Source organism: Anolis carolinensis, chromosome 4 (genome assembly GCF_035594765.1).
Source record: "Anolis carolinensis isolate JA03-04 chromosome 4, rAnoCar3.1.pri, whole genome shotgun sequence".
NCBI lineage: Eukaryota > Metazoa > Chordata > Lepidosauria > Squamata > Dactyloidae > Anolis > Anolis carolinensis.
Window position 1 is genome coordinate 159741526 of NC_085844.1, and position 72089 is coordinate 159813614.

The 72089-nt window shown below is 39.7% G+C and overlaps 1 long non-coding RNA gene across 2 annotated transcripts; it reads right to left on the minus strand.

Moving 5' to 3' along the window:
• Nucleotides 1-20914: 20914 nt before the first annotated feature.
• Nucleotides 20915-49835, minus strand: LOC134298341 (uncharacterized). Of its 2 annotated transcripts, XR_010005368.1 has the most exons (5): nucleotides 49428-49835; nucleotides 31626-31695; nucleotides 28764-28909; nucleotides 27559-27664; nucleotides 20915-21144 (listed from the first exon to the last, which is right to left on the minus strand). It is a non-coding gene; the product is annotated as an uncharacterized LOC134298341 (long non-coding RNA). The 2 variants fall into 2 exon arrangements; XR_010005367.1 differs by having other exon boundaries at nucleotides 27559-28909.
• Between the last annotated feature and the right edge of the window lie 22254 nt (nucleotides 49836-72089).

Genomic DNA, 72089 nt, shown 5'->3' on the forward strand with positions numbered 1-72089 from the left:
GAATATTGTAATAAGTCTGATCCTCCATGGTAATATAGCAATATAGTCAGGCATGGTTAGATGTGTCATGGCTTTCATCATTTCTAATGACATACATTTGAAGAACTGTGAGATTTCAATTAATGATAACATCACTCTCAGTGGCAATTATCACAGTCCATTATCTTTAGATTGAAAACCTCAAATAGGTGACTTCAATACCATGATATACGTCTGAAGCATTACATAATGGCTTACATTTATTTACTTTGGGTTGATGTATCATGAGGATGCATCCTAAGGTAGAAATCCTATGTACACTTATTTGGAAGAAAGCCCAAACTAACCCTGAGGATATTACTTCTGGGAAAAATATAGAGTATTGTACTACCAAATAATTATTTTCTCTCTTGTTTGCTCTTCAGAAGTAGAAAAATGAAAAGAAAGGAAAACACCATTCAATGATCAAATATGTTCAATGTCAAAAATAGGAAAAGCACAACAATAAATATTTTATCTTTTTAAATTCATGAATAGTTTCTTACATTGCCTCAGATTCCATTACCGTTAGATACTCTTCACAAATATTGAGAGCAAAGTATGATGGGTGGCTTCTTTGAGCATTATCCCTTTCAATTGTCCAGATGAAAAATGATTAACCTGTCAAAAGAGATGTGGGCCCCAATTCTAGTTAATTCATCACTGTATCACGATCCTTTTGTTTCCAGGAACTTATTTGTCATAACTCTGAAGTTCAGCCAAAAATGCTCCCCCACAAAGGCTTAAGTCATGATGTTCATTATCATTTAAATTTATTATTCTCTGTAAACATCATTTATTTCATCCAATACTGTTTTTACCTATCATTATACATAGTACAGTAGGTATGTAAAAATGTACCTTTTTATCCTTGTTGGAAAAGGGTGTTTTGGCACATCTGAACTCCATGTCAAAATAAATGGTCAAGTTCTGTGAGAATTATCACATTTCTTGCAACAACAAAAAAGAGTTGTTTTAAGACATTGACATTACTATCCACTACTCTACAAGCAAAATTATTCTTGCTATTGTTTTGTTGTTTTGTGAGTGCACATGTGTGAATTTTGTTTACAAGAAATGACTTGAAATATAAAAAGCTCACTGAGAATACATGCAGCTTCTAGTGTTACCCAGTGCAAAGAAAAAATGTGTATGAGAATGCAATATGCATGCATTCCTAAAATAGATGACAGAGGTACTGGATTTTCACAATTGTAATGATATTTTCGGACTGATTGTAATTCAGTGGAAATTTCCAGTGAATCACATCCTTGAAAATCCTGCTCAGTTATGCATTTCCGGAAAGGACTACCAATATAGTCCATCTGACTGCTAATAATCTTCCTAGCAGGTGTGATGGCTGTTGTAATCTGATGGAATGCCAAGATTCAGATAGTTTGTTTAAATTATCTTCAACAAGACATATAGTGATGTCTTATTTATATATCTGTCTTGATTGGGTGACATAAATGAGGCAACTTTGTTTAGATAGGATATCTGATAGTTGAATGGAGGATAGGGAGAGAGAAGATAGCAATCAGGCTGCTTAGTCAGTTTCCATTAAGCCATGCTGTTCCTGCTAACGGTTAAACTGCCCAGATAGCTATTGTTGGTAAGAAGAACATCTGGACTAAGCTAAAGTAAGGATATGTCCCATTATGATTGTAATGGACGTCTATTTAGATAAGTATGAATGTATAACATATATTGTTAGACTGAAGTATGCTCAATAATATTAACCCTTGGATGCCTGGGTATTCACAGATGGCTGTTTACAGATGCATAGTTCCTAAATGGATAACATTTTTTAATGGATAACAGGCTGAGATAAACTGTTTAAGATTATCTTTGTGATCATTATAGGAAAGCCTGGTGGATAGATGCAGTAAGAAACTTTACTTCGTTACTTTTTTTTTTACTTTTGTTACTTTGGGCGCAACATCTTTCTTGCCATATAAGTTATGAATGTATGATGCTTACCTGAAGTGTAATGTAATATGATGAAAGCAAGCAGTCAGGCATTGATGTTTTTCCTTAAGGAGTGGAATATATTTATATATCTATTACATGTTAGAATGTACAAAATGGCAGAAATCTGTTCTGTTTTCATTTCAAATTTTGGAGGGCCCGGGAAAAACCCGGGGGGGGGGGGGTCGATCCATAATTTGAAATACAGAGTTCCATTTCCATCCTGGGAAAATTCAGTCCATTGGTGCAAATGAAACATTTTGCAAGGCTCGTTTTACCATCTCTTTTTTTTTTTTTTTTGGCTATTGGGACCAGACTTGCCACACTCGTACAACTGCAAGCCTGCCAAGTTTCAGAACATTTTGGTCATCCACTGATCTTTAGGAAATTTCTAAAGTTTCTACAAAGAGTCAGAATGCTGAGCTAACATGTAAAAAAGGAATTTTTTTACATTTCCTTTTGGGGGGGGGAGGGCTAGGCTGCAGGTGCAGAAAAACTGCAAGGAAGAGGTAGGTACTAGGTAGGTAGGTAGGTAGGTAGGTAGGACTGGGAAGGTATTGAAGTTGGAATTAGATTAATACTACCCCACCTTTCTGCCCATGAGGACTCATGGGAGGCAGCAAATAAATTCCCCTTCCCTCCCCAAACTACCCCACACTCAGTAAACTTAGTTTCAAAATAAAAAAGTAAAAAATAAAATCCTAGTAGAGGTGGGGCTTTCCTCCACCAGCAAAGCTGGAGGAGGGGAGCGATTTGCCTCCTCCCCCCGAAAAGAGACATCCAGTTCCAGTTGGAACCGGTTTGAGGAGACTTGGCTGATCTAGGGATCAGCTAGCCCCCTCACATTCATTCCTTGCTTGATCTTCAGATAGAGAAGACATCTGACGGTTGGTTCAGCAGGGCCAGTGGGTGAGGCTAGGCTTTGACCTGGGCCTGCCCCTGGTTCCCTGCTGCTGGAAGGGGGGAGGTTGTTTCCCACGTAGGGCAGGTTGGGGGGGTTTGATGGGCCTTCCCCCCTGCTCCCTACCCATGTCCCCCTATTTTGTACCTGGCTTTTTGGCCGTTTGCAGCCTTTCTGGCACCTGTGCATTTTTTTTGGCTCCCCATGGCTCTTGGCAAGGAGTGGAACCTGTGCAGTGCCGATGTTTGGCGCTCACTTGCTTTCTTCTTCTTGCAGCACATGGGGCTTGGCCTGGCTGGGCAGGTGCCTTGGGTCTGGGCCTGTTTGCCTTTCTCCTCCCCACTGCTTTCAGGTGCCTGGCCAGGCCACAGGGGGATGTAGCTTTTGGCAGCTAACAGTTTGAAAGCATTTTTCTATATAATTCTACCTCTGAATTATATGGGAGTTTTCAGAAGAATACAACTGTTGGCATGCAGCCATGTTCAAGTTCATGTACAGATGTGGGATGGGTGAGAAAGGTAGCTTGTTCTGAGATTCAAATAATTCTTCCCCCATCTTTACTCTGCAGTGTAGTGCCAGTGGCCATTTTGTATGCATAGCTGGCTGCCTTCTTCTCTGCATGCCTGGTGGCCATCTTGTCTCCATGGTTGGTGGCCATCTTGTCCCATGGCCAGCGGCCATCTTTGCTGCATGGCCGGTGGACATTTTGAGTAGGCACAGCCGGCGGCCATCTTAAGCAGTGATGTGGGCCATTCTGTAAGGGGATTAATGGTACACAGCTTATTAGTAAGGTGCCAGCCATTGGATGGCCTTGTCGGCCAGAGCCACTCTCTTGAGGCAGTCTGCTGGAAAGCACTTTATGGGCCACAATGTCCTTTAAAACAATAGGGATAGTGTTGTGACTCAGCAGCAGCCGAGCCAGAGTGAAGATGAGGAAGGGGATTTTGGGTTATAGATGCAGGAGCCAGATGATGGGTTGCAAGATGAATTCCAGGATGATGTCATGGGGATGGGAAATCATGGAGTTATACAGGCTGGTTCAGAAGCGCAGCCTGTGGATGAACTCTTGAACCAGCCTGTCATAGATAAAAACCAGGAAGACATTCCCATGGGAAATAATGAGCTGGATTTGTCCCAGGCTCCTGTTCAGGTGCAAGATAATGAACCGTTTGACCTTGACAGTCAAGAAGCTCCATTGCTATCTCGGGCAGATTGTTTGCAATGGAAAGGAATGCCTCGGCGTAGCCTGAGATTAGCTGGAAAACAGGAGGCCACTGAAGGGAAGAGAAATGCATTTTTGAGTTGCTTTTAAATCTGTGTGTTGGGAGACAAATCTCTGTCAAAGAAAATTTTCGCTTCATCAGAGTGGATGGTCTATGTCTTCATGCTTTGGAAGGTCCCCTGCCCGTGAATCCTAGTAACCTGTGGACTATTATATCTTTGGGAATAGACTCTTGCTTTTTGCCTGTGGACCAGTGGATTTACTGACTCTATTTTATAACTACTTTGGGAACTATATTTTTGCCTGCTTTGATAATATATATATATATATATATATATATATATATATATATATTGCTTTTGCTCAATAAAACTACAAAAGACTATCTTTTGTGTGTGGCTTGGTGTCAATAGCAAGGTAAACTAATCTGAGGTGCGACAGGTAGGTGAAGCTTTGTGAAGACTGTGATATATATATATATATATATATATATATATATATATATATATACACACACACACACACATAATAGCAATAGCAAAGCTGGATGAAGCCAATTGGTAACTGTGTTAAAAATCAGCAGTTGAATCTAATAACTTCTGTTGTCTAAATTAATGATCAATCACCTTAAACATTGATTGTATGACTAGTTAAAGGTCAGGTTGTAAGGTATTTAATGGTAGCTATTCAAGCCGGCTAAGGATCTGCCTCACATTAGCCATGGCTGGCTGGAGGAGTTTCCCCCGGGATTAACTTTTTGGCCATTTCATTTATTGCAGGATGGCACCGGAAAAGAATGTTGGGGGACCTTAGGGCAAGGGCCCAGCTAAAAAGACGCCGGCAAAGCACCCTCCACCTCCAAGCGGCTCTTCATCGGAGGATGAGGGCATCACTACTGATGACTATAACACGCTATTAGCCAAGATTAGCGCATTGGAAAAGCAGTTGGGGGCAGCCAGCACCTCAGGCAAGTAAAAGAGGGGGAAATGTATAGAATTGTAACTTTTTCTCAAATAATAACAATAAAAATAATTTTTTAAAAACTTGGTAAAGGAGGCAGAAATAACAAGTAAAGAAGAAAGGTAAAAAAGAGAGAATTACTTAACGCTTTTCCTTCTCGCATATGTGCTATAGAAGCTGGTCGGAGTGGGGAGTCCCATGACGAGTCTGTGCAGCCAGTTCCAGTGACAGGGGATCCCAAAGAGGTGCCGTAACTGTCCAAGGACCTCCCAGAACCAGTGCAACCAGCGCCATCAGCTCAAGCTACGTTAACTGTTGTAGTTGGTGGGCAGGTGGCTCCTTCGGTCCCGGCCCAAGGACAAGTAGTGGGCAACCTCACTACTTCAACAGGTATGAATACAACATTTTTGTGGCCATGGGACCAGAGCCAGTCTCAGCAAGGGGGGGGGGGCGGTACATCTACACACGCAACCACAAGCTCACCTAGCATTTCTAGTGGGCCTGCCAATCAGCAGGCAGTTTCACAAACTCCCAACAGCACCGATAAGGCGCTGGTTGAGGAAGCCAACCACTATTGGGGCATGGCCAAATGGCCTTTGCCAGCAAATCCATCGATGGAAGCGTCATCACTGGGTGCTCATCTTTCCCAGAAAATCATAGATAGAATTCTAAAGAACGAGTATATAGACTTTTTTCCTTGCTCTTTTGTGAACTAGAGAAAGAGAAAGATGATTTGGATGAGGAACACAAAGAGCAGATTAAGAAAAGATCAGAACTGGGAGGATTGGCTTGTTTGCTATTTGATTTATGCAGGGGTTATTTCCAATGTTCACCCTCACTGGGCCAATGCTCTATTTCAATATCTAAATGCCATTTATGTAGCTTATAGGAAGTTTGCAGGAAATGCTTGGCTGGAATGCGATAAAAGTTTTTGTTTTGATGCAGCCCGCTGCCCTGCGCATCATTGGGATTTAGTGAATGAATGTTTATGGATCAACTTAATGACCCCCGCTCATCCTATACATGGCGAGAAGGCGGATAGTGGTCACATAATTCATAACTACAAGAAGAGGCAGTCCTTTTGGCAACCGGCCCCGCAACAGCTTTCGCAGAGGCAGAAACCTATTTTCTGGGAGTACGGAGCACAGGGTGCCTGCTCTTGAAAGATGTGTCAATTCCAGCATGCATGCACAATCTGCTCCGGGGCCCACTCTGCCAAAAATTGCGGTAGAGAAAAGTTTGCCAAAATTATCCAGAGGGAGAACCAATTCTCTTGAAAGAAGGCAGCCATATCCTCTGTTCCCAAAGGGTCCCAGTCCAATTAGGCTCCCTCAATTACAGGAGTGTTTAGAAATGTACCCTGACAAGGAGGCGGCTAGCTATTTGCTTAATGGTTTTGAGTTTGGCTTTTGCATCCCAGTGGTGGGTCCCAGGATCCCATCCGTGTCTCCTAATCTAAAATCCTTGATTGACATGGAAGCAATTGTTAAACAAAAGATTGAAAAGGAGGTCAGGGATTTTATGTTGATATGGGAGGCTTGGCCCCATACGCACATTATCTGATCGGCAATAATCCCACGCCTAAAGTGGCCAGGTGGTGGCGACGTTCGGAGACTCGAAAGAGCAAGAAAAAGAGGTAATAAAGCAATTCAAGCTACTTTGACCCACAGCTGTGGGTCAGTTATTACACACAATTCCATCACACATAACAAGCAGCATTTTTACCAAGCAGATGGTATCTATCCATCGGATGAGGGCAATTTTCAATTTCTATTTGATTTGCAGGTAGGAATTAGGGAGGCGTTAGAGAATTTGATGGGGGTTGGGGACTAGATAGACATATGCCCCCATTGGTGGTGGAAGATTGATCGGGGAATATACAATCTGGCGTACATCTAGGGCACGACCCCCTTTGGGGTGAAGGACATAATATAAAACATTCATCTGGTATTCATCTTAACAGGTGAGGTGAAATTAAAAGCCCTTGAAATGTCTGAGTTTGGCCTCAACAACTTTGAGGGAGGCTTCTCTGACACATTCCCCTTAAACGGTTGCTCGGGTGCAGGCTAACCAGAGACCAGGTTTTTTCACCCTTATCAGCCCAAGGGTAGGCTGGCTAAGGGCACTACCTTGGATGGGTTTTTCCCACCAGATTCTCCACCAGAATAGAGTTACATACAGTTCCAGAGTTAAATAGGTAACAATTAATAAAAGTTGCCCATATTTAAACCCATTCTACTTGTGTTGTCTCATTATTTTGGGGGTTGGCAGGCAATTATAAACACACACACAAAATTCCCTTTCAAACTCACAGCCCCTTCCCAAACACAAGCCCACTCATACCTACCTTGTGGAATTTGGAAAATTAAAATATGGAATAAGGAAGATTAAAATAAAAGTAATAATGATGTCAAAAGAAAAAGAATTCTCAAAAAGCTAGTAACACTCCTAAACAAAGGCAGGCAGCAGCAGGAGAAACAAACAAATAGAGCTAAGCACACACATTCTCTCTCTCTGTCTCCAACGCTATGCCACCTGCAGAAAATGGAGAACCTCTTGTGGCTATAGACCAAACTTTGCAAAAAGATATGTGATCCGTTTCATTGTTCTGATTGGCTATGGCCAGGCTAATGAGGAAAAAAATGTGTGTTGCTGCTCTTTGTAAATCATTACTAGCTAGCTGCCACTAGGCAATGCCCCCAGGGCAGCAGAGTGAACAAAATTAGTCCGAATCAACAGATCTTTCCCAAATTTAGCCAAAAGATTTGGCGGCTCATTTTTCATTCCAGGAAGGCTCAGAAGTGGCTAATCCCAGTTCGTTTTCAATTACTTAGCTGCCAAATTACTGAAATTATCTGAAATCCATATTGACCAATAGAATTTTGCACACCCCTATTGTATATAATAATTAACCCAAAAGCCTGCTCATTTTAGATTATAAATTCTAATGCTTAAGATTGCTTAACTTTGCCCATCTCTTTTCATCACCATCATCAGTTGGACACACAGGTGGCCAGAATGTGTTACTGGGACCTCAGATAAAATCCAAATTATATAACAAACAGCACAGGACTCTCAATCCCTTAGTCTAAAGAGAGAGGTGTGGAGGAACCATACCTATTTCAGAAGGCACCATATTTTATGAGTACTTGACTTCAATAGCTGTTAAAGAGGAGAATCTTAGCAAAAAAAACAAAACAAAGAAAGGTGATGTGGCTAATCTAATTCAGTACTACATGTATAATTGTACCTTTCTAAGAAGCATGAACTTAACATACTTTCCATGGATGTATGAAACTAGTCCATTTTGCTTTATCCCACATTTCAGTGTTTTAAATTTCAGATTGCTCTGTTATGCCTCTGAAGAGATTTTCAGATACTGCAAAGTTTTTCTCAAACACCAAATGAACTATAGATTGAGTATCACTTACCCAGAATTCCAGGAAGCAAAATACTTAAAAATTCAAAATTTTCCAAATGAGTGGCTGAGATTATTCATTTATTTATTTCCCATACTTATACCCTGCCCTTCTCACCCCAAAGGGGACTCAGGGCGGCCTCACAACCAGCAGCAATTTGATGTCCAACATACAAATTCCAAAAATATAATTACAATTAAAATCAAACATTAAAACATAAATAATTAAAACAGCAATTAAAATTACGTAAGTTTAAAACCGTAGTCCAGAATCATAATGACACCTTTGTTTTCTATGGTTAAATGGACAGAAACCTTGTTTTAAAATTCTTTAAAATATTGTATAAAAACATTTTCAGGCTATGTCTATAACATGTATACAAAACATCTCCAAGATATCTCATTGTGTATCTATATGCATATATAGATATTTCAAAATCCTCAAAATGTCTGAAATCCAAAATAGTCAACCTGTATATCTTTATTTATTTATTCCCAAAATAATGTCTTAATTAAATCTTGTTGTTTGCATGTGTTTACTTTTAAGAAATGTAGATTAGAGCTTTAAGACAACAGGTTGCATACAAAAAAGTATGTTCTGCTGTTCATTTCGAATAAAACAATAAGCACCTTCTTTCTATTCTTACTGTGTTCGGCAGAATTTAAATTTGGCTTGGTTGGGGATGTGGTCCATCATGTATCTAAAACCAGGAAACTAAATTGATTTCAAAACTATATAGTCCAGCCTTTCCAGAATGAATATAAGCAAAGAAGGCCTGCTGGTACATATTGACTAGGTTCAGTTTTGGCAATGAGAAGGCCAGAGGGTAGCCATTAAAAATGAATGGTAACTTGAGGGTATTTTAATAACAGCTGCTTATATTTTCTTCCTTGCAGCAGTTTTAGTTTCCACTTCTCTACTTTCTTCTTGATGACATGGCTATTATTTTATAGCAGTTTCAAGCAGTTAATTAATGAACTGCACACAAGTGACATGACACCACCTTGCCCAATTATCTCTGGCATCTATTTTTATGGTATGAAGCTCTGCCGCTTTGTGAATTGCCTCGATTCACAAATTGGCTCTGGAAATAGTTATTTTAACAGCCAAAACAGTGCTATGGCAGGGCTTTAGGGGTAATGTGCTGTAAATGCAAATTACTTCCCTTGACTCCAGGAAATTCACCAAAGTGCTTTGAAGTGTTTCATGACAACCTCCCTTTGCTCTGTTCAAGTGAATCCCTCTTCATCTTCTGTGGAACCTTGTCAGTTTTCATAACAAGTGATTGTTGTAATAACGACTATCACCAACTATGTCCTAGTTGTGGTGGGAGATCAAGCATAAGGAAATGAATCCTGTATCACAGAGCAACTAGCAAAAGAAGTCAATCTAATGCACAGGTTACTCAAAGAGATTATTTGTTTTTATTCCTGATACATTTATTGCAATAAGAGGTTTCAACATCAGAAGACATTTAAGAGTTTGTAAAAGCCAAACAGAATGTGAGTTTTCAACACTATGAAAGGTTGAGCTTGTGATTTGGACTTGTTATACTAAGTGTCTCATGCAAAGTTTAAATCCTTTAAATGGGAAGTAGCGATAGCACTCTTCTTATGTTTCTTTTTTTCTTTAAAATTAATACTGTCACTGTTAACCCACAAATAATGGCTAAGGAACATCTTAGTAGCAGAATTGTTGAAAGCATGGCTGCAGAATGGATGCCAGCATATATCATTCTATACCTTCAGATATATTTTACAATCACGATTTCTATATATGCATGTTCAGTAGGTTTGACCTGGGATTCTACACATACGCTGGCATACAAATGTAGAGCCACTTCACATGGTCATCAATTATATGATGATCACATTCAGCATAGTTATAAAGGTATCCAGCACTCCCTAAAATGGTATTTTCATATTAATTAGGGGTATGCATGAGTAAAAAAAAACCCTGCTTCATTTGTCTCAATGAAGATCATGCACACACACCCTTTTTTTTTATTCTAAAGTGCTCTGGAAAAGTTGTAAGGGGTCAGTTATGGAGTTCCAAAAAGGTCATTCTTTTTTAAGTTATTTGCCCATTTGCACCAATGGGAACATTAATGGGGCTCTTCCCTCCCTCAATATTAGGGCTATCACAATGAAACTCCCTACAATTGTAGTATACATTTACTACTATAAGCCCCCCATGTTTCTGAACGTTTAACACATACATTGCTTTTTGGGAATTTTAAAATTTGTTTAGAAACAACATTTTAAAAAACTGCAAGAGCTATCTTCTTGAATTTTCTATACAATGATACAACATAACCAGGGCATCATTTTCCCCAAGTTTCAGAAAGATAGCACATCCACTGATTTTTAGGGAATTTTAACCAACATAAACTGAATAGTTTTATTTCACTGGAAGACCCCAGGGACCATCCAGTCCAACCCCCTTCTGACAGACAGGAAAAGCACAGTCACACCACCACCAACAGATGCCCTTCTAGCCTTTGAAATAATAATAATAATAATAATAATAATAATAATAATAATAATAATAATAATAATAGGAAACCTTCTATGTTAACTTTGGAGTTTCTGCTTTTCAACTTTGCCAATTTCACAGGGTTGATTCAACTCGCAACAATCCCCTTTTACCTCAAAATCCCTTTAGAGGTAAAGGTTTTGTTACAAGATTTTGTCCCCACCAAAACCTTCAGGGAGGAAGAGGCATAAGGCAATAAGAAGAATTCTTGGAAATGTAGTTTGGGAAGGTGAGGGCCCCTGTAGCAGAGAATTCAAAAGGTCCACCCTAAACTACATTTCCCAGACTTCTGCTCACTTCAGAATACTGGGGCTGCCAAAGTTAAATCCTCAATATGATGGTCTCTGGCTGTCTCTTTCTGGGCTGGCCATATGCTAGAGGGGCTTCTTTCAGCTAGGCAACTCTCCCTCCCACTTGCCCCCTCCCCCCTTCACTGCTCCCTTTGGGGAAAGAGTCTTAGGTCTCTTTGTGAGAACCAAGCCCAGTCCTTTTGGGGGAGAAAAAGCATCGCCTTTTGGGCGATGCCTGTGACCGAGACCTGGAGCTACTTATGAGACTTAGATAACTCTTCCAAAAAGTCATCTGTCAGTGTTTTCAATCTTAAGTTTTTTGTATGGTTGCTGCTTGCAGTTTGAAAATCGTGTCATAAATACAGATCTTACAAAATAGATCTGAAATACGATGCACAGCCTTTTTTTTTGCACAGCCCTAATACTCATGCAACATACTATAGAGATTGTGTGACACACACCAGCAATAACATATCAGTTAAATGAAGTCAAACATCCATTATATAAATAATATTACTGGTTGAGTAACTGCTTGGGATCAGAAGAGTCTTGGATTTCAGGTTGTTGTTTTTTTTTAATGAAATATGCATATAGATGCACAATGAGGTTTCTTGGAGATGGGACCCAGCTCTAATCATGAAATTCATTTCTGTTTTATATACACCTTCTACACATAGCCTGAAGAAAATATATATCATTTTGTGCATGAAACAAAGTCTATATACGCTGGACCAGCAGAAAACAAAGATATTACTAATGATCTCAATAATCCATTTGGACAATTTTGGATAATTTCAGATTTTGGAATTCCTGATAACAGACGCTCAACCTGTATCTGGTGTAATTTTCCAAACAAGCTATTAGTTATCTATCTCATTTTGATTTAAAGCCAGTCATCTGAGGCTTAGCTGATGGCTTTCCTTCACCCCTAGTGATATGTTCATTGCCTTCCTATCTACAGAGAAGTCTTTTGAATTAAATACACCTGTTTATGACTACTATTTTGATGAATTTTATTTTGAAAGGTTCCAGTAAGGCATACAATATCATATTTCCCCCCATCTTTCATATTTGCATCTTGTATGTCTTCTGTATTTCCTCGGTTTTTCCTGTGCATTGGTAAAGATAGAAACGTTTGAAACTACAGTCTGAATCCATTTGCATCCTTCTGCTATCACACTTTTCATTGTAAAAGTTGTTGGCTATTTGTGGAAGTTGTACCAAAATATTATCCCATGTCCTTTTGCATAGATCAAGTTACAATGAGCCACTGGGAATATACCACCTATGTGGCACTCTCTTCCCTTCCCTAGCTGTCATGCATGATACGTATCCCTAATGCTCTGCTTCCTTTGTTTCTCTCTTGTGGCTCTGTCATTGTTGCCTAATCACATCCTTTACAGAAGTGCCACCACTTGAAAAAGCTGAACCTAAGAATCAGAACTTAAAAGCATTCTGGGTGCTTGGAGTGGCTGCTCCTTCTGCAAGGAGAGTGATAATGCTGACAACAAGCAACAGTAGCAGAATAATATGCTGACACAGATGTGAGATTAAGTGGCAGTCAAGGATGCTGGTGGGTGGTGGCAAATATTTTTGGGATAGTAATCCAGCATTGGTGTATCTCACAATGCTGCAAGGCCAAAAATGAATTGGATTTCAAACCCATGGGTTGTACATCCAGCTGTTCTACTTTTTTCTTGACTCACAGCACAAATCCAATTTTTTGTGATCCGGTTGATGCCATAATTTTTTAATGATTTCATTACTCTCCCTTTCAATGCTTACTGTAAAGTATTCTCAATCACATTGCAACCTGCAATTGAGAAATGAGTGATGTTGTTTCTTAATTAAATAGCTCAGGTAGGCTTTTAAAATATTCCCCTTAAAGTATATAAATACAATTCTTCTACATTCCTATCATTTCTAGTGTGTGTAGGGGAGGGAGGGGGGAGGTGGGGAGGGAGGGGGAGAGAAAGCGAGAGAGAACAGAAATAAGTTTACATGTTAAAACATTTCTCATGAGAATAATATATGGCCTTCCCCTCAGGTAAAGGACAATTAGTCAATTGAGCTTGGTATTGTCCATTCTGATATTAAAAACTACATGGGCTTTCAAACAAAGGATTTTCCAATCCTACTAATGAGTTACTTTGAGCTAAAGATTTGGAGGAGAGAACCAGGGATTGGATACAGAACCTATATGAGCTATGACCCAACCCAAAGAATGTGCATTGCACAGCTTGCTAGCTTTTCCAATTTCAAACTATTTCAGTATTCACTTACAGTTGACAATTGATACAGTTTGTTCTTTGAAATGTGTCTATATAAATACCCCTACATACAAGAAGATTCATTATAGTTGTAGAATAATAGATCAGGAAGACAATTAACATTTCCACCTGCAAAACTGGCTATAAATAAAAGCTCAGAAAAGGACTTCTTTGCCTGCCTGAAGTTTATCGCAAATAAACAAGTTAAAGATTAATAAAGAATAAATGAGCCAAGTTTAAATATGCATATTAGACAGTTATTTGTTCAAAAGTGTCATAGAGCAACAAGTGACAGAGTAGGGATAGGTAATCTTCAGCTATAGGAATGATTTGGAGCCCTAGCTGGTTCTTTGGGATAGCACAATTATTCACAACTCTTTGTTCATGACAATTTTGTTTGGTGCTTTTTCCAGCCTTCATATGCCCCCTCCATTATAAAAGACTAAAATGGTCTTGTTAGTGGCAACAAGAATTTGAGCGGAACTACATTTGTATTTGTGGTCCTTACCTAACTACCATGAGAATAAATCCTCAGAGAATTTGCTACAATATTCAACTTCTTTAATGCTTCTAATCTTAATAGCTTTAGATTCTCAAGTAAGTTAATATAAGTAGGTTCATGGAAAGAAAGCTTCCTATCCCCAACTCTCCTTATTGAACTTCTCTAGGAGCTATTGTGGGATGTGAGAGATTTTCCATAGTTGAGCATCTTGGTTTCCTGGCCCATTTTCAAGTAACCTAATTTCATTTCAACAATCTCTTCCTATAATGTTTAGGAGCTCTTCTGAAACTCCTTCCATGACAGACTTTTGGAAGAGAATATTTTTATCCTTCTGAGAAATAATAATAATAATAATAATAATAATAATAATAATAATAATAATAATAACAACTACTTTATTTTTGTATGCCGCCTCCATCTCCCCCAACGGGGACTCAGAGCGGCTCACATGGGGACCAGGCCCGATCAATACATTTAACATCATAGAGTCATCAATTATACAGCAACATCATAATAAAAACAATTTAAACAGGTCGTGATTTTTAAAAAATCATTAAAAACACAAAATAATTAACCGTCATCACATGCCAGTAAAAAGTCCAATAGGACATGAATGGGCAACAACCAAACTGGTAAAAGTGTCTATATCAGATAGGACATACATGAAAGGCATACAAAAGGGAAAGATGAATTCTGAGATGGAAATCAGCTATAAAGTGGTCAAGCAAATTTCAATATAGATAAGGACTAGAATTATAATGGACTTTCTTAAATTAATATAGCAAACAAAACTATCAACTGCATATACAATCCTTTTCAAGGTCCATAAAATAATGAAATAAACACTTCCAAGTTGAAGAATCTATTTCTTACCCAGGGAGGAGGGGTTAGAAACAGTGATTCCATCTGGAAGTTTCCCTGGATATGACATTACACCCTGTCAGCATTTATTGCTGAAGTTAAGACTTGGGGGTGAGAGTTGCAGACATTAGGGGGTAGGATGGACAGAAAATTGCTTTCAAGCCTGCTAAATTTTAAGAAAACAATGTGAACTAGATGATTTCAAGTTCTGTCACAGTTACGGTTCAGCCACATGTAGTATGTGCGTCACACTTTCTAAATTTGTGTCTTAGCAGAATATAGTGTGGTGGGCACAGTATAGCCTGAGCTTCCTGAAGAGCCATTGAGAGCCACTCAGTGACCTGCAGAGTGGGAAAAAGATGCCCATGGATAGTCAGTGGGCACTTGATTTCAGGGGACTGGGTGAAATACACATTTCTTGGTTTCAGTAAGTTTTTTTGATAAGGATCCCTCTGATATTATTGCACAAAACTAGTCAAATGTTGTCAAGACAGTGCACATTCAGTGGATTTGCAACTGATGATGAACCAAAGTACTTATCAATGGTTCCACTTCATCCTGGAGAAAATAGACTAGTGGGGTGCCTCGGGGTTCTGTCCTGAGTCTGGTGTTGTTCAGCAACTTTATAAATGACTTGGAAAATAGGTTATGGTTGCTTTCATCAGGGAATTTTTTTTAAAAAGCTGGATGGCTACTTCTCAGCTGAGTTTTAGGGCACATCTACACTGATCACTTCATGCAGTTTGAAGGCATCTTGACAGCATGGTGGTTAGATAAATCACACCATAAATATGCACAGCAATGAGTATTAAGAGATTTGAACTAGGATGATCAACATCACATGGTGAAAATGATTAAGGGACAAGCAGGGGTGGCTGAAGCTATAAGCCGGGTAAGCAACTGCAGGTGGCACAAATCCACTAGGGGAGCTGTTGAGGCTCAGTTCAGGCATTCTCTCCTGACGTTTCTGGATGTGCAAAGAAGTACTGCAAAACTTCTTGTTTATTGTGCCTGTATGAGTAAGAGAATCATTTTCCTTACATTTGAAGATCTGCCCTTTGATGAGGCTGCAGTCTCTTACCTGGCCAGCACAGGTAGGTGCGACAAAGTTTTCCAATATAGCATCCACATTGTAGAATTGATGCAGTTTGACACCACTTGCTCAGGATTATGGGGTCATGGGAATTGTAGTTTCACAAGGTATTTGGCCTCACCAAACTTCACTTCAAAACTTCCCTCTAGCTGCCAGGAAAGAGGTGCTGCTGCTGTCCTAGCCATGCCCACTCCCAGGTGAGGCCACACCCCCTTCAGTCCCATCCAGGGTGCTGTCCCTTTAAGAACCGGGCATGAAAAGGGATGAGGCCCCTTTGAGGGAGTGGTTCTTCCCGGGCAAATGAGGCTCTTTCTCCCCCAGCCTGGAGCAAAGAGACAGGTACTTTTTCTTTCTCTTCCTTTGCATCTGCAAGCTGTTTCCTCCTCTTACTGATCCAAGCCTCTTTCATACAGCCTCTGAGCATACACAGAGTGCTTTTCTCACCTCTTGTTGCAGGACTGATGCAGTTTGATCCTGTGAGAAGGTTCGCATAGCAAACTTATTTGCCATTGGGTTGCTGTGAGTTTGCTGGGTTGTCTGGCCATGTTCCAGAAGCATTATCTCCTGACGTTTCACCCACATCTATGGCAGGCATCCTCAGAGGTTGAGGTTTGTTGGAGACTACCTTTTATTTTTCAGTGATTGGGTTTTTTTTTTGGGGGGGGGGGCTCCCAAAATACTGTTTGCTTACACTTGAAAATTACTTAAAGCTAGCCCCGGGGACATACACTCTGAAGATTCACACATGTAGACTGCATCAGGAGGAACTAAACAAAAATGATTCTGTATAGCTGCAGACACTAGAACCCGTTCAAGGTCAATATCTAGGCCTTAAACCAATTCAAGGATTTCACATGTAATCATTCACACAATATTATCACCTCCTTCTCTGCTAGTTTCACATTGACCTAAGTGGTCAGTGCAGATGTGTCCTTAGTAATGGGTTGGGCTAGATACTGTAGCCCTTGTGGTTCATTCCATTTATATTTCTTTGTGATTATAAGATGGTTTAATTTGAATGGTTTTGTTGGAAATATTAATATGAAGGCAAATAACTAAACAGATTTTGTGGGAGGGAGATAATATCTTTATCAAACTTCAGTCTAGACTGTGAGGAGGGGAATGGCCTTTTTTCTGGGGGAAAAATGTATCAGTAAGTATAGTTGTTTTTAAATCCAGCTCTTCAAACCCTTGGAAGATGTTAAAAGGCACTGTTTCAAAATTATTCAAGTTCATCCAGTGAACTGCTTAGATGAGATCAACCAGATAAAAACTGTGATATTTGTCATTTTTAATTCCAGTAATTAAGTGCTGTTTTAATTCTACTTATGAAGGCCTCTGTGGGATTATATAAATGGCATAATGATGGAAACAAAGATAAAGAAAGGATCAGAACAGTTAGAAAAAAGGCAGGACATTGAAAAATTCATGAGCAGCAACCGGTGAATGCCTGAAAGAGGTTAGCTGTTGCCAGAAATAATAATCTTGTAAACTGTCAGAGGAGAATCATCCTCTGCTTCCAGAAGTTTTTAGTATAATATTTGGATTCTGTTTTGTAATCATATGCTGATAATGACTGACACAAAATCAAAATCTACAAGGGTAGCTCTATTGGTTTCCATGCCAAAATTTGCAGTGCAATTGGCTGCGTTCATATTAAGGTTTGCTCTTTCATTAACAAAATCAGGAAGAGGGGCATAATTTGTCTAGGAGCTGGAGATTCACTCAACAGTGAAATTTTCTGGGTGCCTTAGGCTATTCTCTTCCTCTCTCTCAGCTTGCTGGATTGTTGTGAGCAGCAGCAGTTTGTGGCTTCTATGTCAGTTGGGCAATGAATCCACTAAGGCTATTAGTCTGCATTTTGAAGGAGCTATATAACATGCTGACCCTTGATTAACTCCTTTAAAGTCTGGACTAAAACACAGAGCAGAAGCCACAAAGCACCACTGGCTGAGAAGATTTAAAAGTGAGAGGGATGCCAGCCGCGTATGATTTTATGACCTCACCGAAGGATAAGTGGTCTACAGATGTAATACATAAAGCAAGCAAGCAAGCAAGTTCTTTGCATGACATAAAAGTGCTACTTTACCATCACGCTGATTCTTAAAAAATACTTATGTCCTATTCTTGAGCAGGCAACCTAGTTCTAATCCATGTCCTCTCACTCATTGCTAGAAATCTCCCTGTGCACATACTTAAGGTCACAATAACCTTTTCAAAACATAGGCCAATTAAAAAGTTAAAACACTATTTTGGTTGAACATAAAATGTTGTAGGAATTTCAGTTTTCTCAAGGTCCAAAATCATCAAAAAAGGATGCTTTTAAAAGCCATCCCCTTTACACAAATGCTGTAAAAGACTTCTTGTTTTGTTTCTGCCATCCTTCATTTTTCCATTTTATCTGGCTGGCATGCATGTACTGTGTTTGTGCTTATTTATGCATGGTTCAAGGATGTTCAAAGGCCTAGCTCATTAGTGAGAAAATGATTTCACCTGTATTTGAAAATAATTCTTTTTGATCTCAAGATGCCTTATAAGGGTCCTGATTCTTAACTGTGCTCACCTGAGCTATTGCTAAAAAAAACCTAGGAATAATTTCTTTGATTACTTGACTTGCCTTTGGCTACTCATTTTTGTCTGTGTGGATACTATGGCCTTGAATCTTGCTTTAATAAAAGATAGATGCTTAAGTAAGTGAAAGATATAAGAGCCAGCGAGGGCTCTTTTTCACTTTTTTGTATTCTTGTTTTCTCTATAGTTTTGTAAAGAAATATACCACTATCCAATTCAATATGCATATATGTACATTATTAGGAAGAATCGGGTTCTAAACTTGGCTGCTTGGGGAGTGCTACTATTTTTAATACTGTTTTAGCTTCTAACTTTTGACAGTTGAGACTTGTCCCTTCTTAAATAAGATCTGTGTTCTGCCCAGTGAGGCTGAGATTGATAACTTTATAGGGTTGTGATTGACTGATTAATTCAGGTGCAGTTATCAGAAAGTCACATGAACACTTGGCACATGCTATTTGAGTGATATGGATATGGATGTGATATTCTATGCAGCTTCGCTACTACCTTGGTGGTGCATGATGACTGTGGCTGCGTGATAGACCTTTGTCTCCATTTTGCTTCTTCACCTGAGTAGGCACACTAGAGATCCTTTCTATACAGTATAACTCCCTTATCTATAGACTTGATATCCATAGTTTCACTTATGACCTCATCACATTCACCCCCTGATTTTGCCAAGGATCATGGTGAATCCTGCAGGGCTCAGCAGGGGGCGTGGGGAACCGATCACCCTGCGCCCCACATTGTTCACCTTGCAACTCACCCCATTCCGTGGGGAGAAGTGTTGCCACCCAGCTTCCCCCCGGTGTGTCTTATGCAAGACAGGAAGCCTCTCATATTGCCGCCACTGCCTCTTGTGACACTTGGACTTCAGTTGAGGCATGGACGCCTGCCAGAAGTTGATCTTCATCATGTAATGGAAGCCAGTGGGCTCCATGTCTCAACTGAAGTCTAAGCATCCAAAGACGGGCATTTTTGCCCATCTGACGATGTCCATATTCACAGTGTAAAATATATTAGCCAGAAGCTTTTGAGGGCCATTATAAGTCCTCCTGAAGGAGACTCAAAGCAGCTTAACATAAAAGCATTAGCATACATTTTAAGATACACCAATATGCAAACATTAAAACAGAATTAAATATAAACAGTATTAAAAATCCTCAGTTAAAAACCACTAAATCATATTCAAAGTGAAAAACCACAATACTCCCTAAATCAATCTTAAAACCCTCCTTCTTTAAAAGCCTGTCTGAATAATTAGGTTTTTTGCCTGCCACCAAAAGGACAACAGGAAAGGGGCCATTCTGGTTTCCCTGGGCAGGGAGTTCCAGAGTTAAGGGGCAACCACTGGGAAGGAAGGTATTCTCTCTTGTTCCCACCAACCGAACTTGAAATGGAGGTGGGACTAAGAGAAACAAACATTTGTATGTTTCTTATGCATTTTGGTAGGTGTGAATATATCAATTGCACTTCCTATACTGCAAACCCCAGCATTCCATAGACTGCAACCATGGTAGTTAAAATAGAATCAGACTGTTATAACTGTGGGAATCGAAACGGTCTCACATGAAGCTGTATAAATGAAGCTACCTTTCCACTTTAATGACTGTCCAACTAGCAAGCCTACTTTGCTATGGTGGTTTCTACTTGTCATATTATTCCATGGAGAGAGATGGAGATGACAAGTTTATGTTGCACCTGCACAGCTGCATCAGCCACTAAAGACAGCACCCACTGTGTTTTCATCTACCTCCTCCTGGTACCCCCTTCTGCAGTCCTACAACTTTTTCATATTTCTCCTGAAATCTATTCTTTCATTTTGATTCTCATGCTTTATAATATCAATATGAAACCATCGGGAAATACTATCCAAGGGTACAGGCTGAATGCCATCGGTATGCTGATGATAAACAATTCTGTCTCTGCTTTCTGTTTTCTAATCCTAGGGAGAGAAGGAATATCCTGAATCAATGTTTAGAATCTGTGCTGACTTGGAAGGGAGAAAACAAACTAAAACCTAAGAGAGTATGGAGGCAGTGTTGGCTGGGCATTAAAACAATTATTTTGAACTAAAAATAAACAGTATGGATAACTTTCTAAATCAGTACTTGAGCTAGCAGTGTGTTTTATAAAGTTTGGATAGCTTCCAGCCAATACTGTAACTCAAAAAACTCACCTCTTCTCACTTACGGATATGTCTATTGTTGACAATGCCTTTAAAATGGTTTGGGAACTTCAATTGGTATAAAATGTGAATAGCAGAATGTATATAATCAGATAGTCAAGGAAAACCTCATAGTAAACCATCCGAGACATTGTTTGGGAACTCTACTGAAGTCAGGCATTATGAACAATTGCTTTTGTCTACATAAACCATTTTAATGTGCAAATTTTTTTACTAGGTAGTAGGTATGTCAATCAAAAGGTTTTACTTACTGGTTATATATTTTGGGGCATATAAGGAAATTTCCAAGTCTTAACTCTTTTTCTTGATGCCTTCCTGTGACAGTCTTAGAAGCATGCAAATCTGTCTTTAAAAGAATAAACTTTTGTTAGTCTACATTGTGAGATTCCGTGAACATTCAGAAATTATGGAGCAAACACTGGGCCTGTAATTGCATTTTAATTGAGCAATACTTGACATAAAAGATAGCTGCATATGGTCTGTCAATTTGAATAATCTTTCAAGGTTCATCTTTTAATTTTATTTCCTTTATTGTTACAGTTACTGAAAATTTCCCCACAGCTGTTTTTATTTTGGAAAAATCATTCATCCCATGAGCATGACTGTAGTTGTAAGCAGTCTGCAATAAATCCTGGTGATCATTAAACACATGTAGTTAAGGACTGTTACATATCCATACATGTTCTATTTCCCTGGGTTATTTTTCTCCCTCCTCTCCACTTATTAGTGCTATATATCAACTATTAACATAAAAAGGAAAATAAAGAACTCAACACATGGCTTATTCCTCTCTCCCTCAACTCCATATTGTAGAGCTGTTTCTTCAACAAACTTAATGCTGTTTTTCAGAGTGCATGAAATTTGGCTTCATGTACCTTGCTTTTTTCTTATAACCCTATAGAAGGCTTTATCCAGAAGAGAAATGAATGCCTCTTCCTTCCTTCCTCCATCCCTCACCCCTCTTCATTTCTATTACTATCTCACTTTTCCCCAAGATTGGGACTCAAATCAAAGTAGCTTACAACGGTTAAGAATATATATTTCAAAATCCACAAGACACAAAAATTAAAACAAGATTAAAAAATAAAATTAAATTAAAACAAGATTAAACAAACTAAAATGAAGTTAAAACATATATAATGCACACACATGCATACCAGTACAATAATTACAATATCCAGCACATTGTGTAGCACACCATATAAAATTGCTCAGCAATTATCTCTCAAAATAAAATGGTCTTGCCCGCAAAAAGGAACGAGGGAGGGTGCCTTCTCTGAGAAGGAAGTTCTGGAGTTTGGGAGCAGCCACCGTGGGCCTTCTCCTGTGTTCTCACCAAATGTAACTGTGGGGATGGTGGGACAGAAAAAAGTGCCTCATCAGCAGATCTCAAACAATGGTCAGAATGTAAAGGTTCCCTAACGTTAAGTCCAGTCATGTCTGACTCTGGGAATTGGTGCTCATCTCCATTTCTAAGACAAAGAGCCAACATTGTCTGTAGACACCTCCAAGGTCATGTGGTCAGCGTGACTAAATGGACCGCCTGTCAAAATGTATCCAGCAGCATAAAGAGTGCCATAAAGAGGATCCAGCATAAAGAGGATCCATGGTTGTCATTGTAGATATGAAACCCTGAGCCATTCCTGATAGAGAAGTTTCAATATAATCCCCAAGAACTACAAGCCAGTATGATTCCAAAACCACACTCAAGATCACCTCAGGTAACTTAGGAAGGGAGATGGTTGAACAATGATATCACTGCATGATTTATGTGCCCTTTCTTTCAGGGTGGGACCGTAAGATCCTATTCAATTTACAACATTTTGTTTTTCTTTGGTAAATCGTATCTAATTCATAAGTTTTCCATGTAAGAACAGATATTAAGAAACACAAGGGGGCTCCCACACAAAGACTTAAGAATGAAAACTCATCCAATACTTTTTCCTTTGGATTCTGTAAAGCTTGGAAGCCTATCAAAGTCAGTTTCATTTTCAGAGCAAAAGAGGGATGCCAAAAAGACTGCCATTCCTCTTTAAATTATAGGCCACTCTGTGTCCCCTTCAGGGTGAGAAAAACGGGGTAAAATCTAGTCTAGTAAATAAATAAACAAATGGCCTCTCGTCATGAGGAGAGGAAAGCAGTAGGGTAGGACAAGCTGAGTGAAAGAGACTGGAAGAGAACAGAATTCCGGGAAAATTAGTTTGGGAACGTGAGGAGCCTTATGGCAGAGAATTCAAAAGGCCCTGCCTAAACAATATTTCCCAGAATTCTGTTCTCTCTCAGTCTCTTTCACTCAGCTTGTCCCGTCCTACTGCTTTCCTCTCATGGCAAGAGGCCATTTGTTTATTTATTTACTAGAATTTTTTTCCTCCAAGCAGCAACCAGAGGTCCAATAAATTGTTAAATCTGCAAAGAGAAGGAGTGACTGATACTTCAATACAAGTAAATAAATCAGTGCTGAGCTGGGAAGAAATCCTTAAATCGTTCTATTGGTTAATATGACTGACATTGAAAGAGATAGCAGTTATAGCTTTTTAAAAACCTTTTTGTCAAGACTTTTAAAAAGTTCCCAAAAAGTCAGTAGATGTCACGTCCTGGGCAACGGAGCACTAAGAACCGAACACAGAGGCCAATAACTATCTAATATCTTTATTAAGGGAATATATAAAATAATAAAAAACAAGTAGAGAATATAGTCCAGAAGCAGATCTATCAGATAAGGTCAAATATAAACCAGAAAAGTTTTGTCCAATAAATGATATTAGAGTCCAAAGTAGAATCCAACAAACCGAAACACACACTATTGCCAAGCAATAGTGTGGGGAAATGTCCAGGGTCTTTCAAGGTCCAAGGTAAATCCACAACAAGGTTGGAAACAAAACTTGATTCCAGGAACAAGGTCCGTGACTAGGAACAAGGCAAGGCAATTCTTGAATACTTGGATGGCAAAGCAAGGAAACTGGAATTGCGGACTTTGCGAAGTCCACACTAGGCTAGAAACACGAAATCACTCCTGAAGCTGCTCTGTTGACTCCGCACGGAACCTACCGTGCCAGGCACATTTAACTAGGTCTCGTTTTCCCGCAAAGCAGGTGTCCAGCGTTCTTTCCCTAGGGAACAGGAAACGAAACACAGCTCTCTCCAGATGTGAGACTCCCTAGATTTTCCCAGGGGAACATGGCTAATCAGTGTCTTGTTTAGCTGCAAGTCTCAAACTCCTCCGAACCTGCTCCTTCTCTCTCCTGCCCGCAGCATAGGACTGTCTCCTAACAAAAGGGGGTGAGAACTGCTCAAGGTCTGTTTTAATGGGTTCTTGGGCAAAAACATCAACATCAGGCATCTGGAAAAATTCCGACTCTTGCTGAGCCGGCGAAAACCCCATGTTTTATCTTCATCAGCCACGGTGGCACTGGGAGCAGGACTACAAGGCCCATGGGGCATTACAGTAGATGTATGAATATTTCTGAAACTTGGGGGGAATGATCCCCTGCTATCTTGTGTCATTATATAGAAAATTCAAGGAGATAGTTCTTGTAAGGTAAAGGTTTCCCCTGATGTTAAGTCCTGTCATGTCCAACTCTGGGGGTTGGTGCTCATCTCCATTTCTAAGCCAAAGAGCTGGCGTTGTCCGTAGACACCTCCAAAGTCATGTGGCTGGCATGACTGCATGGAGCGCTGTTACCTTCCCGCCGGAGCGGTACTTATTGATCTACTCACATTGGCATGTTTTCAAACTGCTAGGTTGGCAGAAGCTGGAGCTAACAGTGGGCGCTCACTCCGCTCCTGGGATTTGAACCTGGGACCTTTCGGTCTGCAAGTTCAGCAGCTCAGTGCTTTAACACACTGCCACCGGGGCTCCTTTTATATTTATATAGTTCTTGTAGCTTTGTTTAAAAAAATGTTGTTTGTAAAATCTTTGATAATTCCTCAAAATATTGTGGATACATGAAACATTCTGAAATTTGATGGGCTAACAGTGGTAAACGTGTTCTATAACTGTAGCAAGTTTCATGCCAATAGATCTAACAATGAGAGAGAAAGGGAGCCCTGAAGTTTCCCGACTGGCATAATTACGTGATTAAAGGTAAAGAAAAAGTAGTTAAATAGCTATTGTTATGATAAAGACCCCATCCAATTTTGGAAACACTTTAGAAACAATTTTTCCCAACCCCCTAATTTCATAATGAGTACGGAAACATTTTTTTATTGTTCGCACAGGCCTATTATATAGTATAACCAACTTAGACAGCAGATATGGGATGTCATTAAAGGACTGTGACTTATTCACTTTGTTATTGCTGTGCTCTCACTGCCAAGAATAAAGCATTTGTGGGATCATTTACCTAAGTTAGGGTACTATACACATTCAGTGTTAGGTGAATCATTGGCTCAAAATATTTACTGCCTCTCTTCAGGTGTTAAATGTTAACCCAGTGAATTTTCTTCAGTTTTAGCAAGCTAATGGTCCTGCTACCAAGCCACACCATTGGGAGCCTTCTGTTTTACACAAAATTTTTAAAATTAAAATTAAAATATATTTTTATATTTAATGCCCCTCTTTCTATAGCTATTCAGATATATTGCTCGACCCAAAGTGGAGCAGCAAATGGAACATATACCGATCAGTGATATTTTTAGATCTTTAAAAAGGAGGAAGTGAGAGAAGAAGGAGAAAGCAGAGGGGAATGGGGGGGGGGGAAGCTTCAAGTGTTTTAATTGGCTTTTACATTTTGTCCAATATTTTAAATGTGTTTTATTGTCTCAGGTGATGAATAATGTAATAAAAAAATAAATTAATAAATAAAATAACTGAAAGCCAACCGATTAATTTGGGTGCATGAGGTATAAAATCCGCAAATACATCTTCTCATCCCTGACAGTAAAAAAAATCTGTAATAACAAAGTGATAAATAACAATTTGCTGCTCTTTCATAACACCAAAAATCTATTGTTTAAAAAAGGGACCTCAGTTCACCTAATGCCTGGATCAGCTCTTTAGCCATCAGATCTCTACTTCTCCTATAAAATGAGATTGCCTTTGAAAAGCTTTCTGGAGTTCTGTCTGTTTTGTTTTGATGCTGAATGTTCTCACTGAATAATGAATATTGATTCTTGAATACAAGAGATGCAAGATTTTTTCCCTTGTCATTAAGACCTTTGAGAAAGGTCTGAATTTTCCCCAGAACAAGCTGACTACACAAGAAAGGGTGATCATAGTTATTTATTGAACTTGGTTACTTCATGTAGGTTGAATCCTTGATGGCAATATGCTCTGGTATGAATTCATATTAATTAAGATGGTATTTAAAGCTTTCAGCACTTTGAAGATTTGATGCTTCAAGGAGTGCCTCTTCTTAAACATATCTTCCCCGAGGATGGGTGGAGGGCTCCTCCTCTGTCATGCCAGTGGAGAACAAGATACTGTGATGTGAGAAAGAGCCTCGTCACTTGTGGTATCCAACACCAAGGGGGCACCAGTGCTGTTGAGCAATCCAAGGAGAGGATTTTTCCCCTTGGAGGTTGACCTACCACTGGTGCTGAATTCATTCTAATGTCAAGTAAAAACACAGCTTTTGGGTAAAATTTTATTTTTGCTGGGGGTTGGGAACGCTAATGTTTATATACTATTCATATATCTACATGGTTCTAATATGTTTTAATTTGTTTAAAATTGCCATATTTAAAATATGTTTTTCAAATGTTTAAGTTATGTTTTCTCACTTGAACTTTTCAAATTGTTTAAAATGAATTTGCTGTATGCAATAAGCTTCTGCAGAAAAGCCGTATCGCATCGTAAGTAATTTGTTAGCTTCATACTTACAATGAGATTTCTGACATGTGTGCATGACCTGCGCCAAAACCTTTAGAACAGAAACTTGCTATGTTGATATTTCACTCATTTCCAGTGATTATTAGTAGGCATGAGCGATCCATGAAAAAAAAATGGTTCTAAAGTAGGGTGCACTGGTGCTTCGTTTCTTAAACTACTTCTGAAATTTGGCCCAAAAAAGTTTTGAAACTTAAGAATATTCAGAATATTCAAAATTAATTCGTTAATGGCGTATGCACATGTGCAGTAGCCAAAAACAGCACCAGGGGGAAACTTTACAGGACTCTCCTGCCCTCATATTCTTCAAACATGGTACAATGGTAGAACACATTTAACACTGCTAGCTCACCAAAATTCAGAACGTTTCCCTTATCCTCTGAATTTTGGGAAATTTTCATAGCTTTTATAATAAACCATTTTTTAATAATTGCAGAAATCTGTTCCTGGTTTGAAAGTCTTATTTCCTGTTTCATTGGGTTGTATTTACTTTGGAAGTCATTGTTCTACTTCAGAAACTGTTTTTGTGGCTGAAACTTTGTTAAATTGGTGGACAGTGTCCCAGGAAACCATAATGTGCTCCATGTCCCTTGGGCAAAGACAAAGTTCAGGCAGTGTCATAAATTTTGCCATGTTTCTATGACAGAACCAATTAGGAAATGGCATTTATCACCCAGGAACAGAAATCATAATACACCATCAAATCATTCCTGACAGATGAGCAACAGCCTCTGAATAAGGGAATCAATTCCTGGTTTGAAAGTGCTATTTCCTGTTTCATTGGCTTTTCTGGGGCTGAGAGTGTGTGACTTGCCCAAGTGGGTGGCTGAGCATGGAATCAAGCCACAATCAGAGTCCAACACTCAAACCTCTCCCTCCCTCCCCCTACCCCCCTCTCTCTAAACATCTCATACCTTCCAAGAATTCACATACCTTATGAAAGTTTGGTCAAGATGGTCAGAGGAGGGCAACTAAAATGATCAAGGGTTTGGAGAACAAGCCCTATGAGGAGCGGCTTAAAGAACTGGGCATGTTTAGCCTGTAGAAGAGAAGAGGAGACATGATGTATAAATACGTGAGGAGTAGTCATAGGGAGGAGGGAGCAAGCTTGTTTTCTGCTGCCCTGGAGACTAGGCCGCAATGGAACAATGGCTTCAAACTACAGGAGAGGAGATTTCACCTGAACATTAGGAATAACTTCCTCACTGTGAGAGCTGTTTGGCAGTGGAACTCCCTCCCCCCAAGTGTGGTGGAGGCTCCTTCTTTGGAGGCTTTTAAGCAGAGGCTGGATGGCCATCTGTCAGGGGTGCTTTGAATGCGATTTTCTGCTTCTTGGCAGAATGGGGTTGGACTGGATGGCCCATGAGGTCTCTTCCAACTCTACTATTCTATGATTCTGAGGACAAAAGGGGGTGGGGAATGTTAAGAGGAGAGAGGGCCTGGGACATCTGGGTATTGTAGTTTTAAAGCGGGCATAGTACTATTGGAGAAATGTCTGCTTCAGCCCAATGCTTTTATAAATGGGGAAAATTCAGAGGCTTCATTCTCCTGCTTTTTGAAAGCTATTGAGATGAAATTTGCCACAATCAAAGCAAAAATTCACCACTCTTTGCCTATCAAGTTTCATAATGTTCGGCCCATCCAGTGATTTTTTGGGAATTTTCTAACATTTTTTTAAGGGCAACAAGAACAATGCCCCGCCTCTCCCTCTCTCTTCTGCCCTGATTGGCTGAGAGGCATGCCAACATGGCTTCACCTCTCAGCGGGGCTACAGCTACATCCGAAGACATCAGAGACAGACAAAAAAAGGTGCCTTTTGATTCAAATTTGTAATATTAGGAAGACAGTGAGCAGATGTGTCAAAACTCGCTTCAAAAGTGCTTTAGATCCGAATTTGAAACGAATTTAATGGACATACGAAAAATTTGCCCAACCCTAATTATTAGAATTAGCAACTGCAGTGTTGCAATAGCTTTTGTTCAGTGTTCCAAGCAGCCAGTCTGACTTCATTAAGAACATTCAATTTCACCTCCCCAGTTGCTGGTTTTTTCATTATTTCCTGTACAGAAGCATAACCATTATGTGGCCATAATATGTGACCACACTGGGATGTTCTCTAGTGCCCCTCACTCTCTCACTCTGTGTGGGTGTACATATTTCAGCAAATCTCAGGGTTCTCCAGAACAAACAGTATTCTTTCTCTCTGGTTCCTAGATATTTTGCAGTACTTCTTTCATCTTCTTATCCAGCAGGGTAACAATGAGGCACAATTATTGTTGTGGCCCTACAACAGAGTGAAAAAACAACATTGAAAGTTTATTACAATATCAAAACTCTTTAAACTGTTTTTTATTTTTCATTTCTGCTGAGGCAAGTCAGTCATAACTATATTGCAAGTCGCAAAAAACAAAAACAAACAAACAAAGAAAAGACGTGCCTTTTCTCTTTTGACAACATTTATTGTGTAGTAATTTGTTCTACGACAATAGGGAAGATGCAAATTCTAGAGAGGCATATTAATCTGTAGGTCACACAATAACAAAATATTGAAAAGCTGTCTTAATGGTTTTTTCCCTTGCAGTTGAAAGGCTTTGCAATTCCATAGAGGAATCCTAGTGATCCCATAAAGCAAGAGAATAACATAACGTGGTTTATTAAATGCCACCAAGGCACTGAAATTGAATTTGTTTTATATCATGCACAAGTGTGGATGGTGTTGATTATTTACAACATGTTTATTTTTCTTTTTTCTTTTTTTTAGAAAAGGTCCCTGTTTTGATGTTCTGCAATTTGATTTTCCTCTCACTTTCCCAACCCCTCCCACCCACTTTCATTGAAAGTGTATTATAGCTGGAATTTGAGGGGCAGCTGTGTTAAACATTAACACATACACAAACACCACATTCAGAAATCTGACTTAGTTGAAATCACTTTTTGATTAAAATCAAAAGTGAAAAGCTGTTGAGTTTAATCGAATGCAAGGGCGCCCGCTATGTTCACCAGGTAGTTTTCCATTGATATCTGTGGATCACAGGGTTGTTATATGTCTTTCGGGCCACACAGCCCGAAAGACATACAACAACCCTGTGATCCCGGCCATGAAAGCCTTTGACAACATATCTGTGGATCATCTCCTACGACCTCATCAGATGGCTGCTGGTTGCTCTGTTTCATAGAGGGGTCTGGGGAATCCAGCACCTCACACCCTGCTTCGCCATCTCCAGCCTAGGGAGATCAGATGGGGGGAAGCATGAGTGCGCGGCTCCATTCCATGCATTCTATGGCAACATGGGAGCACACTCATGTTGCCCTACCAGTGGCATGCTCTAGCTCCACCCTCCTTCACCCATGGAGCTGGCTGGCTCTGTGGTTGGCGCATTCCGCTGATTTTAGCCCCTTGTGATGAGGAGGGGTCAGAAAATGTATGTGGGTACCACTGCTTTCAACTTGTATACTTCCCATCTTTTTCACCTCAAAAGTCCTTTTCAAGATTTGGAGTCAAAGAAGAGCTTTTCAGAAGCTGAACAGCTCTCACAATGAGGACTACTTGCAAAAAATGATGGTGCCATTTTACGCTTTTTACATGTTGATGTCAATTCACAATTCACAGCTTTGGTATGATGTGGACAAAAGAAACTGACATCTCCTGATTCATACCATCTTCATACCATTCATCTCCTGATTCATTGGTTTATCTTCTTCATTTAGTACATCAGGGTTGGGAGACTTTGCCCTAACAGATGTTATAGGAATTACAGTATAAAATTTGCCATGCTAAACTTTCTTCTGCCGTATCTCCATTAACTGCTTGTGGCAATCTAGAATTTCAGACAGGAAGATTTCCTGGTCCTTCTTAGAGATGCTAGGCACTCCAGGAGGACTTTCCCTGTCAACAGGAAGAATGAGGAGATGGATGGTGGGGGCAAAGAGGAGAAGTCAGGTGTTTGAGAATACAGTGATCATGTGTACACCATTGGTCTGTGAACCACCATTTTACAAATTTCCCTTGTTTATAAGTAGCAAAGTTACATGGATCAGAAGCAGGAAATTTGCACAATGATCACTAAATGATGGGAGAAAAGGTGCAAGACTGTTTCTTTCCATGCCAGTTAAATATCATATGATGTAACATCATCAACTACCTTGTCCAATGGATTCAATATCTATGGTTTCACTTACATTTTAGAAAGTATTTCCCCTCCCTCCCTGAAAGTGTTTGTGGGACTCTCTAGGTCAGGCATGGGCAAACTTGAGCCCTCCAGGTGTTTTGGACCTTAACTCCAAAACACCTGGAGAATTACACTGGCTGATCTAGAGCAGGCATGGGCACACCTGAGCCCTCCAGGTGTTTTGGACTTCAACTCTACAACACCGGCTGTCAGGAATTGTGGAAGTTGAAGTCCAAAACACCTGAAGGGGCCAAGTTTGCCCATGCCTTCTCTAGATCATCCAGTGTAATTCTATAGTATGCTTCTGGCCCAAGTATAAGCAAAATATAGGATTTGCTACTATCCACTGTTCCGGATATCCACAGAAGATCTTGGAATGTAAGAATGTTGCTCAAGGGAGGAAACACTTCGCCATAACCTTTTTAAAGTGTTAACTTACAGACCTCTTTAAAAAGTGTTGACATTTTCAAAATTATTTACAATTGTGGAGTTTTCTTTTAATTGGTGTGTACTTTTCTTTAATGACAGAATGCTTCTTTAATGAAATGCAACTTTTGGCAGCTGAAGGATGCTTACTGTTGTTGCTTGACGAGCAGTGTGTTTTGAATGAAAAAAGTATTCTCAAGCACCATACTTTTAAGAAAAATCAAAGTCAATGTAGCATGCTTTGCCAAGTAAGAATTATGACAATCATTTTTTGCCATAAGCAGGGAGCAAAGTCATTTTCTTTTCCTTAGCTTTTCCCATGCCTAAATATTTCCATAAGGCTTCAAGCATCTTCTAAGGCAAAAATGTAAGCATTCAGTGTTCAGGGACAATCCCCTGAGATACCTTTTTGAAATCTTCCAGGTTTGTTCTAATCTTTTCACAAAGTTTCCTTCCCATTGTTTGTGAATACCACCTATGGAGGAAAAAACAAACAAACAATTAACCCCCCTGCCCAACACCCTTCAGGAGTTATGGTTGGCCTAATCCCAATTGGCTTTAGCCAACTTAAAATTCAGAAATGAACATTAGAAGTGACTTTTTGTTAAATCTGAATCAGAATTTTGTTTAATTTTTGAATTAGTTGAGGGTCCTGCCACCTTTTTCAAATTTGTGGGGCTAAGAATTAGCCTTTTCAAAAGTTATCAAATCTGGTTCAAATGGGGGGTTTTTTTGGTCAAGACGGAGAAAACTCTTTCCAATGGGATTATGAAAGAAAAATATAAAATTAGGCAGAAAGAGAACTGTTCCTGCTTATTTAAGATTAGAATTCAGGACTACATGGGAAAAATGACAGTTGATTTAGGACACGTACAAGAAACTCTGCTCCACCACAGAGCCCCAAAATAAAGTATGCACCATTGGGGGAGATAGCTTGTAAAGTACAGAGTGTGGCACAGTTCTTCCAAGGCAGGTTTTAGGACCTATAAGAGCCTCCCTCAAATGAGAGGCGGGTGTTTAAACTTTGCCAAAAGTTCTTCTCTAGCCTAGATAAAAATCCAAGCCATATCACAATTCTTCCCCTTCTGTTATCATTAGTCTCCAAAATGTTTCCCTTTTCACTTATCTGACCAACTGAGTTTGTGGGTGCAGCTGTGGTGACACTTCTTCTTCCTCCAGAAGGACAAATCTTGGGTGAGCATGAGATAAATAAACATGTCATTTCTCTCCCTGACCCTCCCATCTTTGCAGTGTTAAGCTAAAAAGAGATACTGAAATAAATGTTCCCCTTGTGTACTGCCTCAATGATGGGTTACTCTTGCTATTGAAGATACTTTCCTGGCAAAGAAAAGGAAGCTCAGATATGGTGAGAGGGATGCTGAAATGTATAATACAAAACCAACTCTCTAGTGCTCCCAAGGTGATCTACTTGAAGCCATAGCCACTAAACAATAACCTAGGCATATTCCGGGCCAACAATAACAACACAATCGTGATTCCTCTGAAATAGAACTATTTGTGTGACTTGGAAAGGTTAGGGACATACCACTACCTGGCAGACTTGTTCTAATCCTGTTTAGCCTTTTCTGCATGGTACAAAAGCCCTTGAGGGCCTGAATAAGGCAGAGCCATTTGTTTGCTCTCTTAGCAACCATAAAGTGCAAGCAGTTTATTACAACCTTATTACAACTCATGTAATAGATCTGGGCTGGCATCCTTGCAGTTTAGCTCTGTAAATGCCTCTGAGTGAAATCCACAGCTTTTACATCAGCCAAGTGCAGCACTTAATTTACAATGGGAAAAGATCATACATGTTGTTCTCTGGAACTAGACATATGGCTCTCCCCTGTGGCCATAAGAGGGCAAGATGAGAAGAGTAATCAGAAAGTTATACATTTGGTCCTTAAGGAATTGTCATTATGTAAGAAAAGGAGAAGAGGTTAAAAGAAATGCAAGCGATCTGTAGTTCTTTTTACAGCAATTATTCTTTGCCTCTTAACCTGTACAATAGTTGAAATTCCCAGTAAGCACTCTACCGGATCCTGAATTGAATCAGGATATATATTTTAGAAGTAAATGTGTTAATATATAACATAATAACTTTTGTGGTAAAAGTTTTGTGATACATGCATATGTGTTTCTGAGAAGCAATGGTCAAATAGTGCCTTATTAAAATGAAAGATTGCCCATTTGTTTAATTACAAACAACAAAAAGTCTTCTAGTGCCTCTTTCCTTTCTCTTCAGGCTAAATTTCATTAACCTTTGTGGAAAATATGTAGAAGAAATTTATTAAAGCTAAAGAAAAGGACCTTGCTCTCTCTATGCATTAGTCATTAGTTCAGCTGCAGCAAAATAATAAATACTTAAACTCTGATGAGCAACCCTCTTTAGGCTTCTCTTCAAGGAACTTTGTAATAAGTGTTACCCTTTTTCTCATTATACTGGCACTGACCTATAAAGTCCTAGATAATTGAGAGGTTGAAGTAACACCATGGAATAAGAGACCAGATAACAAAATATGGAACAAAGGGCCATTTATTGACCCATTTAAACTGCAATCAAGAGCAGTAAAAACTAACCTAAAGAGAGCAACAAAGAAATAGGTCATGACAGAGGCCAGGTATCACACAATGACTACCATCTCATCCACCTCTGGGAGAACACCTGACCCCAGGGGCAGTTCACTTAATGGCTTTCTGGCCCAGATAGTCATTACTGGAAGGCCATTTCAGGGGCACTCACTCCAAAACTTTATAAGAGAAAGTGGGAACCCCCTGGTCCAGCCCCAAGAGGAAAAATCCCAAGATGCCCCCAAGCCCCACAACTTGTAAGGGCCATCCCGGGTATCCCCCTTCACCCCCATATAGAGGATGCCAAGGTGAACACCAACAATGTTCTCCCCCCAGTTCCTGCCACTGGAAACTTAATAGCGCCACCTGAATAAATGTCTTCCTCCAATGACACAATATGGAGTAAGAGAAAGAAACCCTCCCTTTAAGAGAGGGAAAAATTGTACCAACCATCCTAAGGCAACCAGCATTCCCTCATAATGTGCCGAGGGCAGGCGGGAGGGTTGCTGGGTGAAAACAGAAGCGGGGGGGGGGGGGGGGGGGAGATGCTTAACCCTCTGCCCAGCCCCCTCCTTCCTGCTGAGACTGGTGTAAAACGCCAGTGAATGCATCACCACTGGTCTCTTCATGGGGCTTCAATTGCTTGCCCCCAGTCAAATCCTTTGGCTGCTGGCAAGACTCATCATTTAATGCAGTTCAAAGCTAGCTTCAGATTGCAACAGCCATGCAACAAACTCTCAAAAAAGCGTGCAAAAGAAAGTCCTTAATGCGTATCAATACTCTGTAGTTTCTGTAATCACCATCTGGGCCTCAAATTGTTTCCAGGATTTCCTATATGAAACTATTTTCTTCAATGTCACTTTGAAACTACATTACATAGTCAGTGCAGATGGAGCCAAAATCTGTTCCATGGAGTCTCAGAGGTCCACACTGACCCAGAACATTCCTCAGTTCCACAACTTCCACATTTTCCGATGAATTCGATGCAACAGGGACCTTTCTCAACATGCATCCTGCCAGTTGTTACGATTTGATGAGCCATATTGTTTTTCAAGAAATGTGATAATCTTTGAAATTTGAAAGTAAGGAAGGCTACTACAAGATAAAGGCTTTTATGTGGAGAACTTCAGAGTTCTCCAACAGGGTACATCTACGATTATCTGGTTATATTTATTATTAGCATTAGGGATATGTGAGAAATTTACTCAATTGGGCGTTTTATGGATTGAGCTGACCCAGACACCACAATGAATAAAATTTTAGTTCCTATAGTCAGCTATATTTCTTTTCCACGCCTGTGTTCTCTAAAAGAAAAAAAAGAAAGTGTTTGACAACATCTGTAGATTTGAAAAAAATGTGCAAAAAAGATTGCATGCATTTCTAAAATGTGCTAAATTTTAATTGATGGGGGCATGCATCCATTTGAAAAAAATGCAGAAAATACGTGCAGGCCTGTCATTATAAATCTGCATTGAATCAGTACAGAACAGATTTAGAGGTTGTATGAAGAGTTTGGCAGAAATTAACTTGACAAATATGCACATATGTAGTAATCATTTAAATGCCATATTTAAGTTTGGGCTGTTTACTTAAGCTTTTAATTGGTTGTCTTAATAGTGTTGCTTTATGGACTCTTAGGTTTTATGAAATTCCAATCTTATTACACTTGTGTGATTCTTATTACTTGAATACCTTTTATAGTGGAACGGGAAGACAGATTTTTTTTCAAATAAATTTGAGAATGTTACCTATATCTTTTTCAAAAAGTATGTTTTCATCACAATCATATCACAAGATTATTGTTTGTTTTTAATCATTTACAATGCTAAGTATGAAAAAAAACTGCTATGGCTCAAACTGACATATCCAGGAGTCCTTTTCTTTCATTCACATCATCTCATTCATTCACAGAATCTCTATGAAACACACTATAGTCTGTTACTATCAAAACCAGTGTACAATGGTAAAACTTTATGCAGATTGTGCGGGGGAGTTTCTGAAAAGAAAATACCAGTAGAAATTCCCACTTTGAAGAGAATCTAAGACTCTGAACCACATGTTGCTCAACCTTTGTTCCTTGCTTCCATTGGTTTAAATCAGTATATTTTTCATTCAGAAGTGCACTATCTCTCTCCTTTTGTGAATATTCTAATGCTCATGGAATTCCATTTTAGCTTTCCTCTGAGAAACTGTCATTCATTCCACAAACATTTTTTTTTCCTTTAAGTCAACTAGTACATCTTCATGGGAGCTTTTTGCTAATGGAGACAGAAATACTATTCTAGCCAGGATTTAACACATTTCACACAAAGATCCATCAAATGTACTATTTTCTCAGCAAACACAGAATTGTAACTTACTTTCTTTTCAATTGTTGATACCTCATCACTCATAATGGGGCCTAGCTTCTAGGGAACATGAACATAGTCATGTGCAGAGATTGCTAGTGCTTTGTTTATAAATCAACAAACAGACACTATTTATAACTTTTAAGCATCAAAACCCCACACGTAACCATGTGAGAACATTCACAGTAAAAGTGCTGTTGTCAATTCCCCATAGACCAGTTGTGCTTATTGTGACTTTAGAACTTGGCACATAAATTATTTATTTATTTTATTTACATTTTTACCCCGCCTTTCTCACCCGAGGGGACTCAAGGCAGCTTACAATTGGCAAAATTCAATGCCTACAAATTCAATAAAATCAACAACACAATTAAATCAATTAGCAATACATAATAAAAACATTGTACAAAGCTTAAAAACATATAAATACTTAAGTCCATTCGTCCAGCACCTTGCACGTAAACCCTTAGTTTAGACCATGTCAAATCATAGTACCTACTCATTAAATGCTTGTGGACATAGCCATGTTTTTAGGTTCTTCCTGAAGCCCAAGAAAGTTGGGGCTTGCCGAATATTACTGGGGAGGGTGTTCCACAGTTGAGGAGTCACCACTGAGAAGGCCCTGTCCCTTGTTCCCACCAGCCACGCCTGCAAGGCAGGTGGGACCGAGAGCAGGGCCTCCACAGACGATCTTGGGGTTCTTGATGGCTCATAGGAGGAGATACATTCAGACAGGTAAGTTGGGCCAGAACCATTTAGGGCTTTATAGGTCAAAACCAGCACTATGAAATGGGCTTGGTAACATATTGGCAGCCAGTGAAGCTGGCATAACAGAGGAGTAGTACGCTCCCTGTATGCCGCCCCAGTTATCAATCTGGCTGCAGCCCATTGTACTAATTTGAGCTTCTGGGCCTTCTTCAAAATTATGACAAACACACTGCTAATAAATATACAATCAATGTTTGGGCATTTTCTTAGCTACACTGGTTATTTGCAAGTTTCCCTAAAGTGCACACATATTTCATAACTCCAGAAATTTCATCCATAGCTTTGGACTGTATACATTGAAAAATATGTACTAAACCTGGACAAGCCTATGTAGCATCCACAAGAACTGAATCTAACTATGACTACCTCACAGTCCAAATTATTTTATTGGCAAATTGGCTAAAATTATTTGGAAGAATGCACTTTTAAAAACATAGGGGATTATTTGGAAAGCCATCAAGAGTAATACACTGTGGGGCCTTCGTGAAAATGAAAAAACAAACCCATTAATTTAAAAATGCTACTTTTAATCTAAGGGAATACCTCCCTAGAAATCTCTAGGTGCTTCAGCATAACGCTCAAATCATGTTCTGGCAGAAGTTGACCACATAGTTGCACTGGCAAATCTAGTCAATCCTAGAGTAATCAAATCTGTGAATACAGTGTTCCCTCACTTATCGCTGGGGTTAGGTTCCAGGACCACCTGCAATAAGTGAAAATCCACGAAGTAGGGACACTACATTTATTTTAATATTTATACATCATTTTAGTAGTTATACACTATTTTAAGTCTTTATCAACTAATCGTGTGTTGATAAATCTCCTCCTCCTGTTGCTGCTTGGGCTTTTTTTTTCTCCCTTTGGTTTCTCCTTCCTCCCTTCCTTAGGCTGTAAATTGTAATTTTTTATGATTTATAATAGTCTTTTAGAGTTTATTGAAAACCACGAAACAGTGAATCCGCAAAAAGTGAACCATAAAGTAGTGAAGGGAACACAGTAATCAGATCCCCAAAAGCTGAACCTGAAAATGTAGAGGACTGATTGAAGCTGGATCATTCTGGGTAATACTGGCCATCTATAGGGCCCCAAAATAGCATGATCTGTCCATTTACATTCTCCAAAGCTTGAGGAAGTTTGATAGCATAATTGAGAGATTCTGGAATTGAATGTAATGCAGTTATGCTCAAATGTGAATAGGTAAAAACAGAAACCCTGTTGGATTTTTCATGGAAAGGAAAAAAAATACAAAAACTCATCCATCAATGTAGAAGAATCAATACAAGTAATATTTTATGTGCATACTTGTTAGGGATTCCTCTTCTTCAGAAGAGGAAGGGGAGCAGGAAAGTGTTCATGAATCTGAGGGTGAGTTGGAGGAGGAGATTTTGCAAGTACCCACTTTTCAGGAAAGGCAAAAGGAAACAGAGCAGAGATGTCGTTCAGCTAGATTAGCTGCCAGAAATGCAGCAGAGTAATTAGGAACTGCCCTAGCAACTGTGGGGGAACTCAGAGCTATAAAGCAGAAGCAGATGCAGCCAGCTCTTGCTGGTAACAAACTGACTCTAATGCCTTCACTTCACTCTCCTTGAGCCTGCTTCTAGTCTGCATCTGGATTTATTGCTGTTTCTTTGTCTGAAGTAAGACTGCTGTTTGATTTGAGAGTTTACCAGAGACTGTGTTTGCCCTATGACTTCCTTGTTTCTTTTTGCATTATTCAATTGAATCTGCTATACTTTATGTTTGCTGAAGTAAAGCAGTTTTCATTTACTTACCACAGTGTGTTAGGGCTGTTCTTGAAAGACAAAACTGGACAATACTTGAGAGGGAAAAACTGTGTCACTGCTTTCTCTTAAACTTAGCAATGGTTCTCAAACTGTGCTCCTCCAGGTGTTTTGGACTTTAGATCCCAGAAATCACAGCCAGATTACCAGCTGTTAGGTATTGTGGGAGCTGAAGTCCAAAACATCTGTAGGAGCACAGTTTGAGAATCTCTGTTCTAAAGTATTTTTTGTAGCTGTGAACCAATGTCTTAAGAAAAGAGAGAAGAGTTTGCACTGACAAAACAATATCAAGCAATGATATCCAAGTGGAAATATAAACACTACATCAAGATGCATGCTTTTAACTACAATAAAAATGTTTTAACAGTCAAAATTATATAACATCCCACCTTTGTTCATTTTACCCATAAATATGAGGAAAAACCATAGGCAAAACTCACCCAATGATATCTCATCATACTTAATTACAGCTGGTTTACAAATTAAGTTTTAAGGATTTATCCCCTAAAATAATCATACACAAAAGATTGTTTTTTGAATGCTAGTTTCTGAACATTTGTGTCTTCCCAACAAAATTCTGACCGTTAGGGAACTACAGTTACTCTGTAGTTGCTGAGAAAACAATGTTAGCTCACGCCAAGAATCAATTAAGACAAGGAGACAGATCCAGCTCCTTGTTTCCAGCAAAAAGAACAGGTGTTTAATAATTTACATAAATTATGCAAAATCCTAAGCATTTACAGTAACCAAACACTTAGCAACAGACATGAATGGAGAGGTATGTTGTTGAAGATGTTCTGCATTACAGTGGCGCCTACTACCATTTTCACAGTAATGAGTCTGCTAGGCTTTCCATTCTATGCTTTGTTTTTGATAGAGAATTAGCATACAGTTCTAATTGAATTTTCTGGTGAACCAAGATCATTGGCCACACTGCGATTCTTAAATAATGGTGATGACAACATTCTATTTCAGGAAGCAATCCACACAATTGCTTTAAAGTTCTGCCCATTGTAACTTGCCATGTTTGTCACTATCACTAGTTGCACCTTTTAGAAAGATTTCAGCTCTGTTCTGCAGAAGATGGGATGCTTTCGCTAACCTCTGTGAGCATGGGGAGAAGCTATTGATCCACTGGTGCATTTGATACCAAATACAGGGAAGCCTATGGATTTTTTAAAAAAAACTGTTTTTCATCAAACTCTCTCTTCATTATCTTTACTCAGCCCAGCCACCCTCAAGGGCCAGGTAGAAAGATTCTCCTCCCTTTCTAGGAGCATCCTCTCTACTTTGCACTAGACCGCTCTGGGTCCCCCTGAGGGAGAAGAGCAGTATATAAAATAGATAAAATAAATAAATAAATAAAGGAATTATGAAGTAGATAGAATTGGATGTTACAGTATAAAAAGGAAGACACTTTTTCTGTAGAAGAATAGATGCATTCCTTCTTAGTATTTCCTTCATATTCAATCTCTTATAGTGCTGAAGAGGAATACTTCCTCACAATAACATGAGTACAGGCATGTGGCGTGCACCAAAATCATTTTTATGCAGGAAAAAGTTTCCTGAAGAGGAAATGTTCTTTATCGAAGAAAGTCACTTTCTGTACAGTACACAGACATTTTTGTGTCTGCAAAAGCTTCCCATATTCTTCTCCAAATATATGCTTCAAACTTTAGGAGTGGGGGGAATGCAACATTCTTGCTGGTCTAGTCTTTTTCTGATATGACTTCCCAACTGTCAGAAAATGATTTTTTAAAGATGGGGCTAATTATGAAAACATCTTCCATCCCTAGTTCACTGTATTTTGGGCTGAACCAATGAAGCACCATGTAGTCTTGGAAGCATAACTCTATACATGAAAGATGCACCTGTGGCACAGACTGGTTAGCAGCCAGCTGCAACAAATCACTCTGACCAAGAGGTCATGAGTTTGAGACCAGCCCATGCCTGCGTCTTGTCTCTGTCTGTGTTCTATGTTATGGCATTGAATGTTTGCCTTTATGTGTGCAATGTGATCCACCCTGAGTCTCCTTCGAGGTGAGAAGGGCAGAATATAAATGCTGCAAATAAATAAATAAATAAATAAATTCCAGATCAATACAATTAAAATATACCTTATGAAAAAGTATTGTCTAATTTCTGAAATGTGATATAGCTAGCAGGACATTTTATGTTTTGTATAAACTATGCAAATTAAAACTATATCCCAGAAGAGAGATTCATTTGTCTATTGCAGCAGAAATAACAAAGAGCCTTCTGGTGGCTTGATACCTAACAAATTTATTGCAGAATATGATTTCATGAACTAGGTGTGCATTTTATTTCAATACATTTTTTCTGTTTCTGACTGCCCATGAAGAGTGGCAAGGAAAACTATACAAGGAAGCCCCATTATCCAATGTTGCAAACCTTGTTCAGCTAATCATTCTGATATTATCCATACACCATATTTTCCAAGTACCAGTACTTATGCAGTAAAAATGCCACCCCTTCTCCTACAAAAAAGACAGAGGGAGATATCAAGACTCTGGAGAAGATTCTTAGAACTTTAACAGGCAAACACCCTAACCGTTCGCTATATTGGCCAATGAGATTTGAGTACCAGGAATGCTGACTAATGGGTATGTGGGAATACAAAAGACAGACTGAATGAGAAATAGATGGAATAGACAGACCGGAGAACTGAACTAAAGGGATCTCAACTTTCTGTTGACTCATTTGTACATTTTAAAGATAAGAGAGATATGGCCAAAATTCAGTAGTGTCAAGCCACATATTTGACAGACAATTGTATGAGCTGCTAGGTTGTCTCAGCCTTCGTGCAGGGAGGTATCCTCAGACTCCCTGTGCAAGTGGGTCAAAGTTGAAAAGCAGGATAAATAGCAGCAAGCAGCCCGGTTATCTGTTGTGTTTGCATGTTTCTGGCATAAGAGAAGGAAGTCATTCGGTCAAAAACTGGCTATATCTGGAGCCAGGCATGTAGCCGGGGGGGGGGGGGGTGCTTGGGGTGCTTGAGGGGCTTCACCCCCCCCCCCTCAAATTCTCAGGGTGGTCCGTGAGAAGGCCTTACATTTATTATTTAAACTGTTATGTTTATTCATATCATGATCTGATCACCATGCTCAATATATCCCATATGCATGGGGGTATTGGGATAACGATTCAAAAGGTTTGCTAGGGTAGACCCTCTCCCACTCAGACTCAGCCCCCCCCCCCCGAACCAAAATCCCCGCCCCTCCTGAATCAAAATCCTGGCTATGGGCCTGTCTGGAGCCATCTTTTCTTAAGTGGAACAAAGGCATTATGGAAATGATGGTTTGAAATATCATCTGCTGAAAAAGCACAGGAGATTTCATCACCCACCTTTTCCACAGTGTCTTGGTTACAAGGGTTCCTCAGAGCCAGACAAACACATTAGAAAAAAGGTAGCTCCAGACATTGCTAGCCTCTGACAGAAAGAATTAGTCAGAACATCTCCTATAACCGTGACAATTAGGTGGTCTGATGCATCAAAATTAAATAGGATTTTAGCTTATGTCCCTTACATTACATAAGGTATGTATGACAACAGCTGTTCTTGTTTAAGTGTATCATATCCAAGTCTGGTTGAAACACAGAAAACCATGAAAAAGGAGAGTAGGAATCCCATACTTCTTATCTACTACTATTCTTATTTGGACAGTAACAGTAGAGGAACAGCTTTAGGTGGCATATGCTTAGACTTCTGTTTGAATAATAACAGAAAACAGAAACCTGGAAGGGGAATGTCAACTGCTCATGCTCTTCCCCAGTATTGTGAGATACGTTTCTTCTTCATTGATACAAGATTTAAATGTTTAAATATAAATCAACATATGCTATTTTTGTGTAAATTGTTTCCCTTTTATATTATCCTTCCTGTTAAGACATTTCCTTTGTAGCTATTTTGAAAGTACCCACCCACTTACAAAGCCTATCTGTTTAACTGTGTATCCCAGAATCTACATTTATAGTTGAGTCTTGACCTCTTCCATTTGAAGGACCTCAGACAATTATCTTCTCAATGTAGGAAGATTCAGGATGACAATATTTGAGATTTTTTCTGTAGGGTCAGACTTAAGATCAGCAAAATGTTGGTTACCTCAGCAATTCTGTGTGAGCCGTTTCTTAGATGCATTGACAGAGGCCCAATAGGCCACAGAAAGGCTGCCAAGTTGATGTACCTGCCCAGATAAAGCCACTTCCAGTGTTACTCTCTTCTAAATAAACTTCCTAAGACCAATGATAATATTAAGAATGGATGAACGTTTCTAAACAGAATCTTTCTAATCATAATACAATGTGTACACAATGAAGAAAGCAGATAATCTCAGCAAGTCTTAATGCCATTCTAATGGAGATTTCCTTGATTCCCCTACAGAATATTACTAACTTGGCAAAACCCTAATTGCAGGCCCTTTAGGCAAATAGTGTATCTTAGCTTTCTCTACTAAAGATATATGTGTATGTATAATTGGGCTTTTCTACCCAAGATTTTAAAAAGTAGTAAATGTCATATGAATACCAACAAGAGAATGGAAATGTCTAGCTGTGACCGATGACATCTAACTAATTTGTACTAAGCTCCCATTTTGTGTGTGCACAAGCATTTATGCTATAACTTGAAATATGTGATATATAGAGCAAATATTTTGGGGTATGAGGTATTGGATAGATATTGAGCAATTTTGGTTTGTGTTGTGTTACTGAATCATTATAAGTAAAAAGATCCAAAAGGTAATCTAAAATTTAGGTTTTATTCATACCCTTTACCATCCACCAAGGAATAATGGGCAATACTTAAACAAAATCTGCATAAATGTGAATGCTTCAATGCTGATTACTTTTAGAAACTGTAGTCCAAGTCATCAGGAAGCCCAAAGTTTTACCTATGTAGGTTTGAAAAATTGCAGACACATCTCTAATATCAAGTGGTGTGTACCTTGGATGGTCTTGATATCCTATTTATAAATACAATAAAAACATATTTTAAAAGATATCCTATTTATAAACATCCTTTCCAGTCAGGAATATATGTACTTAATATAGATGGTCAGTGTTGGGAATCATATGGTGAATAGATCAAAAATGAAAAAGGCATCTTTCCCATCTAGTACTTTGGTATCTACTAGAGTTTGGTTCTCTCCATCCCATCCAACCAGTGGATATCATATTTGATGGGTGCTCAAGCTCTATTATATATATTTGTGAGGTAAACTGAGTCCCTTATATAAAAGGGCAAAATCAAGCTTTGTTTCTGGAATATTTTTGGATAGAGGAGGAATATTTTCAGGTTGTGAAATGAAAACTCCACAGATATAAAGGCTATGTGAAACAGGGAATCAAATTATCATTGAATTAGTAACAGAAACAAGACGGCCTTTTGCTCCCCAAGCTTGAAAACTTAGCTGATTCAACAAAAGCAGCAACAAGGCCTATAGTAACTAGAAGACTTATCAGCCATGAGTTTGTCTAATCCATGCTTATTTATTTATTTATTTCAATTATTTATACCCCGCCCTTCTCACCCGGGGGGACTCAGGGAGGCTTACAAGTGGCAATTGATGCCGTTACACCGTTATACAATAAACTAAAACATTAAAAAAGTTAAAATAGTCATAAAATACAATAAACAAAGTTTAAAACAATGCAAAGTGCTTATGCCATTCATCCACCAGACCTTATACAAGAGCCTTAATTCAGACTGCGTCAAAGCCAACACATACTTATTCTTCAAATGGCTGCATACATAGCCAGGTCTTCAGATTTTTTCTGAACCCCAAAAGGGACGGAGCCTGCCAAATGTCACTGAGGTGGGAGTTCCACAGCCAGGGAGCCACCACCGAGAAGGCCCTGTCTCTTGCCCCCACCAGCCGTGCCTGAGAGGCGGGTGGGACCGAGAGCAGGGCTTCTCCAGATGATCTTAAGGTTCTCGTGGGCTCATAGGGGAAGATACGTTCGGACAGGTAAATTAGACCGGAACCATTTAGGGCTTTGTAGGACAAGACCAGCACTTTGAATTGGGCTTGGTAGCATATTGGCAACTAGTGGAGCTGGCTTAACAAGAGAGTAGTACGTTCCCTGTATTGCCACCCCAGTTATTAATCTGGCTGCCACCCGTTGTACTAATTGGAGCTTCTGGGCCATCTTCAAAGGCAGCCCCATGTAGAGCGTGTTGCAGTAATCCAACCGGGATGTGACCAGAGTGTGGACCACCGTGGCCAAGTCAGACTTCCCAAGGTACAGGCGCAGCTGGCGCACAAGTCTTAGTTGTGAAAATGCTCCCCTGGCCACCGCTGAGACCTGGGGTTCCAGGCTCAGCGATGAGTCCAGGAGAACACCCAGACTGCGAACCTGCGTCTTCAGAGGGAGTGTGACCCCGTACAACACAGGCTGTAATCCTATACCCTGTTCAGCCTTACAACTGACCAGGAGGACGTCTGTCTTGTCTGGATTCAATTTCAATTTGTTAGCCCTCATCCAGTCCGACACAGTGGCCAAATTAAATTAACAATCAATCGTTTTCAAAAAATTTTGGATTTTGCTACTATGCCATTCTTTCTGAGGATTTTCATTTTGTCCAATTGCCTTCAATCCTACTTTAATTAATATATTTATAAACTAATAAATGTTTCAGATCTTTTTTCTCACCTGAGTCATGGGGAGAAGCGGGTAAGAAATATTATTATTATTATTATTATTATTATTATTATTATTATTATTATTTTCTTCAAATGATTATCCTTTTAACTGAAGGAGTGAATATGAATATTTATTGACCAATCTTTGAAACATTTTATTTGGATATACTTTGTTTCCTACTCTGTTGTTACGTTATAAACAAAACGTATTGATAGAAGAGCAGAAATGGATCTGCTCACCCTGCAAATCTGTTTATATTGCTAAATCTGCATACCATTCTGGATATATGTGGAGTTATAAGTGAGTATTTCTATACAGAAGGAATAGCTTCAGGTTGTATACATCAACACATGAATGCTGAAGCAAAAGCAGTAACTACAAGAACCTTACTCTCATATGTGCATATTCACACTTACGTCACATGAACATAGTGGAGTAAAGCTATCTTGAACTTGAATAGATGTAATGAGATATTACATTATGTTACCTATAATGGGATCCCTTCAAAGCATATGGTGAAAGAAAATTTTGTATCTTACTATATTGCTCCCAACACACAAAAGGAATGAATTATTGACACACAAAGAAAAAAAATCAATATGAAGATGATAACCTAAACCTATTTCTCTCTCTCAAAACAAATACAGTTTCAAAATAATTCTGTTTAGTATTATAGTATTGGACGGCTCCTGTGATTTCAATGATATAATGTCACACTGAGAAAGCATTTCTCTTTTCCCTTGTAAAATATAAATCACATAGTTACATGAACAATAAGGAACCACTCAGCTGGTCTTCCCCAGTGATAACCTAGATATGTATGAGTTTTTCTTCAGTTCTTCAAGGCTTGCATAGCTGGTAGGAGAATGGAAATAAGACATACATAATAAACAAACATCAATACAAAGAAAAAACAAACCACGGCCAATAAAAATACAGATCAGATGATATCATCTGAAACTAGGAAGTTTGTGCTTGGGTAAGGATTCTAGCATCACTGGAAGATACTGGAAAAGAAGTCAACAATAGCAAGGGCAAAAGATAATTAGAATTGTAGTCTAGGAAGGAAACAAGTCCCCCCCCCCCATTATGCCATGATTTAGTGAACCAATTATGGTGCCCTCAATCAGCTTCCTGTGATATCCAAGCCAAGAAACTGTGCATAAAAAGATCTCCTGTCATGCCTCCACAAGATCTCTCACGGTTTACTCCTGTTTAGCCCCAATTTAGTTAGAGGGAATTAATATTTTATGTACAGTTTGTGGAGTTAGTCTAAACAGCATCTTCCTCCTTGTGTTTGAAACTTCCCTTGCCCTGTCCCTTTAAGACTCCTCTCAAAGGGGGAGCCTCAGCCAAGACCCTTCTGGCTCCTTGAGGAGTCAGGCAGCGATACTGGAAAGTGAAGAATAAGGAAGGTGAAAGAACCACAAAAAAGAAGATCACATCAAAGTTACACAAGTCATAGAAGTTAAATTAAAGCTACATAAAAATAAAGACACAAAGTAAAGCCACATCGGAGAAATTACAGATTGAGATCCAATTGAGACCACACTAAAGTGATATCCAGTCAGAATTATGTTATGTTTCAAGGACTTTAATTCCCCTTGTTCCGTCTCCCAGGAGTTTGATTTTACAAGCTGCCCATAGTTGTAGAAATAGCACCTGTTTGCATTCGTTCCAGGGTTGCTGCAGATTCTGCAGCACTCTGATAGTTAGCCATTAGTAGAATTTGTAGCCAACTTAGCAAAGTCTTTGCTGCTTGCAGCTTGCAAATGTATCTTTTTGTTCTGGAGACCACTCCTTTTCCTGGGGAAAGAAGGCTCCATTTTGAGAAGCCTCTTGCCTTCTAGACTGAAGGAAAAAGAACTCAGATGTGCTTGTGTGGCCAAGCCAGGCCAACTCTGACAAAGCCATCATAAGTACTGACCTCTGCCTTTAAAACCAGTGCTGAGCATAGATAGGGAGAGACTTGCTCTTTCTAAAAATAGTATCTTAGCACTGGGGCAGAGAATATCTCAGGATTTCTCTGCCACTGAAAGAAGTTCTACCTACTTTGCCTCAAAAACTAGCTTTGAGCTTAGATAGTGATAGACCTGCTCTTTCTGACAGCTCAGGGCTAGGGTAAAGAGGATCTCAGGATCTCTTCACCTTTGGAGGAAGTTAAACCAGCAACTAAATTGAAAAAGCAAGAAAGGAACATCTGTAAGATTTTATAAGTTGACTGTTTATATTTGCAACCTTAACTACGTGTGCCAAGTCTGCCAAGGACTTTGTGAAAATAAAATTTTGTTTGATTGTTTAACTTGAAGTGCCTTTGGTTACTGGGATTTCCAGAGCTTCTAAGTAAGGCCCCCGCAGTTCACCTGGGCAAAGGAAGAAGCACATCTTAAAGCTTTAAAAGGTGCCTGGGTGTGACGGCATACCCCACACAAAGACTGATAGTGAAACTCTTGAGGAAAGGAAGTTTGAAATCTATTATTTAATAAATTGAAGTTGTTACTTCAAATGTGTAGCATTTAATCTGTTCCCTGTATCACAGACACCTTCCAAATAAATGGCTAATGCCGGGGCAGATCATCCCCCAAAGATGTGAAGCCAGCAGAATGCATTTAATATGTAGTTTTCCAGTATGAACGTCACAGCAAATCTTAGTTAGACATTATGGAACCCTTTCTAAAATTAACAGAAAAATCAGGATAAAAAATAAACAGAAAACTCTTTTTATATTAGAAGTTAGTTAGTTGATATTGATTTAGGTGCATTTAGCTTGATCCGCTGAGTTGTTGAACTTGCTGACTGAAAGGACTGCAGAGAAAAACATACACATCTGATTTAGTTGTTTATTTTTCTTGGTTACTTGAAACCCCTCTATTTGAACACTGTGATAGTAAATTTGTACCCTTATATCAAATGGTAAAATCAAGGTTGTTTTTTTTTTGGGGGGGGGGGGGTATTCTCAAGCCATGGAAGTTGGAATCCATAGGTATAGAATCCATAGTTATGGAGGCCTGACTGAATTGTAGATGGGGCAGTCAGAAATGGTATACTTTTAACCTTAAATGTTGTCTAAACACCTGCGCTATGAATTTTCAGTTCATAATTCACCCTTGTAATTGGGACTTTTCATTGTGTCAGGCAGAAACATTGTGATAATTCAATTTCTCTCTATTTTGCTTCACTTGATTTCTCTTTTAAAACATTTTTTTCAGGAAAATAAATAAATATATCATGAAACTCAGTAAGACATCGTGGAAAATGGTAGATTCTCTGATGCTTATTTTACAAAGGAAAAACAAAAGTTTCATATTCAATTGTTAGGTTGTAGCTTTTAACAAAAGAAAGAAAGAGAAAGAAAGAGAGACAGAAGACAGATCAGATTCTGTTCTGGATAACAGAAGCAAAGCCTGTATGATCAAAGAAGGAATGCACATAGATGAAAAATCTGAGATACATGTTATTGTTTAACTTTTTAAATGTTTTTCTTTTCTTTTAAATAAGTTCTTCTCTTATTTGGCATAATGCATCTTCTTTGTACTGAGATACTAAAATCTCTTGAGTTTTACTTTCATTACATTTCTCAAAATTCCATCAGGTTTCTGCCTCAGGATAAGCAATTTATTTCTCCCGACATATAAATTTTGGTATATGTTTGATAGACACTCTTCCTAGTAATATGTGCAGCATATTCATTTTTTACCCCCTTACATATGCACATTTTTATTAATTGACATTCATTCAACTAAATTTAGAAAAGCAAAGAAAAAGAACCTCACTTTATATATATCACAGTCTTTGATCAGTTTATACTCACACACACATATTCACAAAGAGAAAGAGAATATATATTATTTTCCATGAAACATCCTGAGTATTCACAATGCATTTTGTTTTGTCTACATGCTGAAGAAGTATGATGATAAATTGTATGTCTGAGAGCCGAGGCAAAAATATTTTTGTAAGCATGTTAATTGATTATTTCATTTTCATCCTGCTAAGAGAAGTAACATAAAACTTGTGTTCCAGATATCAGACTGTGTTGTCCCACTTTTTAAAAATGAAAAAAAATGTGTACTTACATTATTTACTTCCCACCTGTGAACCATGGGAATTTAGCAGAGGACTAGGTAACTACAGGAGACAAATGTCTGACATGACCAACCATACCATTGAAGGATTTACAAGAATGTCAACTGTTATATTTCAGTACTACAGCCAACAAAGTCCATGTGAACTTTATGTAACAGCACATTCTTGGCTAGCTCTTTAATTCCCTCCCTGTAGAACTGTTTTCTATCAAATTTCATTTCAGCTGGAGTCACAATGTGGAGAGATTATGGTGTCAAACTCTCTCTCTCTCTCTCTCTCTCTCTCTCTCTCTCTCTCTCTGTGCTTCAATTGGGAAATGGCACACAGGTTTGGGAGCATGCACCATAAAGTTCCTGAAAATAACTTCAGATACAATCGGGGATTTACAATAAAGTAGAATTTAGTTTTGTATGTCTCTTAGATTCCGGATAATGGTGCAAATCAATGGACTTACTACAGAGCAAGCAGCAGAGGATTGCATTCTTGTCATACTGATTATATTTTGCTTGTCATGTCACTAGTATCTGAAGGCCTGGAAAGAGCACGTATCAACAGTAACTTGTTTTCCCCTTCCTGGCCAAGAACTCATAATCCAAAAATGCTCTAGTAATTTAAAATACTGAAGCAAAACTGCCTGCTGTAGTATTTTCACTCTCTGAACCTTGCTTTCTGTAATCCCTTTTCTTTCCTGTTAATTTTATCATAAAAGCTTTTAAAACTAGATATACATTTTCTTTTAAATTCATTATTGTCAGAATTTCATGTACCACAGTGGCTATAGCATGTCAATATTTAGTTCAAAGGTTATATCTGATGTGTGTTTACCAGTTTTGCAAGTTGGTCAGGTTCAGTTTCTCTCTAGAGCATAAGGATGATATTAAGAATAACAATCTTGACCTATATTTCAAGGTTGTTGTAAGCATCAGGGCATGACAGTATATGTTGTTTTAATTAACACTCACACAGTAGGAGTGTAGGTTTGGAAAGAAAATATTTTGCTCATATAAAAATCTCAATACTGATATTCACCTTCAGTTTAAAATAAAAGCATCACATTTATTGGGGGGAGTCTCTTTTGGACCTTGCAGAACTATGAATGTATTGAAATATACAATTTTGGCAATCATTAGACCAATGATTTCACTTATTAGAAGATAACACCTATGGTCCTTTGCCACACTGAGTTATATCATTTTGTCTGTTCACTACACAACTTAAAATTGTTGTCATCTATTGACATACTCCATTGTGGTGGGAGCGAGTGTGGAGCATAGTGCATATACCTAGTTCCCAGTGTGAAATACACCAGATCTCTGTGTAAACTCATTTCAGTGTCAGCAAGTATCCCATGCATCAGCATAACTGTAGATGGGGGAATAATGACATTGTACCCTCCATAGGATTTCTGCCCGCCCCATGAAATTTATCTTCAGCTTCCAAATTCTGTAGTATCACAGTGATTTAAAACATTATATGATGAGTGAGAAATATAGTCTAGACATCTTAAAAAAGAGGCAAGAAAAGGTATCAAGAGAATTAGAACACAGAAAACATAAAACTATTTTAGGTGTGACAGATTTTCAGAGCCTGCAATGATAGAAATCTGGGGACTGGAGGAAAATTCATTTAAGGGATGCAGAATTTTTATGGGGGCAGTTTCCTCATTTTGCCCCTTCCATAACGACACTCTTAATCCCATGTTTCACTAGATAAATACCTCTGCCCCCCTTGCAAAGAATGAAAAGGGTCACCACATCAACCATTAGAGCTCAAATCAGTGTTTGCATCTTAGCAACAAAAGCAAGCATTGAACATCAGACTTCCCAAAGGCATTTCGACTACAGCATTCGGTAACCTTCTGAAGCAATCTCATTTTGATAGGAAATTTTGCAGGTTTGTCTTTTATTTTTCTAAAGGTGAATTGCTTAGGAAACTTTTAAAAAGGGCTTTTTTGTGGTTGGAAAAAAGAGAGTCTAAACTGGATTGAGAGAAAGAGTAAAGTAGACTTCTCATGCTACTGCATTACAATATTTATGTCATAAGATTTTCTGTAGGAGGATTGAATTTTATGCTCAGCATATCTCACAACTCTAGAATGCAATATGCAGTTACAGCACTACATAAATAAATAAATAAGTTTAATTTTCCAAAAGCTTCACCCCCCAGTTACAACTGGATGAGTCAGCAGTGAGGAAGTATCAAATATCATCCTTGTTGTGGGCTGGTGTCTTTGGGGAAGTGTGAAAAGTTCATTTGCAAAAGTCTAGTTTATATGCATTTAGAAAAAATATGGTTCCCATGAGCCACACATCCGTTATTTAAGAATTTCCAGTGGTTGTCTGGGTTCAGAAGGCGGCCTGTAATGTTCATAATTTCCATTTATCTTTTTCTTATCATTCTTTTAGCATTCCTCACAGCAGCTATTACAGGTCTGACATGTATCCTGTTCATCAGGTTTAAATAAGAGTTCATAAATACAAGTGATTGCCCAATCCATTCAATCAGACTGATTGAATGTTTAATACCCTCTCATACTTGTGCTGCATAGGGAAAAACCTAGGGAAAAACTCACTATGATCTATCTTCCCACCTTCTTCCTGAACAGGCATCTCTGCTGCTGTCAGAAGGGGTATTCATGATAGCCATTAACTCACATGGAGCTCTGCAGTCAGCTGGAAGCTCTGAAACAGGCATGATCCATCCCCTTTTCCCTGCATTGATGAAGGGAAAGGTGATGATTGTGCAGTGTGGGCAGCGGACTGGCTTGAATTAACCCAGTTCAGCTGTCCACACTGCCCTGAAGCCACAGAATACTCCCAGGTTTCCAGCAAATGCCAGAGCACTCCCTAACTCTGCCATATAGGAAAGTCAGTATATCCGACAGTGCTCACTGGAAATGAATGAGCTTCATGAAATCAACAAGGAGGTTACTCAGGGTGAGTTCAGGTATTCATGCCTATGTAGATTATCTCCACATTTCATGTTCTGTCTAGGACTGCCCTCACTTCAAGCCTTCCATTCCAGTTTTAAAAATATGGCCTTTTAAACAAGCCTCTGATCTTATGTAGGGCTGACTGCACTTCAGCACTAGGCTGTCAATTCAAAACAACTTGTTTTTATCTGCAGCTATGACTGCATTTTATGAATTTAATGTTTTACATTGTAATTATGTATGTGCATGATTGTAATTTTATGATTTTATCATTTTAGATTTATGTATTGTCTATATGTGGCACTTTGCTTTATTTTGTTAGCCACCACAAGTCTCTTCGGGGAGATGGTGGTGAGGTAGAAATAAAGTTTATTATTATTACTACTACTACTACTACTACTACTACTACTACGATTAGACAGAGTGAGATAGCTGCCAGGAGGTGGAAGGAAGGTGATGAAAAAAAGAATTGTGTGCCATACGGTTTGCCCTGCATTCATAGGGTGCTACTTTCTGGTTCAGTAAACACCACATATCCACTGCAGGTGCTTAAAAACAGTTCATTATCAACCCAATGGCTTGTGGATTGAATGGTCTTTCTTCTTTGACTCTGTGCATCAAGTCTTGTCGAGGCAGTTCCACTTTTTTTTATCATGGTAGTGTGTTCATGCATAGATAGAATCATCTTTCTTGTGTAAGGTTAATATCAGACATAAACCAAGGGATATGTTATGAAGTACTTTCCATAAATAAGAACCAAAGCTAATGGTCTAGTGATATGACAAACTCTTTTCTAATTTCCCAGTTTGGAGTGGGTGGGAATCCATGTCTCTGTTAATGGGACATACTGCACTTTTTGTCTTTTCTTCATCTTTAGATGTTTTAAGTAAGTTTTTAATTCAGTGCTTTAATTAAATTGATTCAACTGTTTATTAATTATTCTTTACAACTATTGACCTCATCACACTCACCAAATGTAGCATCTTAGGATACTTCCAGCCTATTTTGGTGATGAAGTCCCATGGCGACCATCACACGACGTTGTGTGACTTCTGGCAGAGGCCCCGCCACTAACCAGGATGGAAGTGTCATTGGATGCTGCCCTCATAACACAGACTTCCTGTGTTGTGCTGGCTCCAATGGAGCCAGCACGGATCCTCCAAAGAAGAGCGAATGCCAAGCCTGACTGTTGAATCAAGCAGAAGAGACAGTGAGATGGAAGGGTGAAAGAAAGTCACTCCAAGGAGTGACATGGGCTACTGCCATTTTGATGCATTTAAAGGTATAGTTTTGGGATTTGACATTTTGCTACTCTTCATTTTCATATTGAAGCATTCTTTTTGAGTAGTACACATAAATCATTTTTAAAAAGTAAGTATGCCCCCCACACACACACACAAAGCATGCTTCTCTGTGAAAACACCATATGCATGTTCCCAAACCAATGTATGAATAATACCAAAACAAGATACACTCTAGTAGTCTTATGGGGTAAAGAGAAAATCAGAGTCAACATGGTGTAATGATTTAAACATTAGACTACCACACTGGAGACCAGAGTTCGGATCCCTGCTCAGCCATGAAAACCCACAGGATAACATTGAGTCAGTGACACTATTTCAGACACAGAAGAAGGAAAAGGGGGAAAAACAGTTTCCTGGAAAAACCCATGATAAGTTTGCCTTGGGGAATCATCATGTCAGAAATGACTCAAACACACACAGCAACAACAGAAAGAAAACCACTGAAGTTATCTATTTTTGTATGTAGGAACAAAATGAGTGACAATTTACATCCCTATGTTTGATGCAGGTAGTTAATGTAGCAGCCCAAAGACATATCAGGGACTATACTAGGGGTCTCAATATATTTTGTTTTACCTACATGACTCCTTTAATAGAAAGAAATATCCAGGACATTCAGGTGATTAGGTTTCTTTTGTTTCTCTAGCCCAGGGTCCAGCATAATTAACAACCTTATCACATGAGTGAGGCAAAGCATCCCACTTCGCTAGGCTTTCCCAAAGAAACAAATGAGCAAGAGGGTGAATCTGTCACCCTGCAGGCCGCTCCCTTTTGACAATGCTTTCCCCATCACATGTGGGAAGCATCGCATGAGTGGTGAAGATCCGTGGGAAGTTTCCCATGTTGGGACGGAAGCATCATATGGAAGTTCACTGGAAGTTCAACAATGTCATGAGATGGGCACTGTGCCCATCCATCACTGGACTGACAGGGAAGCATCCTATGATGCTTCCCAAGCCCCCTCTGATGAGGTCAGTCTCATAGATTATTATGATTGCTTTATGTAGGCATCTATTATCACAATTTTTTTAATGACCAATACTCCTTGAAATGTTCCTTTGAAGGGACATAATGAGCAAAAAACAACAGGTGAAGCACTTTCCTATTAGAATGACACAAGCTTCCTCTGGTTATTTATCTGTTATGCAATTGTTAAAGGCAGAGAACATCTGTCTACCTTTTTATTTTTAATAGCAAATATTCTGTGCCTGATTTTGATGATATAGATAAATCAATTATGATTTCTCAAGTGCCATAAAAGTCTAATATAGCCACCTATTTTAATGGTTCATCCTTTCTTTGTAATGCTACAGCTACATTCCATTAAAATTGCAATTTCCTTTGCCTAATTTTCAATATACCACTCATTCATTCGTCTACTAAAATATGAAACATGAAAGCCAGGTTAGGCAGTACAACCTGCCTAACATAGATAGGGATCTTTATTTGTTCTGCCCGCATACTATCTTAACTACTTGGAAGGTGAACTGGCTGCGCAGGGACGGATTGGAGACTATATAGTTGAATCAAACATGAATTTTTTAACTGACAGGATTTTTAGACCTTCTCTCCTCCTGAGTCTCACTACAAAGTCTTTATGAGAAGAGGTAAAGTCTTTGAGAGATAGTCACCGTTCTGACTGACCTGAAGCTCTTGAATCTTTATTTATTCTTATTGTCTCTTTCTGGTATGGTGTCCAACTCTAAGATGATTTCAATATTTAAATCTGACTGTACTTGAATATAGATCCAAATCGACAGCTCATACAGCTCCAACTGGACGTGCTATTTTGTTGACCTTCCGACCTTCCTCTTTCTTCACTTTCCAGTTACGAAAAGGCTGACTCTTCCAAGAACCAGAAGTGCCTTGCCAGAGGCTCTGTCCCTCAGGGGATTCCTAAAGAGTGTCAGAGGCTTCAAATGCAAAGAGGCTGTCTAGACTGACCCCCCAGAAACTGTATATAAAATATTAATTCCTCTAACTAAAAGGGCTTAACAAGGGGTAACCAGTGAGGGTCTTGATGAGGCACAATAGTATTGTAAGGAGTGGTTTCTTCTTTCCAAATCTTATTTTTCCATTGCAGACATCTTTGTTCAAATCATTGCTTGCATGCTGAACTTAATCATTTCCCAAGAATTAATGATTCCTGTGAATAACTTCCCAGCTTCTAAAACAAGGCTTGAAAATAGACTCCTTTTTCTCCTATCAGCTGCACCTGGCATGGTTTTACCTTATTTTCCTCTTACTACCACCTGACTAAAATGCCTCTCTCCATTATAGAAACACCTGTCTCCCCTTGCAACTACCTGTTGTGCCCAAAAGTAATTAGCTAGAAATAATTGTTAGATAAAAAGCCTGAATCATATTACTCACCACTTTGAATCCCTTATGGCTAGGTTATCTATTTATTGCTGTGTAGCTTGTGGACTATATTTTGACTATCAGAAGTAATTGTGAAGTTTGTTTCCAAAAGGTACCAAATCCCCCCAAAATTGAAAAATGAGTTATAGATGACAGCACATTGTTGGATAGGAGTAGCATATTATGTACAGGTCAAAATTATCAAAATGTATCAGATTTTGTGCAGGGCTTGTAAAATGGCAGTTTAGACCAAAAGAATGCAGCACATTTTTTTCGATTCCTGTAACATTTGTTCAAATAGATTTAGTACTTTTTGGAATCAAGCTCTGCAGTTCTGTCAAGCACTTCCATTTATGAATTCAATAAGATTAAACTCATTTCCATGGCAGCTCTAGAATTAGGGCTGTTACTATTTTTCCCCTAATAAGGCTACTGTGCCTTATCAACTGTACGAAGTGGGTTTGTTGGAAGGAATCATGAGACATTAGAAGCTATGTGTACACTTTTCACATGCTCTCTTTCTAGAGAGACTTTCAAGTGTTACCTTTAGAGTAGAAAATAATTATATTAAGGGAGGCAGCCGGAAAGTCATATGCAAAGCTCAGGAATTAAAATTTCTTACAAGTAGTTACTACAGGATCTGTAATGGGGCTACATGGTCAGTCAAAGGAGGAAATGCATAAATATAAATCTCAAGAACTTAGGTATATTGGCCTAAAAGCAGTTTTATTTTATTCATACCTAGATCAAAGGCCAGACTAGAAAAATATAAATACCTAAGTAGCTGTGAGATTGTAAATGAGTGAGTTAATTTTCACAGCCTTCAGTCTCAATAGCTTTAATGAATGACCTGGATTAAAATTTCCTGCTCTTTTGTTAAAGAGAATCTCAGGTTTTGCATAATGATGCATTTATTGAGGTGAAAGTTTACAGTGTTTAGTAATAAAGAAAGAAATTCATTTAAGCAATGATTATAGCCATATTTTCCTGGCATTCCTCAAAGAAAAAGACAAAATGCTACTACATATTTGGCATAATAAAAGTTTTGTTTTTGTTGTTGCAATCAGAAAAATGGCTGACAAGGCTTCTCACTATAATCTGTTACATTGCATTCATATGCATGTTTTCCTAGAAAAAAATCAGTTGGACTTATTATGTCAGCGTGGAGGTCAGGGTGCGTGCTGGGTGGGTTTCTTCAAACTCCATCAATCATCTGCTCCAGCACCCTGATGAATTGGTGAATCGGCTGCCTCACAAATTCCTCTTCAATGTCAGACTCAAACACATCTGTTGTCTGAAGTCCAAACATTTATTTCAATATCTATAATACATATTTACAAAGCACAGCAAAAGCAATCTCTCTGAGCTGGCATTCTTCTATAGCCTCTTGCCTCAGCAAGCACCAGCTCAACACACTCAGAGATAAGAAAAAAACACATTCCTCAGTCTGCAGGAAGCTCCGACCTCCAAAGCCGGAAACCATGCCTGATAGGTCATAGCAGGTCTAACTAGCCTGCTGTTAACTGCTTCATTGCTGAAACATGCACTCTTGCCTAACAGCAGAAACACTTGATTTATATTTCATACACATACAACCATAATCCAACATATTATAAAGCAAATGGATATATCATAGAAGCTTAGAATCGTAGAGTTGGTAGAGACCTCATGGGCCATCCAGTCCAACCCCCTGCAAGAAGCAGGAAAATCTCATTCAAAGCAGCCCCGACAGATGGCCATCCAGCCTCTGCTTAAAAGCCTCCAAAAAAGGAGCCTCCACCACAGTCCGGGGCAGAGAGTTCCACTGCCGAACAGCTCTCGCAGTGAGGAAGTTCTTCCTGATGTTCAGGTGGAATCTCCTTTCCTGTAGTTTGAAGCCATTGTTCTGCATCCTAGTCTCCAGGGCAGCAGCAAACAAGCTTGCTCCCTTCTCCCTATGACTTCCCCTCACATATTTATACATGGCAATCATGTCTCTCCTCAGCCTTCTCTTCTGCAGGGTAAACATACCCAGCTTTTTAAGCTGCTGCTCATAGAGTTTGTTCTCCAGACCCTTGATCATTTTAGTCGCCCTCCTCTGGACGCTTTCCAGCTTGTCAACATCTCCTTTCAACTGTGGTGCCCAGAATTGGACACAGTATTCCAGGTGTGGCCTGACCAAGGCAGAATAGAGGGGTAGCATTACTTCCCTGGATCTAGATGCTATACCCCTATTGATGCAGGCCAGAATCCCATTGGCTTTTTTCGCCGCCGCATCACATTGTAGGCTCATGTTTAACTTGTTGTCCATGAGGACTCCAAGATCTTTTTCATAATTGCCCTCCAACCCCCTGAAATAACGAGTCAAGACAAGTAACTTGGGCTTAAAACTGGGCAACTTTATAAAATGTTGCCTATTTAACTTTTAATTTGGAACTAGGGCAAAATCTCAATAGCCATCTAGAAATTTGGTGAGGCATAAAGCCAATATAGGTGGTCCTGCCCAACCATCCTTTTAACTGAATTTAGGGTGAAACACCAGGTCCCCAGGATAACTAAACCTGGATGACGTGAAGGGGAATGTGGTGGAGAGTTCTGCCTCCGAAATGCATGAGGTCAAAATCTCTCATTCCTAGGCCATAATTGTTCATCCTCACCAGGGGTGTATAACCCTAGGTGAGTATTCACGCCCCTGGCCTACACCAAAACTGAGGTGCCTTGTGGTGCACACCAAAATATGCGATTCCCCTAAGTATTCCGCCACAGACCAGGAGCAAATATCTATTTAGTTCCTGACCCCCACCAAATCGTCTAGAATTCCCATAATTCCTTTTTGCAGATCGGTCAAAAATATTTGGTTGCCCAGTTCGGAAAGATGACTATCATCATCCCGATATAGGTCTGGATCATTGAACCTTATGGTGTCATGCCATCATCCAGAATTTTACGAAGGGCCTGATTGACCCGTTTCTGAGTTTTATCCAACTTTTTACCATCACCATGGGGCCAAAGTGGCCTAGGAATAATTGCTGACCATGCCAAGCTGGTGCAAGGCTCCTGGAGCTTGTGCATGTTGTTCAAAACTTGAAGGAACAGGGCCCTGCCTTTAAGCAGTCCTGAATCATTGCCACCCAAGTGGACAACAATAACATCAGGAGGAAAACGTTCCCCTGACGTAAACAACAATGGGAGAAAACTGTCCCAATGAAGACCAGTTCTTCCCCTCCACTCCACAAAGGCCATGGAAGCGAGGACAAGATGTTGGCCATGCACTGGGCCAAGATGTTCAGCCCAGTGTGCGTAGCTGTGCCTGCAAATCAGGATGCGATGTCTACTCGCCAACATGATAGGTTCTGCAAAGACAAGTCACTGTAACTAACCTGGCATATGACGCACATATGTACGATAAGCTCCAGATTTCCATCTTCCCAAGGCTTTAATTTTCTCAACTGAGTAAGCCATTACAGCAGCAGTTGAAGCAGCTCCGATTCTAAAGGAATGAGTACCAAATTTCTGATCCTCAATCCCCAAAATCTTCAATGCCTTGGAAGTCAAGACCCAAAATTGGTATTTTGTCAATGGTGCTCCATCCTGGTGACAGAAAAGAAAACCAGGAGTTGCCCCCCTGCATGCCACATAAGATGTCAATGCTGTGACTGGGCATATTTCAGAATCACTGCAACTTCCCAATTTAATGATGGAACCCTTCCCTTTTTGATCCATTTTAGAGGTGCGAATCACCAATTGTAAGTTCTCCTGTTGGAGCCGCAGGTCTGAAATTTGAAGGGCCCTTCGTGATAGATCCACCTTTGAAGAGGCGACCAACTCACAAACCCAAATAGCTCCAAAGAAAGTGGTGAGAGCTGCCACCTGGAATAAAGAAGATTTGTATTGGGATTAGCAAATTTGGGGCCAAATTTGTTTTAAACCCTTAAGAATTTCAGGGGTCAATTGCTGGCAACTGTCTCAGTGCCTAACTTGCTCTCTAGACAAACCTTCCAGCCATTTGCGAAGCTGAAAATCAGGAAAACCCTGTGCCTTGAGCCAATAGGCCAGAGCAGATAACTTAGCCCAAATGGTTTGAGGGGCCAACTCCTTCCTTTCAAGGAAAACACCAAACTACACAATGTGCTTATATGGAACCAGTGAAATAGACCTTATAGCATACAACTTCTTGAACTCAGAGAACTCCTGCATGGCTCTGATGTAAGATTTTCTGGAAGTCGTAGCCAGGGCTAACTTCATTCCCCGGACTATGGACTGTTCCCAATTTTCCAAAGATGGACCGTCATGCTGTGAAGATGGAAATCTGTGCTGGGGGCAAGCTGCCTGAAGTGTTCCATCTGCATGCGGGACAGAGCATCAGCAAGAGAAATATCTGTCCCTGCAATATGAAAAGCTCTAAACAGTATGTTATACTTCAGACAGTGGAGTGTGAAAAACCTCAGAGCCTCCATCAGTCTGGGTGACCTGGATGTCAACGTATTGATAACCTACACAGTGGCCTGGTTATCACACCAAAAATGAACTGTGGAATTTGCCAATTGATCTGCCCACAGTGTCACTGCTACCAAAATGGGAAAAAACTCCAGGAATGTTAAATCAGAAGTTATCCCTCTAGTGTGCCAACTCTCGGGCCATAACTTGGCACACCCATGCCCGTTGAAAAAGATGCCAAAGTCAATGGCTCCAGAAGCATCAGATGCTATCTGAAGGGTATTCTTCAGTAATAGGTCCTGCCTCCAAAAAGAAATCCCATTAAACTGACCTAAAAATTGTAACCGTATATCCAAATCAGCCTTAATCCCATGGGTAATCCGCACATGATGATGCGGCAGTCTGACGCCTGATATGGCATCGCAGAGCATGTGCAAAAAGGCGTGCCCAGGAGCCACCACTCTGCATGCAAAATTTAAATGTCCGATAATTTCTTGAAACTCATGTAAAGTGGCCTTATGACTGGTGACAAAGGATTGTATGCAATTTATTAAATTTGAAACCTTCTTCCGAGGTAAACTAGAGGATTGCTGAACTGTATCAATGTCAATTCCCAAAAAGATTAATTTAGTGGCTGGGCAATCGGTTTTTTCTGGGGCCAAAGGGACACCCAGTTGATCTGCCAGTTCCTTAAAAGATTGAAGCAAAAATTCACATTCTCCTGACCCCTGCTTTCCTATGAATAAAACATCGTCCAAATAATGAACAACACTTGATAATCCTGATTTTGTTTTAAGGACCCATTCTAAAAAGGTGCTAAAGGATTCAAAAGCGGCACAGGAAACTGAGCAGCTCATTGGAAGAGCTCATTCCATATAGTACAATCCGTTGAACTGAAAATCTAACAGTTCAAAGTCCAGCGGGTGCACTGGAAGAAGGCGAAAAGCAGACTTGATGTCACACTTTGCCAACTTGGCTGCCGTCCCGCAGGCCCTAACTTTCCTTACAGCCATATCGAAGCAAGTGTAGTGGACCTTACAAAAATCTGGAATACCGTCATTCACCGATCTCCCCCTGGGACAGGAAAGATGATGAATGAGGCGATACTCCCCAGGGGCCTTTTTCAGAACAATCCCCAATGGTGAAACCCTTAAATGGTGTGTAGGTGGTGAAGTAAATGGGCTGAGAACCATACCCTCAGCAACTTCCTTATTAATTTTTGCAAGGACAACGTCCTCCATACCAATAATGGATTTCAAATTTGGGGCTCTAAAAGGGGCCCTGGGACCTAGTACAGGAATCCTAAAACCATTAAAAAAAACCCTTATGCAGATAACAAGCTGCGTTCAAATTGGGATAACAGGACAACCACAAATCAACTGAACCAGATTAATTGGGCTGGGCCCCTTTGGAAAACACACCGGGGACAGAACCTCTCTTTGAACTTTGGTTGTCCCTGCCACCCCCCCTTGCCGTGCTTTCCTCTGGTACAATTTTTAACTGCATGCTGAACAAATGGTGCAGACGTGCAAAAATTTACATCCCTTCCGGGAGCAAACTCCTTGGGCAGAATACTCCCAGCACAACAAGCATTGTTGTGGTTTTTGGTGCAGTTGGCGAAAGGACTGACCAGCCCTATAAATTTGAATCGTATGGCCACTATCGGCCTTCTCGCCCGAAACAGGGCGTGCCAGAGTCAAAACTTCCATCCAAAGTTGATTGTCTATCAACGCAAGGTTGGAGACTGGGCTGCGCAAAGCCTAAACCGTTTATCATACAAGAGCCATGCGCCCTCTGTAAAATTCACATAGGGCGAATTAATAATGTTCAGATATTGAAAAAGGGAGTGGGATCTGGAAGGGTAAGACTTCACTAGAACCCCACCATAAATCAAAAAGCAAATGAACCAATTACCCCAATTCTGGTCCATCTTGCATTTCTTAATAATTTCCTTGCTCTCATCATCCAATTTGTCCTCCTTTTTTTCTAATTCCCTAAAATACAGGGTAAAAATGTCAACGTATTCATTTCTGAAAATTTTATCTACAGTCTTTTGCGCCAAATGGAAGCCTAAGGCTGTTGTCCTAAAGCTATCAGGGGCTGGCAATGGCCAATCAGCCGTGCCCCAAAAACAAAGTGAGCTTTTCAATAGTGGGAGTTGCTGCAACTGATGATCCCACAAGGCTCGCTGCTCCACCAGCAGGGGCCAGGATAGCCAGTTGAGTGCTGCTGCTGGAGGGGACTGGCTCGGAAGGTGCTTGGGCTGAAATTATATCTTGCGAATCTGCCATTCCCAGGGGAAGATATGTGCATCCCCATTACCTAAAGTACTGGCAGCACCACGCGCCTCCACTGCCACAGGCTGCACTCCTGCCACCGCAGAGCTGGATGGAATGACTTCGGCTATGGCAGATGTTGAAGTAGCCAGCTGCTCATCCTCTAGAGCAGAAATATGTGAACACAAAGACTTAAACATGGCATTACTGCCAGCATCAGGCCGCTGAGCCTATCTAGCGGCAGCTGCCGCCTTCTCCCTCTCAAGCACATCAATACATGTGACTAGCGCCTTCAGCAGTTGGCTTGAATCCTCTTCTTCATCAGAAGAAGCACTCGGCAGGGAGGGCATTTAGCAGGTGCTTTCTTGGCAGGGCCCTTGCCCTTCGGCCCACCAATATTCTTCTTCAGTGCCATACTGAAAGAACAATTTTTAAAAAGTATTAAAAAAACATAACCAGTATTGAGGAAGCAGGCTGCTCAGGATGTGATAATCCAAATGTTCCACGCCCATGTGTCAAATGCTTAAAAAAACAGCTTGTTGTTTAACAACCCTTGTACCAATAATACCATAACCATTATTGTTATTATTATTATTATTAACAATATTGTAATAATAATATTGTCATTATCTTGAAGTGATAAATGGCTGGATGACATACCCTATCAAAAGCCCTATCTAAAGGAGCAGTGCAGCCGAGGATAAAATGGGTGCCGCCCTTAGAAAACAAGGCCGCCGTGCCTGTATCACCACAAAAATGGCCGTATCCTTCTCAAAATGGCAACCAGGTCAGGGCACATGCTCAATTTGCAAACTTAAAATGGCCACTGACCCAAACAAAATGGCTAACAGGCTAAAATGGCCATCATTCTAAAATGGCGCTTGAAAAGAAAATTCCCAAAGAAAAACCCCAATGGCACAAAATTCAAAGGCTGGCCACGCCCCCTTATAACGGCCATCCAAATCTGCCTGGTAACAGCCATGATATTCAGAAAGCAGCACTAAAATTCACGCCCAAAAATGGCCGCCACAAAGGAAAGCTCCTACAAAAAGGCCATCCAAAGGCCAAGCCGAAGCAGCCCACACAAACGACCCAAAAGCAAGGTGGCAGGCGCAACCTATCCCCTCCGGTCCCAAACGGACAGAAACAACCCCACACTCACATCAACAGGCCCTAACAGACAAAATAAGCCCTATTATTATTATTATTGCCATAAAAAATGTCCACCCCGCCCAGCCGCCGACAGCCAGGCAGGGCCTGACCCAGACTGCAAAACAGGGTACTTGTGTGACAGCAGGACAAATGCTTCCCTATGCAGTGCTACAAAGAACGGCATGCTCTTCAAGGACAGGGCCCACATCTAGTCCTACAGCCTCAAACCGGAAGGGGGGGGGCGGAGGGCTACAACCACTGCAGTGATTTTACTAGGGCCATGAAAAAGAAGGCCGGGAGGAAAGGAGGGGAGGCGAGCCAAAACGGTGCGCACCCCCCACTGCACCAGACCCGAGCCGCAGCAAATAGGAGGAATGGCCGAAAGAATATTCTTAATGGTGGCAAGAGAGGAGAACAGGGAAAGCAGGACAACCCCTGCCATTCCCGCTCCTTCACCTAGCCAGCCCACCTACAGACCTCTTGACAGCAATGACACAGGTGACGCTCCAAAAGTTCTGTCTTCAACAACTCCCAGAGGCCCAGGTCAAACTGGAGATCTCACTTTCTACTCCTTCCTCCTCGACGTCCAGAAAGTGAGTGATCCAGGCGGCGAGCTGCTTCCTAGAAGCCCTGCCCCCTCAACTCTCTCTTTCAATGGGAGGGGGCAAAGCCACTTCCCTCCCCCCAGATGCGCGGGGAGGGGAGTTTAGTGTCTTAGTAAGGGGCTGAATAGTAGACCATTAGTTCAATTAGAAATGGTCTACCACATGTCTCAACAAGGAAGTTGGAGAATGATTGTTGTTTTACAAAGCAGATTTTCTAAGATTTATATAGACTCCATCTATCTACCTTATCAGATGGGCTAATTTGCCCATCATACACTGCTTCCCCTCTTTTTTTCGCACAGAGCCCTTCACACAATGCACAGGCACTTCTGGTCAGGCTCCGTGCAGAAAACGTAGAGAAAGCAGTGCATGCCACTACTGTGGCAACACAGGAGTCTTCCCGTGTTGTCTTCCCTGCAAAGGGGGGGAGCCGAGTGATGACGCTTCCCCCCATGGGATAAAGGGCACAGTAAGGTGGGCGAAGTGGGGCATGGAACTACAGCTTCTTCACAAACCCCACCCGATGCAGGGCGAGTCTTTGGGCCTTTTTGATGTGGTTGTTTGAGAAAGGAAAAACTAAAAAAGAGAAAGTCATTTTCTTTCATGATTGGATTAGGGTCCAATTCAAGTGCTGTGGCTTGCTCTCAGGAAAGTATACATAGCATCGAATTAGGGAGAAGAGATTGGTCATTCTATTGGCTTTGCTGTGCCTTGTTGTGGTTACAGTTCTATGTGCACAGAGCATAAGAGTATGTACATAATCCTTTTTGGGGGATGGGAGAGCATGGAAGTTTGTGTAGGAGTCACCTATTCAGAGAAAGGGCCAATAGTTGGTGTGTTCAGTCTGCTATTCACATGTTCATTTTTCATGTCTGAACTTGGCTCATAGAAGACAACATGTTTTTGCACACAAAATATGGTTCAACACATATCTGGTTCAACACATGGGATGTCCAAATTTAAAATAAGGATTCATGGCCAGTAGAAATCTTTGTTTTATTGAGCCTTCCAAAACCTGCTGTTGTTAATTTTCAATCTTTATAAGGCTCATAGTTAATGGTTCAGGAAAACGTAAGTTTGAGGATGGCTGGCTTCATAACTTGGAAGATGGTCCCAGTGAGGTTAAGACTATGAGGCTAAATGACTCAAAAATCTGATTACAAAGAGGATAGTTTCATATGTTCAACAAAGAAAATAGGGCTAGGAAGGGGATTTGATAAATGGTAGAACAAGAGGATGATAAGAGGCTGATTATTTTGGGTATTTAAGGATCTGAACTAATGAAAGGGGAAGCTCTTTCATATTTTGCTGTGGGATTTGAACTGCCGCATCAACACTTTGTAACTTACAACTTGTTGAGAGATATGTCTTTCTGCCAGGGCTCACAGAATCTATTTCATTCCTTTTCCTAGACTTTAATGAACTTGTTAAGTTGCCAGGCACATTCTCCCATTGACTTCCTTAGGAGAGGAAAGCCAAGCTGTTCAGATACACAGTAGTTCACAGCATGGGGCCCAATATGCAATGTTTGACTTAGCCATGTTGGCTCACAGGAAGGGGTGAATGCATTATGTATATCTGCACTGAGATCTTAGCCTCTGCCACCTACCCACCCACTCTTTGCAAGCATACTCCACAACAGGAGACTGGAGAGAATGGTTCATTTACTTGTAATGCATATTAGGCTCCCTCCTGCTACAACACCTGCAAAAATCAGAGAAAAGGTTTTACTCTCAAGAACAGGGGTACATTCAGTGTGGCAGGTATGTTTGTTTATGAGATGTGGTCCTCAATTTATGTGACATTGTTCCTTAAGTCTTATGTCTGTCTTTATTAGCTGTGAAGGCGTAGTCAGTAATAATATCTTCACACCATTATGATTAATCCACTGGAAACTGCCCCTGAGAATTTTCAGTGCTTAATGCTTGATGCTATCAGAGGTTCAACCAGTTTGAGTGTTCTGGAAGAACTGTTATTGAACTCTGGATTTATAAAGATGTCTCCATCTTAGGGCAAAAGGAAAATATTAAAATAGAAAATTCAATTCAGGCTTAAACACTGGCAAGTTCATATTCATATTCTTTTTATTTTGTCAACTGGAGCCATAGGTTAGCACTGGAATAATAGCCTTGTCCCTCCACAGAAATTAAGCATTTCTGTTGAAAATAATTTGCAGTGTTTTGACAGTTGCAGAGTTAACTTTGTGCTTTAAGTGGGCCAAACATTACTGAATGGCTCCTGTATCAGCTAAATTGAAGTACATGGCCACTGTGCAAAAGTAGAATGGGTCTTTCTCACCCCATTCAACAAACATAGCTAATGGTTCCTTTTAAAGACATGTGAACTGTATATATATTGTAGTTGTTCAGTAAAGAAAGCATTCCACATTGTAGAGAATGTGGCTGTGGCATTAAAGGTACTAGGGTTGAACTCATGGCTTGACTTGAGACATAAGCATTCCCAGTAGGTTGTACAGGAGACTTCTGAATGAAAATGTAGACTTTATCACTGCAAGACTTCATTGGAGGAAGGTTTTGAATCTTTACAAAAATACGAGGTGGGTCAAAAGGTTTAGCCTCCTGTGTCATAAAAATGTTATGACCACTGAAAAACAACCTACGTGGTTTCAGATTCAATGACTTGAATGATGTTAAAACAGCTTTAAAATCATGGGTCAAAAAGCAAAAACCTGAATTTTTCCAAAATGGTTTTGATGCCTGGATTAAACAATGGCGCAAATGTGTACACATTGATGGTGACTATGTTGAACGGTAGTTTTGTGTAGATAGAGGATAGTTCAGGCTATGATCTGTAGCAACTTCTGCTTTTATATTATTCATTCATAATGTTTTCATGTCACAGGAGGCAAAACTTTTTGACCCACCCTCATACATAGTTTAGTTTTTCCTGCCTTTTGAACAATTTTTTGGTTTCTTTGTTTACAACTGAAATTTACAGGGCCTAAAAGTCATTACTTTCTTTGGCATTCCACTACTTGCCCAAACTGGTACAATGAATCCACTTTCTCCCTACAAAGTTTCTTCAATGACGCCTGGAATTTTGGCACACTGATGTTGCACAAATGTCAAATGTAGTGTTTATATTTTCACACTGAGTCAGTGATCACCGCCACCAGTTTAGAATGAGTTGATTGGGTTATCCAGACTTTAAAACTATCTCACATTCAGAAACAAAACACTTTCCAGTCCTACCCTGAAATTTGTTTTCCTGCTTGGGCAATTGGAAAAGCACTGTTGTTCCCAGAAACTGCCGATAAACCTGGCAACCTTACTTACAGGGAAAACCTATAAATCCAAAATAAGCTATATTGAGTTTGGCAGGAGCCACTTCCAATAGGTTCACCCTAAAGGTATAAGCAAGTTGTTAATTTCCAACTATGATTGGCCATGGAATAACAAGGCCAGACACAGAAAATTCAGTTAAATAAAAGTCACTTTACTTTATACCTATCCTATTTAAGTTTATTGAACTTGGAAGGAACAGGAGAGCAGAAGCAATCTGACGCAGATTCCTCTGAGACCAGGTGTCTACTATAGATTACCTCCCCAGCCTTCCCTTGAGTAAAACACCTGTCCCATGCCCAAAACAATAGTTTGGTTGCTCTTCAAGGGATCACTAATTCAGGGTACTCCCACCCAAGTCCCATGACTTAAAAGTGAGAGAAAAATCCCCAGGTTAGCAGTAAAGACAGATTCCTTTCCCATTCCACAAGTTCCACAACCTGTAGAGGCAATTTCAGAGTGCTACCTTTCATCAAAAGGGGTGCCAAAGTTTACACCAAAATCCTAAACCACTCCCCCCCCCCCCACTACCTGCCAGAGAAAAGGGACAAGTTTCTGCTTAGTTTCTTGACTAGGTCAGTCTAAATGGCACTCATCCCCTTTTTGCAAGTCTCCCAAGAAGATCTAATTGTTTTCTTCTGACAGATTAATGCAATCAGCCCTGTAACTAATAAAATGAATGTTAGGAAGTGCAAAAGAAAGTGACCTGATAGTATATGTAAAGCATACTGGATCTCTCTGTTAACCCATTTCTTAGCTCTATCGAGGTATCAAGAAGAGCAGGGAAGAGGCCTGCTCCAGGCAGGGGCAACCTAATAAAGACTGCCCCAACCAATGCGCGGTGGGCCCTGGCCCATCTGGCGGTGGGAAGGGCCCACTGCTGATAGGCCAGCAGGCCCTTGTGGTGGGAAACTTTCCTGACACGCAGGGGGCTTCATAAGGAAAGATGTGGTCAAATAAATAGGAAGGATCCGAGCCATATAGGGCTTTGTAGGTAATAACCTGCACTTTGAATTGGGTCTGGAAGCAAATCAGCAGCCAATGGAGCTGCTTTAAGAGGGGGGTTGTATGTTCCCTACAACTGGAGAAGGTTCCCTAAACCTTCCCCTATAAGCAGCAGATCTTTGCACCAATTGAAGCTTCCACACTATCTTCAAAAGCAGCCTCACGTAGAATGCATTGCAATAATCCATACTTGATGTAATTATAGACATGGACCACCATGGCCAAGTTTTGCTTCCTTAAAGCTGTTTCTACTTTCTACTCTAGACGAGAGGTAGACTTCTCTTTTTGTTTGCTGAGATTATTATTATGAATAATTATTATTATCTTTTGGAAATATTTTCCGAAGGAGAAAAAGAAGGTTAAAAAGGTGACTCTCCATCTCCAAGCCCTCAAACGTGCACATGCACACCTTACCCACTGTCCCTCAGGTCCCCAACTCCTAGTCAGTCCCATTAAATAAAAAGAATCAGGAAAATAAAGGAAAATAAAAAAGTTTAAATGGTGATGCCGAATAGGGAAGGAAGAGCAGAGATCGGCTCCTGCTTGCTTTTGTGTTGGGCAGGTTTTTGTACCAGGAGAAACCTTAGCATAACGTGCTCCAGAAGTATTATTTGCAGTATTTATATACCACCTTTCTCACTCCGAAGCACCAAGAACACAGAGGAAACTAAATCAGCGCACAAGTCTACTATGTTCAGTGCTTGCTGCATAGGCCCATGCTGTGATAATCTAGTGAGGCACATGAGGAATTGGCTAGGCATTAAATAGCCTTTAATTCAGCCTCTGTCATATAAAGCATTCTGGCACCAGATGGAAAGTATCCTTGTATCCACTATAGAGACCATGCTTTTTTTGGTACACATTCTCAATTATAGAGAACAGTACAGAGATATTTTTGGCAAATTTCGCCACTGTTTATATAATATAAAAAATAGCTCCAAGAACCTCTTTTGGTCCTTACTGATTGATCTCAGATTCTTCTTTAAATTCCAGATCTCTGCTTGGTTTGCCATTTTGGAAATTTAGCTTTGCTTATAGTGTGATTATAAAATTGATTTTCAGGACTTCTTTTTCATCCAAAAGGGAATTCTCAAAATTAATAAAATATAAAAACTATGTGATGATTTTCAGATTATAACTATTACCACTTCTTCTTGTTGCATGAATGATTTTGACTAGTCCTGTCCTGGTAGTTCAGTGTCTCATGTGTTATGGGCAAAATTAATTTCTTTTCTGTAATCTGTTTTTGGAATTAAGAACTCTGAGTACACAGAAAACCAATTTTCATTTTTACTAAGGTCAATAAGAATTGGGTTCACTGGAGTGGAAAACATTATCAAAAAGTTTTAATGGAGGGTTCAACATCACTGGGTTATTAGGTATGGTGTAAGTACCTTTCTTAAATTGATCTGAGAGACGTTATGTCCATTTCTGAAATAAATAAAAACATTCTGTCATTTGCTCTATAAGGACTTTCTGCATTAGGAATAAAATTGTATTTGATGAAATGGAGGTCTGACTACATTTTAGCACTTTTTGATTAAGAAATGCTGCTGTAATTTGCTACAAAATTTCCATCTGGGCTACAGAATACAGGTTCCTATATCTGAGTTACTGAGTTACTGTTGACCTTCCTTCCCCCAGTCATTTTCTATGTCCAGTTTCATTATTTAATTCTAAGAGAACTATAACCACACTGTTTTCTGATTTCTTGAAACTGAGATCATGGTTGGTACCTCATAAATCCTCCTTCTCTATGCCCATATTGTGTGGCCATATGGTGACTATGAAAATGTTAGTCAAAACATATAAAAGATAAAAATGTGCAGACCTTTCAACAAGAATAAAAAGCCATGGCTTGTTACTGCTTTTGGCCATGCAAACCAGTAGAGGATTCAAACAACATGCAGTTATGTGATGACTGTGGAAAATCAAACGTTTTGGGGATGGCTGTACATGAAGGCCATTCATACAGAGCCTATAATAGTCATTATACTACTAGAAATAATATTTTATGAAGGTCTGAGGTTTCTAAAGATGCTTTCATATATGAAGAGCCGTACAATGCAGTTTTGTATTTATCAGTCAAATTTATTTTGGGATGTCCACCTTCTTTCTTTTAGCTATACACCTCTCTGTACCTACCCTGTTTCCCTGAAAATAAGACATCCCCAGAAAATAAGACCTAGTAGAGGTTTTGCTGAATTGCTAAATATAAGGCCTCCCCTGAAAGTAAGACCTAGCAAAGTTTTTGTTTGGAAGCATGCCCACCAAACTGAACACCAGAGCATGTGGTATTGGTAAATGTACATACCATAGAGTGTTGTACATGGAAATAATGGTAATAACAAGAAATTATTGGTAGGATTCAGTTTGTCTGGTTATGCTAGTTTGTGATGACAACTGCTGTACAGTATATAATGTTCATTTTTTGTTCAATAACAAATGTGAATTCTTCTTCATGGAAAAATAAGACATCCCCTGAAAATAAGACCTAGCACATCTTTGGGAGCAAAAATTAATATAAGACACGGTCTTATTTTCGGGGAAACACGGTAGGGTTGTTTTGTTTTCATCTGTTGTTTTTTATTTTCCTCTTGCTTTATCTACACCAGTGGTTCCCAAACTTATTTGGCCTACCGCCCCCTTTCCATAAAAAAATATTACTCAGCGCTCCCTGTAAATTAATGTTTTTTTTAAAAATTTAATAGCAATTGAACAGAAAGATATATGTATTAATGTTTCTACCTTTTTCGTAAAATATAGTAAAGAAAGGTGTAAATTAGAAACATTGAAGTTTGAAATTATGAAACTATTTTTTGAACTCAGAATAGAAAGGTAATACAAAAAGGTTAAAATATTTGAAATCATATTAATGAGAAGGATGAACCTGGTATGCTGCTACCAATTTACAAATTAAGCACCAAAACATCATGTTTTACAACAAAGCAACAGGAAAAAGCAGTTCAATACATGGTAATGTTATGTAGGAATTACTGTATTTGCGAATTTAGCACCAAACATTGAACTGGGATATAGGGCAGTGTGGACTCAGAAAGAGGCTTAAAGAGCTGGGCATGTTTAGCCTGCAGAAGAGAAGGCTGAGAGGAGACATGATAGCCATGTACAAATATGTGAGGGGAAGTCATAGGGAGGAGCTTGTTTGCTGCTGCCCTGCAGACTAGGATGTGGAACAATGACTTCAAACTAGAGGAAAGGAGATTCCACCTGAACATCAGGAATCTAATGTGTAGAAAACAGAAGAATTCCAGACAGGAATCAATCAAGGGCAGCTAACG